Source organism: Elaeis guineensis, unplaced genomic scaffold (assembly GCF_000442705.2).
Source record: "Elaeis guineensis isolate ETL-2024a unplaced genomic scaffold, EG11 Super_Scaffold_1000211, whole genome shotgun sequence".
Classification (NCBI taxonomy): Eukaryota; Viridiplantae; Streptophyta; class Magnoliopsida; order Arecales; family Arecaceae; genus Elaeis; species Elaeis guineensis.
In genome coordinates, this window is record NW_027332431.1 from 13,653 (window position 1) to 85,741 (window position 72,089).

Consider the following 72,089-nt stretch of genomic DNA (forward strand, 5'->3'; position numbering starts at 1 on the left):
GGAAGGTTTTGGGATATTCGGTGAGGCTGGTAGAAGGCCACCCCTTAATTGGCTGGTAGAAGGCCCCCTTTAGTTGGTTGGTAGAAAGCCGCCCTTTGGTGGAAGGATTTGGCCATTTATACAAAGAATGGACTTTAGCCTTTTGAAATCTACAGTTATTGGTGCTTTTACATTCTGCACAATAAGTTTTATGGATTGAAGAATCTTGCCCCTTTTTTTTTTTGGTGCTTTCACATGCTGCATAATAAGTTCCATGAACTGGAGAATCTTGTTGTTTTTTCTTTTGGTGATTTTCTGTTGAAAATCATATTTATTTTCAATGGTGTTGTCTTATTTTTGAGATCAAATCTTGTCGATTGCATTTCTTTTCATTTGTTTTCAGTGGTAATGTTTTGTTTTTGGGGTGAAATTTTATCGGTGCGCTTGTTTTTTATTTGCTTTTAGTGGTGATGTCTTGTTTTTGCGGTCAAATCTTGTTGACTGCACTTCTTTTCATTATTGAATTAGAGGGAAGATGCCAAATTAAGTAGTCATCTTCAATGTTTTCTGCATTATCAGGGGAGGAAAATTTTTGATGACTTTTATCATTTTCTTCTTCATGTCAAGTTCACAAAGAATTCTTAAAGGAGTTTTTCATATTCTGCTTTTAATTTTATTATTATAAGTCTAAAGCTCGAAAAAGCTTTCTGCTTTAGAAATTTTGCTTTCAGTGGTACTGTCCGTTCGATAGTCAATATGGAGTATTATGGATGGTTTGAGAACTATTCTAGGATTTTTTATTTTATTTTATTTTAAGATTAAATTTTTGTCACTATTTAACCTTAAATCTTTTTCTTAAAGAAGGAGAAAGAGGAGAGTTTGAAATAAAAACATATTCCCATCATATAATCCATGCTCAGAAGAATTGAGAGAAAAAATTCAGTCGAATTAGATATTTTTGATTTCTTGTCGGAAGAAAATTTTTTTGCTGGTAAGTCATAAGGCCTTTCAAGACAAAAGATATGAGGATTTTATTGATGGGTCCGTAATATTCTCATTAATTGAAGAACTTAAAGAAAATAAAAATTGACTTCATTCTTGAAGTAAAAAGGCCAAGAGCAACGATGATTTTGATTTTGGAGAAGAAAGTCTAAGTATCAAGTATTTTGATAATCCCAATAATTGAAATATTGAGGACTCAAATCTTGGGAGAGTTTTTTAAGTTTGCTTAGGTTATCTCCCCATATGAATGAAAGACAACATTTAAAGAATTTAGACTATAGAGTGAGTGATTGGAGATTCATCATTTTTGTTTTTGCAATGTTTTACAGTAATTGAGCTAGAATCTATTAAAATGTATTCACAAAATTTTTAAGTTTTTTGAAAATCTTTAGGTTGGTAATGCCATCTCGGTGGAAAACTTTTTCGGCAATCAATCAAGAGTTTTGAGTATAATATTCATCTTCAGTTATTAAAATCATTTGAGTTAGTACTTTTTCAAAATATTTCGAGAAAGATTCTCATAGAAAAAATTTTGAAGCGGTGTTGGTTCAAAAATTTCAACAACATGTTTTTGTTTCAAATCCATTTTTTGTAGTTTTTCGCTTTCAATTTTTGCAACATATTTTAAAAAAATTTTAATCCCAAGAGGGAATGATTCGTTTTGGCTATTTCAGCTATTTACTCGGAAGAGATCAATGGCTTTTGTTTTTCCTATTCTTCTTCTTCTATAATCATTTCATACCATGTTATGTTTTTTGATTTTGAAGAAGAAGATTGGTCTGATGGAGATGGTTTTGGCTGAGAGATTTTGGTTTTGACTGAGTCTTGACTATACTATAACAAAATAAAAAATTAGTGATGAAAAAAATTCATCACTAATAGTTATTAGCGACGAAATTTTTATCGCTAATATTTGGTAGCAAATAATATCATTGTTGATAATTTTTAATGATAGAAAAAAATTTTCATCGTCAATAATCGATATTATCGATAAAAAAAATTTTATCGTTAAAAAATTAATTTTTTAAAAATTATTTACGATGAAAAATTTTAATCATAAAAAAATAATTTATGATAAAATATTATGTCATTAATAAAAAATTAATTATTTACAACAAATATTATTCGTCGCTATTAATTCAATTACAAATTTTTATGAAAATCAAATTTAAAAAAGTATTAGCAACGTAAATTTTTTATCATAAATATGATAATTTTTGATATAAATTTTTATCACTAATAAATTATTAATTATTTACGATGAAAATATTTTCATCGTTATTAATTTAATTAAAAAATTTTATAAAAAATAAATTTAGAAAAAATATGAGCGACGTAAATTTTTTGTCGTAAATAAGATAGTTTTTGATGTAAATTTTTATCGCTAATAATTATTTATGATGAAAATATTTTTATCACTATTAATTTAATTAAAAATTTTTATTAAAATTTAATTTAAAAAAATATTAGCAACGTACATTTTACATCACAAATATAGCAATTTTTGTTGTAAATTTTCATCGATAATAAATTTTTAATTATTTACTATGAAAATTTTTCATCATTATTAATTTAATATAAAATTTTGATATTTTTAAATTTATTAAAAAATTTATTTAAGATCAATTTTTACCGTTAATATATTTTTTGGTGATCAATATTTCATCAAAATTAATTTCATCGCTAATAGTTTACATATATTTTTTTAAAAATAATTTATGAATATATATATTTAATTTATATTTATAATATTTTTTATAAATTAAAAATAAAAAATAAAAATAAAAAATTTATATAATAAATTGATAAATAAATTTTATCATTTTATTATATTAAATTAAATTATAAGAGGTCTAAAATAAAAATAAAAAGCTACACAAATAGATCGTCAAGTGTCGGCATCTGCAGAAGGAGAACGAGCTGTGAAAGGAGAGTACTCGGATGAGCTCCGACCAACCTGTTGCTACCTCATCAACTGCATCATCTGCTCTATCTGCGTTATCCAGTCCATCATCTGGATCGGAGCCGCTGGTACTCGTCGACGCATGCAGTTAACTCATCAGCTTACTGATCAACTTGCCTCTGCACCTCCACCAGTCGAGTATCGTAGGCAGCATGGATGTCAGCGCTGGACGAGCATGAGGATGAGAAAACAGTGATCCTATGCCCTATATCTCTAACATAATAGGATCTCGTATCAAGCACCTGATCACAGATCTCGTCATCTGTGGGTGCGGTCGAGCCCTCAGGGGTAGGTTGGGATCTGATATCTATCATACGGTAAAGTTATAGCTATTTTAATTTCATACTGAAAATCAAACTATAAATAAAAAAATAATTAAAAAAATTTACAAAAAACTCCTGGCTCTCTGTCGTCCACTCTCCTGACCATCGCTGGTGGATCCGCTGGTAGATATCAATTCTACCAGGAAGCTCGTCACTCTCTGCATCTCTTTGTAATTTGAGAATAATTAATTAAAATTTTTTAAATAGTTAAAGAGTTAAAATATATTAATTAAAAATTACTTACCATCTGCTTTATGTGATGAGCGAACGATCTCGAATCTCCATAATGCGTTAAGGTCTGTCTCGCCCAATTCACGATATTCTGGGCACATTTTTTCAGTATAGTTAGAGTCAAATTAGTAGGTAATAAACTGAATTTAAGAATAAATGATTCAATCATTAAACTCTAAAAAAAATTTGGTTGTGTAACCTGATATGTCGGATCCTCGTAATGCCGGCATATGAGAGCCCAATCATCTATAGTGATGCTGTCATAGGGCCACTGCCGTGCTACCTCCACCCTATGATCCTGCATCACATGGTACCAATACTGATGGATGCGGTAACAATACTCTTTGAAATACAAAGATAAATGAGCATCTACAGCTTGCCGCACGCGATCCTCCTCAAAATCAATAATATCAAATACACTCTGCCAATAAAAAATATTAGAAGAATATCGTGCTAATTAAATATTCACAGTATAATTTATTTTATCTATAACTGGGTGTATAAAATCTCTCTCTGAGTCGGTACAACGTGACGCCAATCAAAAAGCGTTACAGGAGCATAACTGCAGTATATAATGTCCAGCTCAGTCTGCCACGGCTCGCACCATCTCCTAATAGACTTGGTGTAGCTGGGTGGTATCTCAATATGGAGATGCTGTTCCGAGTGCTCGCATCTCCAACACTCTAGAGCGAGGTTCTTTGATGGACCTCACCCTCGCCTTACTATTGGTGGAGACTGACTTGAAACAATAATAAATAAATTATTAGTATGATAGTTATCCAAATAAAAAAATTAAATTTTATTATATAAAAAAATATAATAATACTACTTGGACCCACCTCACTCGGATCCGCCTCACTGGGACCTGCCAGTGCAGGACCCTCTGGTGACAGAGCTGGTGCGGCAGTGGAAATCGATGAAGACACCTCAGCCTCCAAGGTAGACTGCGAATACAAACGTCGTCGTCTGTCTCTTGGTGTCATACCTGCAATTCTTGACATATAAATGAATATAATTTTGAATAATAATAATAAAAAATAAATTATATTCTAATGAATAAAATTATATCGCATACCATTATTGTAAGAGAAGATTGAACAAAGAATATAGATCTACTCATTAATATTCGTATCTTCCTCGATGTGTAGATCCTCCTCCGAAATACAATAATCGACATATGTGTCATCTTCTATCTCATTATCATTTATGAATTGATCATCACCCTCTGACTCATCAAGATTAAATATAAAATCAACTTCAACTTCATTGGACGGTAGATCAGTCTTATTCAAAGGAGCTGTTATAAGTTCTTCATTAACAAAAAGCTCGGCTAATGTTTGTTCTTCCTCTTGAATTTTTTTTTTCATGTAAATTCAAATTTTCGTCTATCTCTAATCAGGTTGGTATGTCATATACACCTCTAGGTGTTATTTTTTATACGACATGTCAATTACCTTGATACTTTAGATCCTTCAAATATATTACTTGTTTCGCTTGAGTTGCTAATATATACGGCTCATTTTGGTACCATGTTCGTACAAAATTTACACCGATAAAATATGGATCGATATGAATATCGATCTTTTTATTGCTAATATTCCACCATTCACACTGAAATAAGAATACGAAATTACTGGACTCATACTTCAGTTCTATGATATCTATTAGTACACTATAATATTCAATCTCTTCTTGTCCTTCATATCCTATCGTAGCAATCTCATTATTCTGAATCCGTCATTGTATCTCAAGCTCCCTTATGTAAAATCTCATTCTTCCAATGATACAGGATGCATAGTGGTTAACTCTTCGATCGGGACCACATGCTAAATCATACAACTCATCAGTCGCGCCCTCTTCTTTATTGAAATACTTATATTTCATCTACACCATAACATAAAAAATTATGTGGATTTAAATAATTAATTTTATAATTATTAAAAATAACATATTACAAGTGCAACTTACAAGATCATCAAATTATTTTACAAATTTTCTCCTATGTCGATCATCAGCATCCGTATTATTCTCTCTGCATAGTATACTCTTGTACTCACTATAACAAGTCATGATTTTTAATTTTACATCAACATGAAAAAATTACTTAGAACATTAAAAAGTATGCTAAGATGGTACTTACTTAATAAAATCTTCAATTTCTTCACAATTATTTAGAACATAGAAATGTACCTTGGATAGCTCATTCACATCCATAAATTTATATCTCCTTCCACCAATGGGTCGAACTGTTTATTTAAATATATACAACATCGGTTCATTGTCACCCTATTCACGATCTGTATTACGATCTATACGATTGAATCTTATTTTGATATCGTCAAGATATATCGAGCAGAATGTGATACACTTCGCAGCTACATATGCTTCTGCTATAGTCCCTTCAAGCCGTGCTTTATTGCACATATATTTTTTTAAAGTACATAAAAATTTATAAATAAAAAATAAATTTAAATTTTAAAAATATATTTACATCTTATAACTGATATGATAAAGTGTGTACAATTTTTTTATCTTTCAATAGGATACATCCATCGATAATGTACCGTCTGGCCAAAAGAGCTTCCTTTAGAAGATGAATAGCCAGATGCACTATAACATCAAAAAATGATGGTGAAAAATTTTTTTCTAACTTACAAAGAATGAGTATGATATTCTTCTCAAATTTCTCAATTAAGTTAATCTTCAATTTTCGACAATATAGTTTCGAAAGAATACTCCCAACTCAATCAATACAGTTGGAACATCACCACCTAAATAGCCATACATGACCATAGGAAGCAAGCGTTGCATCATCACATGGGAGTCATGACTTTTTATACCAGAGATATTGCTGTCGTTGTTTCCAACACACTGCGATATGTTTGAAGCATATGCATCAGAAAATTTTGCAGTTTTGAACCATCCACAGAAACTTTTTTTTCCTCGCCAAACAATGAATAACTTGCAGGTGGCATAAACAATCTATTGCCTTGATGAACTAAATGCAACTCCGATCGGATTCTTATTTCTTACAAATCAAGATGAGCTTTTATACTATCTTTTTTTTTCAGGATGTTCAATACAGTATCGATAATATTATCACAAATATTCTTTTCAATTACATTACATCTAGATTATGATAAAGTAATAGCTGCTTTCAATATAGTAGTTCAAAAAAAATACTTCACTTCATCCAATTCAGCTCAGTTTCAGTATACTTTCGCTTGCGAGTATCCGATATTTTTTTAAATTGGATGTTTCAATGACTTCAAGTTATTCTAAAACTTCTGCTCTACTTAACTCCTTAGGTGGTGGATGTCGATCGGACTTACCATCAAAGTATTGGTTGTAACGGATCCTCCAAGAATGATTACTAGATAGAAACTGTCGATAACCCATCAAGCATATTTTCCATCCATACTTTAAATGTAAGGAGGATGCATCCTTGTTGTATATTGGATATGTCAGATATTCTTTGGTGCTCCATCCAGATAAGTTTTCATATGCAGAAAAATTATTTATGGTTCATAAAATAAAGCATGTAACTTAAAATTCTTTCAACTCACAGAATCATATGACTGTACTCTATTTTTTCGTAGCTCCTTTAGATCATCGATTAACGATCATAGATATACATCAATTTTATTATCTGATACTTTCGGATCCGAAATCAATAGTGACATAAAAATAAATGATTCTTTCATGCACTTTCAATGTGACAAAGTATATACAACTAGATCGCAGGCCATATGCTATAGGAAGTACTAAAATTACCAAAGAGATTAAATCCATCTGTCGCTAGACCAAGCCAGATATTGCACGGATCACTCACAAAGTACGAATGCTTTGCATCGAAGTCTTTCCACGCTACGGAGTCGGTCGGATGGCTAAGTATGTTCTCTTCTGAAATATACTACTCATGATGTCATCTCATTTCTTCTGCTGTCTTTGTGGATATATACAACCTTTGAAGTCTTGGAATCAATAGAAAATATCTCAAAATCTTTTGAGTATTTTCTTTCCTTTCTTGTTATCGGTTTTATATCTAGGCTCATTGCATTTCGGACATTCAGTTGTCTGTTTATTATTCTTATAAAATAATATACAGTCATTTTTGCATGCATATATAGGAATATAGTCAAGTCTCAATTTTTGCATATATATTTTTGCTTCAGAATATGATTTTAAAAGTCTCTCTCTATCGAAAAGAGCTGCTTTAATCAATGTTAAATTTTGGTCAAAGAACTTTTGACTCCATCGGTTCACGATTTTAATATGAAGCAATTTTATCAAAAACTATAACTTGGAGAATTTTGTACAATTTAGATAGAGTGGCTCTCGTGCATCCCTTACAAGCTTTGCAAACTGTTCATCCTTCTACCTCAAGCTGGATATTGTGTTCATGATCAGAATTACCTTCAGATACACTAGTACTCCTGCGTACATTTGAACAAACACCCTGAGATAAATTATCCAATAGTTCTTCTATACCATCATGTTTGACAGGTTCAGCAGTATCACTATCATCTTCAGTATCGTCATCGTCGCGCACAACTTCATTCGAATCACCCTCCCTATGCCATATCAGTAAGTATACTTCTTATCATACCATAACGTAGTAGATGCTCCTCAACAAGTTTATATGATAATATACCATATTGACACATCTCTTGCATAGACACTTATCCGACTAGCACTGTCAGTCTTATGCCATGCAAAGAATAAAATCTCGATTACCTTTTCGATATTCAGGCAAAATAATACCTCTAGCATTCATCCAATTTTTGTTGATATCCATCTAACAATAAATACGAAAATCATTAACAAAAAAAAATTTTTAGTGGTATTCATCCGAATCGGATCCAGATCCAGATTTTGGATCGAATTCCAACCCAAATTTCGGACCAAATCCTGATCTGAATCTGGACACGGGTCATTTTATACAAAACAGCATGCATTAAAGAATACAGACTGAATAGTAACACAGAAAATCTCCTTCCACCAATTTAATGAAGCAAAAATACATGATCTATCTATTTCAAATCATTACTAACATGTGTGGCCCTATCCCTTTCAGAAAAGTAGTAATCTTATTATTGTTATTAGTCGATATTTTATTTTATTATTGTAAAAATTTTGACAGATCTCTCCATGATTTTCCAAGTATACGGCATGAATATGGTGCCTACGCACCCTATCCACCATATACCCAGAGAACAGTGGATAGATAACTGCTGAGTACCATATAATAAAATAAAATATCAACTATTAACAAAATAAGATTATTATTTTTCAAAAAATCTGAATACGAGATATCCAAGAGTCGATCTCGATCAAATCGACTCTTGAACGAAAATCTACGGCTTAATACAATTTAACTATCATCTCTGAACATATATTCAAAGATGGATTTGTAAATCATCAAAAAAGAGTAACTCTGCATTGAAATTTTTTTATCAAAAATTTCAATAGAGTTTTTTTTAAAATAAAAATATTTTTTATATTTAATTATAATAAATAAAAGCATACAAAACAGCACACAAAATAATTAAATTGTAATAAGCAATAATGATGTGCATTATGCTAGTGGACAAAAAAAATTTATAAATTTCAACAATAACACTAAAAAATTTATGCAATAAATATAAAATAAACTATAAATAGTTGAGCATGCAAAATAATATTAACGTAAAATAATAACACAAAATCTAATCTCGAGATCTCGATAGATTTTATTTTTTTAAAATATTTTTACCTAAAAATAATAAATAAATTTTTATTTTTTAAAAATATTTTTTATCAAAAAATATTTTTTTCTAAATATTTTTTTTCTAAACAGGCTTCGAACTCGGTCGCCCACAGCCCCGCTCCACGGTGCCGGTGCCATCACCAACCTGTGCTGTCCGAACTCGGCCCCTGTGACCATCGCTCCTAAAGTGCTGTCGCCGTCACCCACACCTCGCGACCCACCCCCCGCGACGCCGCCACCCTCTCCAACCCCTCGCGACCTGGATCCCAACTCAGATCCTAATCAGATTTCAATCCGAATCGAGATCTCGATCCAGATTCCGACCTCGATCCAATCTTAATCGTGATCCAGATTTTATTTTTATTAATCAAATAATAAAATATTTGATTAATATTTTATTTTTTATTATTTTATTTTATTTTTTATTTTTTATTTTTTTTCCATTCATTTCTCTCCTCCCTTCCCCCCTCCTAGCCGTCACCCACCCTCCCCGACCGACCCCCTCCCCGCCGTCACCCGCCCCTCCCTGGCCGACCCCCTCTCCGGCCCCGTGGCACCGTCGATGCCCATGGCCCCCTCCCCACCCCCATGTCACCCCCGACCGCCCCTCGACCCCATCCCTACCCCACGTCGCCGCCGGCCGACCCCCTCTACCGGCCGATCCCCTCCCCACCCCGTGGCACCATCGGCCGCCCACGGCCTCCTCCTCGCCCCCGTATCACCACCAGCTGCCCCCTGACCCCATCCCTGTCCCTATGTCGCCCCCGACCGACCCCCTCCCCGACCTCATGGCGCTGTCGGCCGCCCACGGCCCCCCTCCACAATCCCCTCCACCCCCCGATGGCCCGATCAACCCCCCCCACACACAAAAAGGTTGGAATCCTTACCTTCGATGGATGGCAACAGTGGTGCGGCAGCGGTGCAGATGGCAGCGATGGGGGAGACGGGCTTGTCGGCGGCAAGAGGGGGGAGAGCTCGGAGAGGGAGAGAGAAGAGGGAGAGGGGGAGAGCATAGGGAGATAGGAGAGGAGAGAGAGGAGAGGGGAAAGGGAAGGAATAGATTTCGCACGAAAGACGTAGAGTTGACGTGCATTGAATGCAGAACTATTAGCGACAAAAATTTTCATCGCTAATACTATTATTAGCGATGAAAAATTATTTTTATCATCAATAATTTTTGTCAAAAAAAATTTTCATTAAAAAATTTTTCACTCTTAAAAAAGTTTATGGACGATGAAAAAAAATTTCATCATTAATAAGTTTATTAGCATCGTAAATTTGATTTTCATCGTCAATAATTTCTGCCAAAAAATTTTTTTCACTAAAAAAATTCTCTACTAAAAAATTTTTTCTCTTAAAAAAAATTATTGACGATGAAAGAAAAAATCATCATTAATAAAATTATTAGCAACAAAAATTTAATTTTCATCATCAATAATTTTTGCCAAAAAAATCTCACCAATAAAAAAATTCTATGCTAAAAAATTTTTTCTCTTAAAAAAAATTATTAATGATGAAAAAAATTTCATCATTAATAAGTTTATTAGCAACAAAAATTTAATTTTCATCGTCAATAATTCCTATCAAAAAAATTTCCACACTAAAAAATTTTTTTCTCTAAAAAAATTTTATCCGAAAATAAATTATTAGCGATAAAAATAAAATTTCATCATTAATAATATTATTAGCAACAAAAATTTAGTTTCTGTCACCAATAATTACTGTCAAAAAATTTTTTTTCCTTCTAACAATTTTTCCTTCAAAAATATTTTAAAAATTTTATGATGAAAATACTTTTTGTTGCTAATAAATTTTTTTTCCTATTAACAAATTTTTTATTTACAAAAATTGATTAAAATAAAATTTTTAAAACATGATTGCTGATGAAAACTAAATTTATGTAGTAAATATACTTTCATAAAAAAATTATAAAAAAAATTAAAGACTATTTGTGATGAAAATTGACTTTATGTTGCTAATAATTAAATATTTTTTCAATAATAGTTTCATAAAAAATTAATTTAGATTTTTTTTCATCAAAAAAATTTTCTATCCAAAAAATTTAACAAAAAAATAACATTAAAAAATATTCATGATGAGAAATAAAATAAATTTTCTTTAATCTAAAAAATTTTTGGTCTAGAAAAATTTTTCAAAATAATTTCATCAAAAAAATTAATTTTCTATTAATCAACAAAAAATTATATAAATAGTTAATTTATGATTTTTCCTCCAAAAAAAATTCTTTGCTCTAAAAAAATTACGTACATAAAAAATATAATTGTGATGAAAAGTTTAATTTACGTTGCTAATAATTATTATAAGAACAGCTCTTTGACTTCCGCAATGGAATAGGTACTATGGGAGATCAATAGCTTTGAGGTCTTCGATTTTCCAAGAGCTTATCTTCTTCTTGAAGTCCTCATTCCAAAAGTTGGAGTTCTCATTCCAGAAGCTCGTATATTATATGCATATAAGAATCGAGATTGAAAAATTCATCAGAAATTGTGTGAGTATCAAAGATTTAGCAATTAACCAGAATCAAAGCAGATCTGCGAATAGTACAAGTTGTGTTATAAAGTATAAGCTCATATTTATGTTTTGCATTGTTAGAAAGATGAGTGCTCATGTTGTTTGTCTTCTCATGATTAGAACTCTTATAGATATATATTTGAGCGTTGCTTGATGCGGAAAGTGTGGTATCTTTCGAGATCGTGAAAGTCATGCTAGAATACGTTGCTTAACTATATGATTTCTGCATGAAAGAAGATTCCTTTCATACAGCTTAAGACAGACACTCTATCAAAAAATTTCATTGATATTACTAGTAACAGTGACAGTGATGAACAGATGAATTTTATACGTAAATAAACGTATAGTTCATTTCGTTCAAAAGGATCTATTCATTCTAATCCAAGAATATCATCCACTTTCATATGATTTTTTATATAAAAAATTTGATTTGGATTATAACTCATATTTATTTTTTTATCATGTAAAAGGATAAAAGATATATACAGCTGCTATAAAAAATAGATGCAGTTGCCTTATACAAAATCAAAAATTTAAATTTTATAATTTTTTAAAATTTTAATTTTTTTACATATTGACGATGAAAATATGTTCATCATAAATAAATATATTTACGATGAAAATAAAATTTTTATCATAAATAATCATTATTTATGATGAAAAATTTCATCACAAATAATGATTAACTTTTAATTTTTATATTTTTTTAATTATTTATGATAAAAATATTTTCATCGTTAATAATATAGTATTTATGATGAATTTTTTTATCATAAAAAGATATTATTTATGATGAAAATTTTTATCATAAATAATGATCAACTTTTGATTTTTTTTAAAATTTTTAATTTTTTTAAATATTGATGATGAATTATTTTCATCGATAATAATCTCATATTTATGATAATTTTTTTTTCATCATAAAAAGAGCTTATTTACAATGAAAAAGTTACATCGTAAATAATGATTAATTTTTGTTTTTTTTTAATTTTTTATTTTTTTAACTATTGGTGACGAAAATATTTTCGTCGAAAATAATCCTGTGTTTATGATGAAAATTGGTTTTTCATCATAAAAAGTGATTATTTATGATGAAAAATTTTTATCTCAAATAATGATCAACTTTTATTTTTTTTTAAATTTTTAAATTTTTAACTATTAGCGATGAAAATATTTTCATCAGAAATAATTTCGTATTGACGATGAAAATTTATTTTTCATCGTAAAAATAGCTTATTTATGATGAAATATTTTTATTGCAAATAATGAGTAATTTTTATTTTTTAAAATTTTTAATTATTTTTTAATTATTTATGATGAAGATTTTTTATCATAAATAAATTTATTTACGATGAAAATTTATTTTCATCATAAATACTTAATTATTTATGATGTAATGATTTCATCATAAATAATCTATAATTTTTAAATTTTTTAAATTTTTTATTTTTTTCAAATATTGACGATAAAAATATTTTCATTGAAAATAAATTTATTGTCGATGAAAAAATTATTTTTATCATAAATACTTAAATTATTTACGATAAACATATTTTTATCATGAATATTTAAAAAATTTAAATTAAAATAAATGATGAATTATTTATGATGAAAATTTTTATCGTAAATAATTCGTATTTACGATAGAATATTTTTTTTATCGCTAATATGTAATTATTCATGATGAAAAATTATTTTCATTATAAATATCTTATTATTTATGATAAATTTGATTTTTTATCATAAATATAATTATTAGTAATAAAAATATTTATATCATAAATAATTTTGTCACTGAAATCCTCTTTTTTTGTAGTGCTAGTGGATTTGGAGGCTGGGGGTAAGATGCTTTTGATTCTTGTTTGACTTTTTTTGTGGCATCGGAAATTATTTTTCCTGTAAAAATTCATGGAAAAGGAAATCAGGAAGGGGTTTTTGTTCTTCTTTGATATATTCCATATCAAAGTTGAAAACCGATAGAATTGCTTACCATCTTGCAAAAATTTATTTCAAAATTAGATTTTAAATATCTTTTATGGATTTGCAATCAATCCAAAGCAAAAATTTTTATCTAATAAATTATTTTAAAATTATGGAATATGTAAAATAATTGATAAAATTTCTTTTTTGATTATAGAATAATTTTTCTGGATTGGATTCCAACTGCTAGAGGTGAATTGAACCAGTTGCTCAACGTTATTATTTTTTATTTAAGGTTACCTCTATAGCCTCTATCAGAGGCATTTATTTCTACTATTTTAATGACTTTTGAATCTGTCAAATGTAAACATGATAGCAATTTAATTTATCTTTTAACAGTTTGGACTATTTTTGTATGTTTTTCTGTCCATGATGGATTTTTTTGTTTAACCTTTCATGTAAAGATTTGACAATGATTTCTTTTTTTTTTTTTTTTTCGAAGTCTGAAACATAGACTCCCTAAAAATCTTTGTAATTGCTTTTAATTAGTTATTTCATCAAAAAATTTATTAGCAAAATCAATTGACTTTTGAGTGGAAACAATTATTTTTTTTAATAAAACCTGTCATTTAATTATGCACCGTCAAGATAACAAGTGTTTGATAGATACATAGGTGAGACTCAAATCAGAAGACTAGAATGACTGCGTAAAAAACTGAGTACAAAGAAGAAAGAGGGGAACACATTTCCAAAACTGAATTGTACTAAGAATATGTAGCAAAAGACCATACTCCATATTCGGCATAGATTTAAGATGAGAGCAGCTGTGGGAACTAAACCAGTTGAGAACCCAGATAATGAAGTAGCTCCAAAGCACATCGTTAGGAATATAATCCAAGCTGCTGAAGAATGAAGCAAAGGGCCCATCCTCACCTCCTTGTTTTGCCTAGAACACCAATAAAACAAACTCCCCAAGTATTTCAGAAAGATAAACAAAATAATGGGAAACCCACCTATCAGCTTTCATACTCAAATAGAACTTCCTAACATTAAGCATCCATGTGAGTGAAGAACTCACTTAATCAACATCATCATCAACATCATTCCTTTAATATCGGATAGCAACCGAACCAGAAAATTGTCAGAATAACTGTAAAAGAATTGAAAGATTGAAATTTTGAACTTCAACAGAACTGAAATGTCACAAACTTCTGAATGTTCATAAAATCGGAGTGAAATCAACCGACTTATTGGCAGGATCAGCCTAGCTTTCGTGGCATGGACCAACCAGCTGAGGAGAGAAGGTAAAATAAATTGGATCTTATGTATTGGAACCCAACATAAATGCCCCCTTTAAGCCCAATTATAATGAAGTGTTAAGCACGAGGCATCCTGGTTATTAAATGAATCAGAAAAGTAAAACTCCCCAACTTGGTATCAAGAGTAGAAGAACCTGGGTAGCCCCCGGCACAGACTGACGATGAACAAAGAACATATTACAGGTATAAATATCATGAGCTGCAAGAAAGTTGGTGAACGACCGGATGTGACAACATGCATATATCGAGCTGACAAAAGTAGCCCAGTTGAAAACAAGTGAAGCATCAAATTTGGTCTACAATCCATGTCTTGAAATGCAATAGGATAGGCATCAGCCTTCAAAAGATGAACCAGGCTAGGGTGCTGGTATAAGAGGCTAGAATTTAAAAAAAAAAATCCCCTGACAAAGCATAAGTGGCAGCCCAATTGGCTGCTTAATTTCCTTCCTGACATATATGTGAGATCTTTATGGAATAAAAATAAGTAAACCATAGTTTAATGTCTTGTATCCATGGAGAGTGATACATTTTATTATGTTGAATATTTTTAAGCCAGAAAATAACAACTGAAGAGTCACCCTGAATCCATATTCGATGATTATGAAAGTGGGAGACAAGATATTTAATCTCTAACCAGACACCTATAAGTTCTGCAAAAGATACTGAGGAATAAGGAAGGAGTTCACCAGCAATCACCAACATAGAGCTTTCATGATCCCAGATGATAAAACCACCAATAGCTCTTTCATCAGTGACTACTCCATTAAAATTTAATGTGAGCATCCTAAAGGGAGGGGGTATCCAGGAGATTAAATTTGTGGAAGAATGCTGCATACACAAGTTTGGATTACCTCAGTTCCTTAATTGGTATATCACTATAGGAGAAGAAGATACAGAGGAGAAAAATTGATCATTATAGAAGTAGATACATAACCGAAGAAGATGCGCTGGTGACAGCTGATGGATTTTAAAGATCTTCTGATTTCTTGCAAACTATACGAGTGATGCCGTATAAGCAGCAATTGCTTTATCTCTCTTCTCTATCCTACAATTTGCTAAATATACTAACAAATTCGGCAAAGAAGGAGTAGGACAAGCAAATTGCTGCCTCAGAAGGCACTAGCATTGTTGAGCAAAAGCACAGGTAGAAATCACATGTTGGCAATCTTCAACATATTCTGCACACAAATCACATGCAGGAGAGCTGTAATGCAAGATATTCCTATACAACAAAAACTCTTTAGCGGATAAACGCTATCAAAAGAGTTTCCAATAGATGTACTTCACACGCTTAGGAATATATAAATCTCATATCCACTTAGTATGAAAATTAAAAGATGAGGGAGTAGAGGGAGCAACGACCGTAGTAATATCATGGGAAGATACCGAAAGAGATCGAGAATTAGCTCATACAAATAGATCAGACCATTTAGCCTATACAAGGGATATGGCTAGAATGGCATTCACCATTTCAAGATTAAAAATGGAGGCTAAAAGAGAGAGGTTCCAAGTATTGTCAGGCAAAATAAATCAGCAACAGTATAATCCTCCAAGTTGATCTCCACATTCGTAAAAGAGGACCATAGAGATAGTGGATCATTAGATAACCAAAGGTCCTTCCACACATGGATCGAAGCACCATTTCCAATTAGCCACATAAATTGAAATTAAATGCTATGCCCTATAGCTGAAATTTTCTGCCAAATAGAAGAATAATGGGCTGGTGGATGATGAGAAACCTAGGACTGATGAAATTTATACTTGGAATATACCAATTGTGCCCATAAAGAAAAGGATTGCAAGATTAGTTTTGTAGCCAACTTTTCTAATAGTATAGCTTGTCTCTACCTAAAAGAAAGAAAATCCAGACCTCCTGCATCCTTGAAAGTGCAAATAATCTCCCATGAAATAAGATTAGTACGACGATGAGTAGACGAGTGTCCTCATAGGAAGGCTCAGAACTCATGCTCTATGTAATCTAAAATAGAAAGTGGAACAGATAGGGACGGCATCGCATATACCGGTATAAAAGTCAAAACTGATTGGACTAGTATTACCCTCCCCACAAAGAAGGAGTTTTCCATTTCCAAGATTGGATTTTGGCCAAAATTTTTTCCATAATAAAATTAAAATCAGATGACTGTAATTTAGTATTCATTATAAGAACACCCAAATACTTCCAAACACCCTACTTGTAAGGCATACCAAAGATGAAAGCAATTGTTTGTCTAGTAGTAGGATGAATGGAGGGGCTAATGATAATGAAGAATTTGAAAGTATTAACTGATTGACCATAATAATGGTTGTATCCATTCAGTAACAGGTTAAGTACAAGAGCATCATGAACTTTTATTTTTGCAAGAAGAAGACAATCATCCATGAAAAATAAATGGGAGATATGGGGCCCATTTCATCCTGAAATATAAGGATGGTAGAGTTTCGATGTGACTGCCACTTATAAGGTAACAAAAAATATCTCTGAGCAGAGCAGAAAAAGAAATGATGATAATGGATAGTCCTGCGTCAGACCACATGTAGCCGAGAACCAATCAGCAGTGACACCATTAACCAGAAGAGCATATTAAAGGTTAAGCACATAGGCTGCAATCCAATTAATAAATTGGTCAGAGAATTGAAATTGTTTAAGCACCTTTAAAAGAAAAGCCCATTGCATTCGATCATTTGCTTTTTTCATATCCACCTTAATCATTAGAATCCCTCGCAATAGAGCAACCAGCCCAAGAAAGTGTATAATTTTTTGAGCAATTAAAATATTCTCCATGATGGATCTATCCCAACAAAAGCATCTTGATTGAAGGAAATTAGGTCATTCATTAAAGGCTTCATCTGATTTAGCAAGACTCCCGCCACTAACTTATAAACTGTGTTACGAAGACTACTAGGCCAAAAATCAGATGGTCCAAATGGGTTCTAAATTTTAGGAATGAGAACCAGAAAATATATTTTTTTCATGAAGTTGGCATAAATGAAGATTGAAAGAAAACGAATACTGCTGTTATCACATCGTTACCTATAATGTGTCAAAAGTCTTGAAAAAAGAATGTCGAAAAGCCATCTGGACCGGGGGCTTTATCTGCATTCATAGATTGCAGAGTTGCCATAATCTCATCTTCAGTAATCGATGAAATTAGATTTTGTTGTTGATAGAAAGATAAGACAATAGTGAACTGAGGGAGCTAATAAATATCATCAGTCGAATGCACAAGGTTGCACCTAGACTAAAAGTGTCACTGTAAAATATCTCGAATTTGCGGTTCCTTATAATTCTACTTCTCAGATTCAGATTTAAGAGTAGATATCCAATTATGCCTATTATGAAGAACAGTACTGCAATGAAAGAACTTGGTATTCATGTCTCCTTCCTAAGCCATTAGATACGAGATTTCTACCGCCAAAAACATTCTTGCATAGATAAAATTCGATTATACTCTTAGAGAAGATGAAGAAGAATTAAATGATTATCATGCGATAGAGACCATACTTAGGATTCTAATTTTGATTCTAATTTTTGAAGATATAGGATTTGGTTGTATAGATCTTCTCCTTCGTTGAATAGGTTATGAATTTAAAATTTACTCCATTATACAAACTTCCTTCCTAATTTTAGAAGTAGAAAAGAGAGCCACTCAGCAGGACCTAATTCCTCATGGGATTTCAAGTGGCACTACCAATATTTATGGACAAGTTGTTGAAAATCAGGATAGCACTTTCAAAATTTAAAATATCTAAAAGGTAGTCTAAAGTGCTGAGTACAAGTCTGGGCCAAAAGAAATAAGGGGCAATAATCAGATGCAAATCTCACAAGATGGTGTATATCAGAAGTGGAGAACATATCAAACTAATTTGCAGACACAATCCTCGATCAATTCGTTCCCATACCCTCGCCAATCCCTCTTGATTGTTACACCAAGTGAACTTCAGACTAACAAAATCAAGATCAATTAAATTGTTAGATGAGGGGAAGTTTCGAAATTCCTTGATGTCCCAGTCAAGAGAGAAAGGCTTGCCTCCGAGTTTATCATTGGAATGCATAATACAATTGAAATCTCCTAGGAGAAAAGTTGGCACCCCTAAAGAAAGAGTCTGAGAGGCCATTTGCCAAAAGAAATGATGAACCAAACCACTAGTACTTGCATACACTAGACCCAAGATTCAGGATGAAGAATTGAAGAAGAGATGATGCCAAAATATATTTGCCAATCCACATGGAGAAAAGTGATCTACCCAAGATCTTTACGCCATGTAATGATCATACCCCCAGATAGACCCTCAGATGGAACTATATAGACATCCCAATAAGGACCAAACAGATGTTGAATGCGAGATAGAGAACTCAGGTCTAGCCTTGTTTCAACAAAGCCACAAATATCCAGCATATATTTATTTAATAAGAGTTTAGAATACTTATGAAATGAGGGCTTAGCAATCCCTTTGTAGTTCCACATAAGTACCTTTATTGAGTTGGAGATGAAGATGATTGGCCTTTGTCATTACTCTGAGAACCCGTCGAAGAAGAAGTCTCTTCCTTGGTGTCATAAGTAGAAGTGGAAAGTTGTGACTTCAAAACTTATGACACCTGATTATCCAAGCTAGCATGATCAATTGAACCTGGCCTAGATTTCATCGCACCAACATCCTGCGGACTAGGTTTAGGGGTGGCAGACAATGATGACCCATCCAATTGGTTGGGGTTGATCACCATTGGCCACAATACCTCCTTTTTCCCTAAGCCTTTGGAGTACAAAACAAGGATTTTAGAATCTTTAGATTGAGAGTCATTTATCGGTTGCTCCTCTCGAACAATTACCTTTATCTATGGAGGAGAAATAGAGCTTGAAGATCTTACAGTAGGAGAACAATGAGTTGGGGATCTTTTTCTTTTCTCCTTAAGATTAGAACCATTAGCACACAGAGAGGTCAAAGACCCTGCATGGAGGACCTCCATAGATGTTGTCTCTGAGGGCAAATGGTCCTCTTCAGAAGCTAATGATTTTAATATTGATCCATCAATATTATCCTCAGGAGTCGAAGACTCTGCACTAGATTTAAAGGAAGTCTTAGCAGCTATTTTGTTAAGAGCAAACTAGGGGTTACTTGAGGTAATAGCCACTTGAGGAGAGTTAGAAAATTTTGAACCATTAGTCTAAGTAGTTGATCCAATAGGTACCGAGCTGTCCTGATCCAGGGCCCATAGATCATGGCATCATGGGGCTGTAGCTCATCTTTACATGTAGAGCACTTATCCACAGTCGTTCCAATCTTCCACAGTAGTTGCAAATATCTGACAGATCTTCATATATGAACTCCTATCAAATTACTTGATCTCCGATAAGTAGCTTAGTACCCATACATATAGGTTTAAAAAGATCCAGCTGTATACAAACCCTAGCAAACTCTAAGCAAGAGGAATTAGTAATCTAGGGATCCAAGAACTTGGGTTTACCAGCCCTAGCTACAATCTTTAAAATGATGTCCTTCCCCAGACCTCCCACGACAGGTTAGGAAGACGAAGCAAGACATTAACCCTTTGGATAGCATCTTTGGAAAGTTTGAAATTAGGTCTCCAGCTTTCAATAGCCAACAACTGTCCAACCAGCATCCACGAACCCGATTCCATCACCCTCGAATGGATTTCCTCTAATGGCAAACAAAATAAAAGAAAACCCTGAGACAAAGGGGTTACTTGAAAATCATCCTCCACTTGCCAATACTTTTTTATCTCCTTTTGGACAAAATCAAGAGAGAGTCCCAGTCCCAAAAACTTGCCTACCACCGTTGCTTTCCACTTCTTTGATGTATGTTGGATTTTCTCTTTCGAAAACACAACCAGCTCCAAAAATCTCACCTCTAAAATAGAGATATCATCGATGGAAGGGCGAGGCATCTCTCAACGAAAGCATCATTGGCCTTCAACCACCTGAGCCCAAGTTTGACTCAAGTTTGGAATACTCTCAACAGAGTTACCTGGTGCCAGACGAGAGGATAGAGAAACTACTCTCTTTTCCTTTGAATTCGAGTCATTAATTGGTTAGTTTGACACTCCAGCAGTATAGTCCCGAGGATTTCGATCCCTTTAGGCCTGATCCGATGGCAAAATCCCCTCGAACAAAGGGGGAGATGAAATCCTAGCTTTGGAACCTTCTTTCCCCGATGGGATGCTCATGACGCTTGAGGTTGGTATAATTATTCTTTGATAAATATTATGACTTAAGAATCTAATTCTTGTTTGAAATAAATTTAATTTAGATTTTGATACAACTAATCCATTTTATCAAATTATTCCTAAAAATATTTATAAATATTTAAATGTTGATCTATTTTTGGTGAAAGTCAGCCGGATTAAATGTTGATCTATTGATAAAGAAAAGATCAACACATCATCGATGTAAACAATTGAAAATATTGTATATGATGAATATTTCATTCATGATCCTTTGAAATTCTGATGGAGCATTTTTTAAACCAAAAAATATAATATTCTATTCATACTGTCCAAACAGAACTGTAAATACTATCTTGTATCTATCATTTTCAGCAATTTGAATTTGCCAAAATCTAGATTTCATATTGAATTTTGAGAATATTTTTTGCATTACAAATTCTATTTAGCAAATTTTTTTATTTGGCAATGGATATATTATCCACTGTAAAGCTTTATTAAGAGGCTTGTAGTTTATTACAAGTCTTGGAATTTGCATTTTAAGTTTTGCATTCTTTTGAACATAGAAAGCTGCACAACTTCAAGGAGATTTGTTCTTTCTAATAAATCTTTTTGAAAGTAGATCATTAATTTCTATTTTATAGAACTCTAATAATTTTTGATTTATTTGTATCGATCAAGCTTTTATAGAAATTTATCTTTTATTAAATTTTTAATATGATAATTTTACTATATATCTTTTCCTATTCCAAAGAATTTATGGGATATCTGAATATATACTTTCTTCAATTTTTTAGTTAAGAGTTCGAATTCTTTGTATTATTGCAAAGTTTTCCAATTGTTGTTCCATTATTTTATATTGCAATTCTTCTTTAAAAAATTTTAATGATTTTACTTTCTCAAATTTTGATTAATTATTTATTGTGTCGTAGACCAATTTTTTAAAAGGTCTATGTTTTTTACACAAGGTTTGTCGATGAATACGAATATAATATTTTATCATAATATATTAGTTTTTAGTTATAAGATTGAGGAATGGGGTTTCTAGGATAACTGGCTTGGTTTAGTCTCTTACTAAAATGAAAGATATTTTTAAATATATATTTTTTACCTACACACATAAGTATTGTCAATTTGTAATTAAATTTTAATCTTGATCTACTTGCAGTATTAAGTTTTCTAAGGACTATTGAGATACCTGTGGCATGGTAGCGATGCAGGATTTCTTTACCATCGGTCAGATACCTATGACATGGCAATAGACCTTTGTAGTCCTTATCCTGAAGAGACAAGATGCTTCTGAGCTGGGGCATTTTAGATCGATCAGCTTATGTATGACCATGTATAAGTATGCACTAAGCTAATGGTTCGCTGGATGAAGCCTGCTCTCTCTCATCTAATTTGTTCGGAGTAGGAGGCATTCATTGGCAGTCGCAGTATCTCCGCTAATTTTCTCATTGTAGGAGTTCATATATGGTCTCAATCATGATCCTTTCCATAGGACGCTCATGGCGATCAAGTTGGACATGAAGAGAGCCTATGATCGGATGAGTTGGCAATTTTTTTAGGACGATTTGTTGTGCTTCGAATTTCATTCCTGCGAGATTGGTTAAATTATGGTGTGCGTCTGGAATCCTATATTTGCCATCCTGGTCAATGGGACACCCTTAGTGTTGTTCTATTCATAGTGGGGCTTAGGCAAGGTTGCTTCTCTCTCCCTATCTTTTTATTATTTTTGCTAACACCCTATCAAGAGCTTTTCAGGCTGCATCCCTGGGATCAGTGATAGCCCCCTATGTGCCAGCATTAGGGGCCCAACCGATTTTGCATCTTCTATTTGTGATGATTGCCTATTGGTGGGTCAGACCACGTTCGGAGTGTCATCGATTTAGGACAATCCTAGAAAACTACTATGGTGCCTTAGGACAGAAGATGAATTTTCTCAAGTCAATAGTGCACTTTAGTCCGAGAACACCGATGCAGATTCGTCGCTCGATCTTGGAGAGGCTGGGTGTTGCTAAGCACGATGGGATTTTGCGATACTTGGGAGTGTCCATCTCCGGATGTAGATAGAGGAGGACCAAGGCCGAGGGGCGGAGCACACTGTTCGGGAGCAGTTGGAGGCTAGCAGGCCCGGACCCTATTGATGATGGGTAGGATTACCTTGGTTAGTTAGTGCTCAGTTCCATGCCTATCTATCTTCTTTCGAATGCCATCCTACCCAAAACACCAATGCTGAGGATTGGCCACTATTTTGGAGCTTTTTATGGGGATTGTAGCCTGGTGGATGTGGAGGTGTGCATCTTGTGGCCTAGAATATGGTGTGCCAGTCTCAGCAGGAGTGTGATTTGGAGATCCAATCCTTAGTCACTAGGCAGGAGGCCCTAATTACTAGGCATGCTACTAGGTTTCTTCTATATTTGGAGTCCATGTGGAGTAGATAATGAGGGTGAGGTACGGTACTTGCCAGTGGGTGGTGAGATCCAGGCCAGCCGGAGGGCCTCTGTCATGTGGAAGGAATATGTGCACAAGCTTCAGATGTCATTCCTCGAACAAGATGGATGATTGGAGATGGTCGAGCCGTTAGTATTCTTCACGATTCTTAGATTGCAGATATGCCTCTGATCCAGTGGTCGACTTTTGTCAGCTTTGAGATATTGACTTGATGAGGTATATGATCTCCTCCACACAAATGGTACAGGATATGACCCAATCACAGTGACTCATTTCTTTGGTGAGCAATTGGGCAGGCATGTGATGTCTTTGGGTATTCTCCTTCATCGATGTCTGGACATCAGGGTGTAGGATCCTCTACTATAGTGAGACCCGTCACGATGGATCTTTACTGCTTGTATTGGTCGGAGGCCACTATGCATCTGGATCGTGGATGGATTTGGAGATTGGATGTACATCCAAGAGTGAGTCTATTTTTTGAAAGGTTGTCTGGGAAGGCTTTCGACTAGGACTATTTTGAGGGAGAGAGGTATGTATATTTGCCCTAGTTGTGGTGTAGAAGAGGAGATAGTAGAGCATATGCTTTTCCTTTGTTCTTCGCAGATGAGTCTAGTTCTTAGCAAGTCTGCATCACTGGCTTGTTTAGGCGGAGGATCCGATTGAGACATTCATTGACCTCTTTAGGTAGAGGGTCACTATTTGAATTGCCTATATTGCTCAGCACATCTGGATGGCTAGGAATAGCATTGTTTTCAAGTCCAGGAGGTGCCCCACCAGGATTACCTTCGAGAGATCCTGATTCTTGTTCGAAAGTTGACTGATGGACCTTCAGACTCTCAGAGATCTGGGACTCCCACCCTGCTCATGCAGCGACCTGATAGGTGTTCATAGTTTGGGAGCCCCCACCTCTGAGTTATCTAAAGGTGAATTTTGATGGGAGCGTTAGGGACAAAAGGCTGCGCCAGCTTTGTCATTCAAGGGTCTTACTCCAGCTTGGTGGTGGTAGGGGCCAGATTGAGCCATTAGTTCCTAGATTTGAGTTACATACAGCCTGGGCTGGTGTTGCGTATGCACGGATGATATTGGGTGCGGACCACATTGTCATCGAGGCGATTCAGTGGTTGTGGTGTTTTGGATTCAGGAGTGTTTTCAGGGTGCGGCTGACCATCCTTTTCTATGAGACATTTTCATCTTTCTCTTCATCTGAATCGGACTCACTGTCAGACATGTCTTTAGGGAGGTAAACTCTACAGCAGATTGGGTGGCGGCCTACATTGCGGATCATACTAGAAATCTTTTGTGGATTTCTTAGGTTAGCCCCAAGGGGATTCAGTGATACTTTATTTTCTGATCTTCATAGATATATTCATACAAGATTTGTATGAATGATTTGTCTTATCAAAAAAATAAAATAAAACCTTATTGTTTGATCTTCATAGATATATTTATACAAGATTTGTTTGAATGATCCGTCTTATCAAAAAAATAAAATAAAAAATATAGCTCTGCCAATTTTTGGTACAAAAAGGAAAATTTTTTTTTTTCTCTTATTGGTTTTCTTCTTATTATAATACTACTATCTATTTTTTTTCACAAGATAATTTCCATTGTGTTGGATACATCTAAAAAGTTGAGAAAAATAATTCCAAAACTTGCTGAAATAATCCACCATCAAGTATCGAGCATAGATATACAGCTGTAAATTAGATTTGGATGTGGATTTTGATCTAACACATACTTTGTGGTTGAATTTTGTACATCAACATGGCCGAACCCAACCAGTGGCAAGTTGGACTCCTACTTCCCGCCTACCGTAAACCAACGTCAAGATCCCACCACCTCCCTGGCTGGCTCAAACGATCTGACTCGGCGTCATATTTCCAGCTCGACTCGGCAGACTCTTCCCGCAGGCCCTTCAGATCTGTATTACCCCCAATTACCGGACGAAAATCAGATCATCCCGCTGTCCCCCTCCTTCTCCACCCCCACCCCCTCCCCCCGTCTCCAAAACCCTAGCCGTAGCCTAATTCTCTCTCGAATCCATCCAGCCATGGAAAGTTGAAGGCGAAGAAGGTTCGCAACAACAAGCGGAACAACAAGAGGCGCAAGCTCGGCCTCAAGCCCAAGAAGAAGCAGAACCACCGGCCGCCGCCCACGACCACGACCTCGTCCTCTTCGGCGGCGAAGGCGCGTTGCTTCCGGCGGCCGGGGCGGCGGTGGGGGTCCGATGACGAATCCTCCGGCCTGCCCACCCCTGACCGCCTCCACCGCCTCCTCGAGCCCTACACCAAGGACCAGCTCATCGGCTTTCTCCTCGACGCCGCCGCTGCCGACCCGACGTCCTTGCCCGTATCCACGCCGTCGCTGACCGCGATGTCTCTCACCGCAAGATCTTCGTCCACGCCTCGGCTGGGACGCCACACGCGAGACCCTCCTCCAGGCCTTCGAGCCCTACGGCCCCATCGAGGACTGCAACGTTGTCGTTGACAAGGTCACGGGCCGCGCCAAAGGCTACGGCTTCGTCCTCTTCGGCTCCCGCGCCGCGCCGTCCGCGCCCTCAAGCAGCCCCAAAAGAAGATCAAGAACCGCGTCGCCTCCTGCCAGCTCGCCTCCATCGGCCCCGTCCCCGCTGCTGGCGCGCTGCCGACACCGCCGGCCGGAAGATCCACGTCAGCAACGTCCACGCCGACGCCGCCCCGACAGGCTCAAGGCCTTCTTCGCCCGCTTCGGCGAGATCGAGGCCGGGCCAATCGGCTTCGACATGCTCACAGGGAAGTCGAGGGGGTTCGCCCTCTTCGTGTACAAGACTCAGGAGGGGGCCAGGAGGGCCCTTGAGGAGCCCTACAAGATGTTCGAGGGCCATCAACTCCACTGCCAGCTTGCCACGGACTCCCAGAAGGGAAAGGCGCCGGCTTTGGCCCCTCGTCGGCGCTGCTCGGGCCGGCTTCGCAGCCCGTGCTGGCAGCGGTGGCAGCAGCGCAAAATCTTGCACTGCTTGGCCAGAACCCGGCATACAGTGCGCTTCTTGGCCAGAATCCTCTGCTGGCAGCTGCAGCACTGAATCCAGCAGCGGCTTGCAGCGCTGAACCCGGCGGTGGCCACAGCTTTGAACCCGGCAGCAGCCACAGCGCTGAACCAGGGAGCAGCTGCAGCACTGAATACGGCAGCAGCTGGATTGGTTGCTTCTCAGGGTCAAACATTGGGAGGGGGAGTGGGGGTGGGAGGAGGAGCTCCTTCTCTGCTCGGGGCCTATGGGTCTCAGGTGACGGCTGGTTTGCAGGGGTTGCAGTCATATGAGGGGACGCAACTTGGGCAGTCATCATCCTTGAGGCCTGGTGGTTCTTTTGGAGGGTTTCCTTCATACGTATGGTAACTCAGTACTTGTTAATTTTTTGAATGATTTTATACTTTCGAATCTTTATTTTGATTTTTCATTCTTGTATACTGATCTAACACTTTCCTCCCGTTTTTTTAAAGTATTGAATGAATTTTTATGATTTTATGCTCTGCATTTCCCATCAATTAAAAAGTTTCATGATTATACTGTCTTTTGCATAAGACCACCATATTTTCACTAGAACTTCCTTTTTAAGAATACCACATTTTTAGATTTTTCAGTCACGGGGCAAGACTTTCCTCCTTTAATAGTTTTTCTAACAAGTGTTAGGATGTTAGAATTGGAACTTTGTAAATCTCTGTAGGTGCTGATCCTCTTATGGTTTTCTTTCTGTCAAGTACGGACCTATTCAGACACTTGATTATGTGGAAGATTGCCATTTTCAGATTGTGGACCGGACCCAATCCATAATATTGTTATTATAAGCATACACATGTACTGTACTATTGTTTATGACATAGTAGGTACTAGTAATTGCTATTTGTGACTCCAAAACTTTATATAACTTTGGGCAAATAATTGATTTTTCTAGTAATTGTGGTTCCTGTATTAGTTTTTTTTCCATTGTCTCCAGTGCTAACGTATTACTTAATGAGGAGGAATGAGGGTGTTGGATGACAAGTTCCTGTCTATAAAGTGAATATATTTTAAAGCAAGATTGAAGAGACTGGTCTTCCCCTAACCTGAGTTTAAGGGGTTTAGGTGGCTTATGTGAATGAGCATGCTGGTGTTTTGTGACATGAGTGTAGAGGGATCTCATTCTGCATGTTCCTTTTATATATGTTTTGGTACATGGGCTTATTGTGGATTTCAAAAAAGGCCTGGAACCAGCCTGAATCTTTCTAAAATTTGGAGCTTTTGTCTTGTTGGCCAATTAAGAGGGAATATTTCTTTTGTTCTCACTATGATTTGGAATAACACATATTATGAAGGAGGATACAAGCTCTTACCTCTTCATGGATGTTCCATATTAAACCATGGTGCTATTTTTGAAGACGATATCTTCTTATTCTTTATTAGGAATAAATGAATGATATATGTTCTTGGATCACTGTTGTGCCAATTTTTCAATAAAAGAAAGTAGAGATTGTTAAAGCAATGTTTCTGATGCCGGAGTGTTTAGGTCGCGAATCCTAACAGCGTGGTCTCGGGACACAACTAGTTTTGATGATTAGGCATTTCCCTATCTCAGCTAAGAAACTTTGATATTAGTAAATTTTCGAAAATTTTGATTTTTGCAAATTTTCTTGGTAAGAACTTTTAATGTTATTAGGAAAGTTAGTAGTTAGGATTCTTCGAGTTAGAATAAAATTTGAAATTCCACATTGGTAGGTCGAAGAAAAGAGCTTCCTTGTACTCTTATAAATATCTGTATTAGTGTCCCTCTTGCAATCATATTAGAGATATTTGAGAAATTGGTTAGTGGAGATTCTATTGGGAATTAAACTTTACTTGTCTTGTCTCTACTCTCTCTCTCATCCCATTCGGTGGATTTCTAGAATTTGTGAGCATGCATGTGAGAGCTGTTTTCTTGGAGTGACAATCCAAAATGTTGTTGGTCTTGGAAGAAAATGGTCCCCCTTGCTCCTCTTCCAACTATCATCTGTCTGTTCTAGCATCTTGTGTCGTACGTGTTGTAGTGGGATTTCTATTCCCACAATCGATTGCGCCAACATACCCTTCCTCTTGAGTTTTTATCCAAGTTTAACATCTTTTGGTGTTGGTATCAGAGTATCATTCCAATATGCCATCTCGCCACTGCAACATGAGCGAGATCTATGGGATATTGAATTAGATGAATTGTGTTGCTAGCTTGAGCAATTTTCGATAAAAAAATTGGCAGTGGTAATCATGTGCGATAGTGGAGCCTTTTATTGGTCCAAGCTAAATTTGCCTATAACAATTCGGTGAATCTAGCAACTGAAAATTATCCATTTGATGTCATCTATAGCAGACAACTTTTGAGTCTGTTAGATCTTGCACCTCTACCAACAATGTGCCAATTTAGTGGAGATGCTAATGCATGAGCTAAGAAGATCAAGAAGCTACATGAAGAGGTGCGAGAAAGGATTCTTCAACGACCAGTAAAATATCAGTATTATGCCAACAAGCATAGGAAACCTATCGTCTTTAAAGAAGATGATCTTATTTGGGTGCACTTAAGAATGCCAAGTTGTCTCCTAGAGCAGATGGCCTTTTTAAAGTTCTGAAATGCATCAATGACAATGTCTGCAAATTTGAACTTTCTAGAGATTATGGAGTATTTGCAATATTCAACTTAGCCAACCTATCGCCTTACTATGAAGACCAAAAGATTAAGAAGATTTAGACTTGATGGCGAGTCTTCTCTAATCGGGATAGTATGACATCGAGTGCCTAGGTTGCAAGTCCTAGCCACATGGGTCATGGGCCTTATGTGCATGGGTCTCGGAACACGACTAGTTTTGATGATTACTTATTTTTCTATCTCAGTTAAGAAAGTTTATTTTTAGTAAATTTAAGGTAGTTTTGATTTTTGTGAACTTTCTTTTTGAGAATTTTTGATGTTATTAGGAAAGTCAATAGTTAGGATTTTTCAAGTTAGAATAAAATTTGTATTTCTCCATTGGAAAGTTGAAAAAAAGAGTCCCCTATGCTACGTATCAGTATCCCTATTGGGGCTCTCTTGTAATCATGCTAGAGATATTCGAGATATTGATTGGTGGAGATTTTATTTTGGGAATAATTCTTCTTTTGTTTTATTTCTATTTTCTCTTTCCTCCTATTGGTGGATTCTTACAGTTTGGTTAGGAGTTTAGGGAAGAAAAGAAAAGAAAGTATTAGTAAGGAGAGAAAAGAAAAGAAAAAAAGGAAGTGTATTTCTTTCCTCCTGGTTGGGAGTTTAAAGAAAGGAAAGCAAATAATTTCTTCCCTATTTGGTTAGAAGCAAAGAAGAAAGGGAAGGAAAGAAAATATTACAACATTCTTTTACTATTATATCCCTGAACATAACACATATAGTACCAATTTATACAAATTCCAAATTATTGCATTGGACAACCAAAATTCAGAATTCATTCAATTAATATAATATAAACCAACTAGTAAGAGTTTCAAAATCAGTCTGGTAAGAGTTCGATTAAGGACAATCAAACTATACCAGTCATACATTTCAAAATTAGTCTAGTAAGAGTTCCATCAAGGACAATCAAAATATACCAGCCATACATTTGAAAATCAGTCTAGCAAGAGTTTCACACTCCAACAATTTAGTAAGAATTCCAAAAGTAGCTAGACAATCAAAAACAACCATTATTGTATTCCATCAATTACTTAGGTGCCATATATCATTTTTTCCAATATATTCTTACGCCTCTCCATTGGACAACCAAAAATGGCTCTTGCTTTTTCCGAATTTTGGATAAGAAAAAGATATGTATCATCAAGTAAATGGGACTCCATTCCAATGGCTACCAATTCATTAAAAATCTCTTCTTTTGTATAGACATGTGGTCGATTTTTTTGGATAATAGAATTTCTCTCTAATTGCATCAGTAACATTGTCAATTGCGGACTTTAAAATTTTAATCTCTTGATCAACATCAATTGAAGGCTTTTTTTTACCTTTTGAACTTATTGTACTTTTAGTCTGAACTTGAACTTGTGGTTTTGGGGATAGCACATCAATTCCATCATTCATATCATCAAAACCCTCCAACAGAATTTTATTTTGGGATATCAGTTGATCAATATTATGAATAGTATCTGTGTGACTGCCACTTGAGCTAGCACATCTTCGTGATTTCTCTTTTGCAGTCTCGGCACCTTCATCTATTGCCCTATCTTTGGCAAATAGTTCCATTAAACTATCATAGTTACGAACAGATTTAGTCTTCCATTTTTCTGCATCAGGATGTGCCTAAATACAAAAAATATAAATAAGTATATAAATATTGCATTAACAATAATCAAATTAAGAATCAAAAAAATAAATAATCAAATTCAAAAACATACCTCTATTAGTTCCTTCCAAACCTCGGGTTCTGTTGTCCATAGTTTTGTATTTGGACTCTTAGCGAAACTACTTAATCTATTTCTAAACAACTCAAACCACTCATTGAATTCTGTTTTAAGAGACTTCAAGCAGTTCTTCAAATGAGCCTTATTTAAATCTATGCCAATTTTTTCACTTACATCTTTAATCATTTGAGCATAAGCTGCGGATGTGAAAGTTCCATCAGGTCTATTTTCTGCTCACTGTTGGTAAACCATTGCTTCAATGAACACATCATCCATTTGAGCTGTCCATCTCAAATGTTTTTTTTTCTTCACTTGATCTTTTTTTGTATCACTCATTAGTAATATCTATATCATAAAAATATATAAAAAATATATAAAATATATATTGAACACTAGCATAAAAGTTTTAACCATAAATATTATAAAAAAATTCAAGTACAATCAATTGCAATAATTCCAATACATAATACAATAAACAGACAAGAAACATAGTAATTATTATGGGATGCCATTCACCACATAATCATTCTACATGTCAAGTGCTATGTAATTTCTTAAAAATTCTCCTTGCGTAGCATCTTCATTATCATCTCTTGGAGTAGGAACTTCTTCTTGAGGTGAAGATTGATTTAAAATCTCTCGATCTACTTTATCAATAAGTTTTTTATCAGGATCTACTTCTATTAAATAATTATGCAAGATGCAACATGCCAAAATTATCGCTGTTTGTGTGTCAACCGAATTATTAGGCTTTGTTGTGCTTCTAATGATAGAAAATCATTTCTTTAATAAACCAAATGCTCTTTCTATTGCATTACGCAATGATGCATGTCAAAGATTAAATAACTCTCAAGGATTTTGTGGCGCTCGAGTGGAGTATTCTTTCAAGTGATAATGCACTCCTTTATAAAGTGTGATTAGTCCACTTCTTAGCATATATCTCGCATCAACAAAATAATTTTTGTCTAATAAAAATTAATAAAAATGAGTAATTATTTTATTGAATTATAAAAGAATATGTAATTTATTAATTATTAAAGATTATCTTTAGGAATCTCCAGCTTATCTTCTCTCTTAAGTGCATTTTTAATTATTCTTGAGTCAGATGCCATCCTTTCCCAGCCAGACAAGACATATATAAATTTTAAATTGAATGAGCATGCAGCTAACACTTTTTGTGTTGGATAATCTTTCCTACCATGATACCTTGGGGCATTAGAACGAGACACTTTCACACGAACATGTGTTCCATCAATAGCTCCCACACAATCCTAATATAAATTTTATGTAAATATTCGTTTAAATACATATTTACACAATTAAAAATAAATTAAATAAAATTTGATTTATCTTGAAATATGGATAAAATCTATTATTGTTGAGTACTTTTGAGGGAAAAAATTGATCTTCTAAAGATATTATTGCTTTTAGTACTATGTGAAAATGACAACTAATGGTCTTATTAGAGCGACGAAAGAAGAATGAAATCGTACGATTTCTGACATTGTGTGATGTGTAAAGAAACTTAGCAACTTGCACTTCAACTGTTGCTTGTTGAGTGGGTTGGAGACCACCATCTTTTTGTAAAATCTCATATAAATTTATAAAAGCTTGTGGTCCCATTCGAATAATATTACGACACTTTTCATTTGTACTTAAATGCTGCATTATTTCACCTCGTATTAGTTGTCTTTCTATAGAAGATTGACTAATAGGCCGATCAATATAATTCCAATGATGATGAAGCTTGCGTTGCACCACAAAATTTATAACACGACAAATAACGTCAGCTGCAGCTAGTCATCGACTTATCTCCCATAAGAGAAACTCATCTATTTCTTCATTTTCTTGTTCTTCCATCTAAACATTTATTTTATTTTAAATTTAAATAAAATAAGTATATTATGGAAATAAGTATGATGTAGCAATATTAATTTTTTCTAATAAATAAATAATTTCTTTTTCCCACAGATCCCCTTTCCCACATATGTCCAAAAAAGAAAACACCGTCCCTATAGATCTCCTTCCCCACATATGTCCAAAAAAGAGAAGTCAAAAACTTCCATCCCACAGATCTTCTTCCCTACATATGTCTAAAAAAAAGAGATGTAAAAAACTCCGTCCCCACAGATCTCTTTCCCCACATGCCCAAAAAAGAGAACTACAAATTAAAAAAAAAAAATGCAAGTGGATAAGGCTATACCTTTCAGTTTTTTACGTTCTTCCTGATTTTTCTTGTTTTTCCGCTTTAGTTGCATGTGGGGAGGATACAGTTTTTCCGTTTGCAGGAGTGGAGGCGGCTGTCTTATTTCTATCCATAGAAGTTAATTAGATGGAAGGAAATAAGCCCTAAGGGTATAATAGGAATTATAAAAAAACTTAGTTAAGTTTCAATTCTTTTCACTCCAAATCCGTTCGATTTAGGGGAGAAAAAAGTGAATGTTTGAGGAGGTTTATATTCTCTCCGTTTCTCTTCTCTTCCTTCCGTTTCTTTCGTGAAAAAAACTCCCAACCGAGAGAAAGTGTTAACTTTCTCTCCTATTCTTTTCTCTTCTCTCCTATTCTTCCCTCCTAACCAAGGTGTTAGGGCTTGCGAGTGAGCATCTGAGAGTTGTGTCCTTGGAGTGGTAAGCCAAGCTAGGTTTTTTTAGCCGTGGAAGAGACTGTTCCATCCCTACTCCTCTTCCAACTACTGTGCATCCATTCTAACATCCTGTATCATATGTGTCGTAATGGGGTTTCTACCTCATCATAATCAGTTGTGTCAACATACGCTTTCTTCTTTGAGTTTTCAGCCCAAGTTCAATACCTTCCCGATGTCAGTTCCTCATGTCAATTATAATATGTGGTGGGAAATGTGGATGGAAGAATTACAGATATCCTTTAACAATACAGCTTGATGAACTCCATCTTATAAGAGGACTTTTTTGGAGTGATCCAATTTCCAAGCAATAGAATTTGTAGATTTATTATTTGAAGTGAGTCTTGTGGATTGAGGCAAACCTAACATTGATCTTTTTCTATAGTTGCTTATAAACTAGATTTTCTTGGAGGTTTAATGAAATGAACCTTTATGTTTTTATATTTTCTGGGAATTTGTTAACTTTTGGGGTTTGTACTTTCTATTGGAAGCTGCATTTTTGGTTTTCAGGTGGAATCATCTTTTATTCTCTTTACCATTTTCTGTACTTTTCCATGTGGATAAGTTTGTTGATCCTTTTCATGATATAGTTTGTTTTGATTATGAGTTTGTAGAATATTCTTGTGCTTGGGTTTTTGACATAATTCATTTTTTAACTTATTGCTAGTCAAAAGAAATTGCACAACTATTTTGTATCTTCTCATGCATAATGTAGCAATGTGAACATTGTGCACAGTGTATTGTAAGAAGTGCTTTCTTGCCAGTTTAGCAAATCATGATATTTTCACCTGTTGCTATTGGATTTTTGTTCATTTATTAGGCATGATTATTGGCTGTGAGGCTTGTTAGATACATTTTTTAAATTATTGCTATTTCTTTTATTTCTTGATTGTAATATCTTTTACCAGTGTTTTTTCTTGATTTTACAAGAAACATCTCTTAGACTTTTAATAACTCATAAATGATATATGAACTTTGTTCAACCAATTTAGATAGGATAATTGCATCAATAGAGTATACTGATCTTTTGTAACAAATATCTGTTATTGGAGGAGATTAGCTCTCATCTCTTATTGGATGTCAGCTTCAGCTATTGGTTTTCAGTGATACATACTTAAGGAGATTGCTTGCAAATGAAAGTAGCCTTAAGGATAAGATATATCATCTTTATATGACTGTAGGATTCAAGGAAGGAACGTATTACTATTGAAGTATTGCTATTCAAATTTTGTTGTTGGAAATATATGGGTGGAAAGAAATCACAATCTCCTCACTGTAATGCCTTAAATCAATGTGCCATTTGTCATGCTTTATTTTGGATAATTTGAGTCTCATCAAAATTAGATCTTTGACATGATTTTCCTTATTTATCTTATATATTTCATGTGGAATAATCTTCATTTCGGAAGCCATTCTAGTGGTGTCATATCCACCCTACATATGTTTGTTTCTCTTTTATCTGCTAAAGTTTGAAATGATTTTCAACTTTTTGAGGTGTACATTTTTTTTTTTTTTTGATCTTCACTATTATAAGAATTCTGTCCTTTTTTTTTTTGATGAATGGTTTATATTCCTAATTGAAAGAACTTACAAATAGTTGATTTTATGAGAAGTTTTTCTTTTTTTTATAATTTTTTATGACTATGGAAAAATGCTGGTTGTTTTGTCATGAATTTTTTGAATAATTCAAGACTTAAGGTTCCTTATTCTTTTACTGATTTATTCAGGGTTAAAACTTGCGGCCAGTATAATGTCGCAATGGCCATTATATTTAGCTTCAGAGGCTTTTGGTTATATTATACATATAATGTAGAGGCTGTTAAACAATGGCAAGTATTTAGCTATAATACCATTGTAATGATTGCTATTTGCTCGAAAAATGACCTTATTTTATCTCATTTTTTCAGGGAACAATATTGTTTTATCTGAATAATGACGTAATCAAATAACCCTTCTACAATATTATACTTTTTTCTTAGATTATTTGGGCTAATAACAGCTGCTATTATTGCCACTATGTTATTTGAAAAATCTAATAGAAGGATGGACTAGGAGAACAGCAACTGTTATTTCTCTGATAAGTGAATATTATGGTTTAAGAAATGGATGTTTATAATGGAATATCAGTATTATCGATAACTTGGACATAATGTTTTGTTTAAATTTTCTTGGGTTCAATTATGCTTCTTCAAAATACTTTTCTTCTTCTTTTTTTTTTTTAAAATAAAAAGCGATACTTGTTTATTGAGTTATGGCCCTAGTGATAATGTTGGGGTTGAAATTCTACCAAAAAAATGTTGGGAATGAAATCATAACAACACAAAATACATAACAAGCAATTTGAATCACCAAAATCACCTCACGGCATGAACTTTTGCTTTTACATTTTCATCAATGGTTAATTGTGTCATATGCTGTTTTAGATGAGGAGTTATCATGATTATAACATCAAATATATGCATCATGGGACTTTTCTCTTCTTTGGGACTTGAGATTTATGGACCCCGTCTTTTAAAGAGGTGGCAGAATATAGTTTCTGGGCTTCTTGTGCCAGACATAAATTTTGAGTATAAATGGACTGGAAAGTGATTTTAATATGTGGCTTTTATTTTAGATGATTGATTTCAGTTGATGAAGTTTACAAGATCACTTAAGATCTTTGGCTAATGTTGGGACATGGTATAAATAACTAGCAAACGTATCAGAAAACTGATAGGGTTGTCATAACCTTGCCCGTTAAAGGTATTCTCTAGAAGTCATTATGTTGGCGTAGAAATCATCTTTAATTCTTTCCATGGAGCCTTAACCATGAGGATTTGATATAAGCATACTATAATTATATGTTCAATATATTTGTCACTCCCATTGCTTGTCTCTAAGAAAACTTCAAAGCCAACTTTAAACTCAATCATTATGTAATGGAAAACTTTCTTATGTATATTATGAAGTAAGGACTTCAAAGGCTTCTTAAAGTACAAAGTCTAATGCCATTCAGGGCTGTTTGGACTTCGGATTCCAATAAGTGGAGCCAATTGCAGCTCAAGTTGCAGGTCTGGGCTAGCCTCCTTGTTTGGATGCCTTGCAACTTAAATTGCATAGCAAGTTGCGTTGCTCATTAAGCTGCAAAACAAGGCTATCATGTGGTAGGTCAGTGTGCAGTTAAAATAACTGTGGGACAAGTTGCAACTGCTAGAGTAGGTATCTTAATTTAAAAAAAGAAAATTCTCTCTTCCCTTCCCCTCTCCTCCCCTGATCCCTCGCTGTCACCCTTGATGCTGCTCCCAACCCCACCATTTCTAGGAGGCCCATGACCCACTCCTTTGCCTCGGGCTTCATAGTAGCAGGCCTCTCCTCCTCTACTTCTCCTTTCCTCTCCTCCACTCCACTCTGAAATCCCTCGTCGTCGTTGCCCTTGATAATGCTGCTGACTCCCATCACCTATGGAAGGTGCATGATCGCTTCCACCACCTCGAACTTCACATTTGGTAGTTTCCTCATTGCCTCCTCTGCCGCCTCACAAATTACTGCCTCCCTATTCACCCCTACTTCTTATCTTCACGCAAGTTCCTTGCCCAACCCCTTCTGTGAATCACCCACATCTACAGCATTGACCTCCTCCTGCACTCTGCCACTGCCACTACCAACCTCTATATTCCGCCATGTGCTTCCTTTGCGCTCCTGCCCATCCCCTCTGCTTCACCTTCTTTGCCCTCCTGAAGGCTTGCACCATCATCAGTTCACTTCCAGTGGGTTTCTAGGTCCATGCCTAGGCCCTCGCTGCTGGTGGCTTTGATGCCAACCTCTTCATCTGGAACACCATCGCCTCCTTGTATGTTGAGTGCTTCAATCGGGCGGCTGCTTGCAGGGTGTTTGATAGAATGTTTGTTGGAGACACCTCTCTTTTTTTAAACTCTCTCCCAAATACAGGAAGTACGCTTGTAAGTCAACTACTATAACTTAAGTAGCAATGCACCTCGAGTTGCAATGCAACTATAACTTCAGGACTTCAAATATAACTTACATTGACTCACTTAAAAGTCACATTACAATTAAAAAGATGATATAATGATATTATCAAATCTCATGATCACTTGAGTCTCAGCCTAGAAATAGACTGAACAAGTTACCAAAGTAATAATTTTTGTTGCAATGCACCAAACCATCATTAAGATTCTTATGATATTTCAGCACTTTTTCCTTTCCTGGCTTGGTTTGTCTTTCTTGTACCTTTTGGTCTTTCTTCTTCTTGTTCTTATAATCTTATTATTATTTTTTATATCCAATTTGATAACATATCATGTTTAAGCATGTATTATGGATGATTTATCTAAATTCTTAATCTATAAAGGGAAAATTAATTGATTGAGTATAATAGTAGAAATGTGTGAGATGTACAATTTGAAATTGTGATTGGAAATAGATTGAAGCTCTTGGGGCGGAAGTTCCTACATCAGGTCTGGAAAAATGATGCAAAGATCAAATATGAAATTGATGGAGTGGTGAGAAAGGATTTAAACGAGCTTTTTTGTTGATTATAGAGGTATTCCTTAACTGCAATGAGTGGGAAGATGGAGAAAACCAAGATGAAATGGTTTTAATAGGTCTTTTTCTTTATGGATGAAATATGTTTACACCATTTAGACTGGGAAGTGGGAATCTGTCCTTAGTTTGCTGAGGTAAAGTGATTTTCTCAGGATTGTTTGCCAAAAAAAAAAAGACATTCTGGAGAGGATCTCAGACATCTGATTATGCATTATGGACCTCGAAGAGATGAAGCAGTCTGTTTCTACTTCTAAGATATGATTTTAATATTTCTTAGAATTTGTTTTACTCAATTAAATTTTTACTCTATCATCAATTTAACTAAATATATACAAACGAATTATCATACCAATGTTTTCAAGATGGTTGTGTGTCATAATGCATGCTCTACATTTTCTTAAGTATATTTTTCTTCCTATAATTTTACAAAGTTTTACCATTTGAGACTCTCATTCTTTTTATAATCCTTACTAGCCTTTACTTAGAGTTTACATCATTAAAAACACATTTATCCAGTTTCATATGTTTAGTCTTCAGGAATTCATGGAACATTTGCCTTCAGTTGAGCAATTATGTTCTAGATAGTTCAGGGAATATGCATGTTATTTCTATGAAAGGTGTGTTAGTATTGAAGAGGCCATCACAACATTTGTTCTTGGACTTTTGTTGACATAATCGGAACCCTTATTTGCAGATGTGATGAGGCAACTGTAAGATGGAAGGTATTGGTGCACTCATGGGTATCAAAGGCTTCTGTTTCAGTTACACAAGGAAGGCACATTGGTTGAAGAATTTGGTTCTAGTTCTGTCTCATGTGCTGTATAAGCTTAAAGGAGTACTTTTTCTGAAGCTTGCCGAGTCTTTTTCTTTTTTGAGTTTGGCTTGCTACTTCAATACTATCAGACAATCTTTTAGTTATGGCATTTCTTCTGTTTATCTGAAATGTTTTGATATCACTGTCAAAACTTATATTATTTCTTCATTTCATTTTTGTTTCTGTTTTGCCAGCTGATTTTTTTTTTTATTAAACTTATTTAAGATTAGCAATTTTTAACCTGTTTTTAGTGATCCTTGCATATGCCTTGTCATTTATCTGCTGGAAAAGTTATTCATGTTTTAATGTTTGAAGTTACATTAGGTTTTTATCGTTGTTTAATAATTTACTTTGCTTTACTCTTTCATGTGGTCAAGAGTTTCCTTTTATTCTTTTCATTTTGGTTTTTATTTTTCATTGGAAGAATGTTCTCTCTTTTGTTGTTAGTATGCTTTCATGGACCAGTGCAGGTGCAATGTATCCATGTCCTTTACATTCGTTAGTTCTTCCTATTTTAAGATTTCAACCTTTTCATTTATTTTACATGCATATTTTATATTTTTCATTTATTTAATTTTCCATTTCAAGCTGGTGCTAATACAGCTTTCACTAATATGTATCAGTCCTTTGTTAGAGATTCATCTTCTAAGAAATATACTGAGATGTATGGTTGAAATAAGTTTACCTTTCCAGCCTCATGAATATTAAATTTATAATTTTTCAATCCTCTTTATGGGAGCTGTCCACGGTGGAACTGTGCATCCTTAAAGGGAAGGGCTTTACCTGTAAATGATGGCAAGAATGCATATTGGTATGGTTCTTATAGCTGATGAGCAAATATCGGAGTCCCAAGCTTATGCAGTTATTAGCAGAAGTGTACATCATTATAGAACCCGGAAATCCTGCGCGGGCTGGCTGAACTATTGCAGAGTGTTTTTGGTTTTTCTTTCCGGGTTTGAATGTTGTCCTGTTTGCACTTTTAAAGATCTGCTTCACGTTATCAGTCTATGCTATACATCACGTTCCTTCAATTCTTGAAGGTGGTTGTTTTATCAGGCAAAATCTCAGTTGTCTTTTGCGTGGCAACATGTGAAGTGCTGTACGGTCTTTACAAGCTTCTATGGGAAGAAAATTAATCACCGTTTGGGACTCTCCTCTAGATTGGCCTCTCTGATCGTGGGGCATGGGATTTTATTCATACTTCTCACCTGTTTAGATTGGATTCTGTGTAATTATTCTTTCCTGTATAGATGCCTCGACAGTGTTTGAAGAGGATGTAACGCTGTTGTTGATAATATTCTGACATGCTGTCTAGGCTCTTTTGTAGGTAAGGTTTGTGAATGGTTGTGGTTTACCCTAGCGGTCATGCCTCACTGCTGAGCAACCATTAACCAACAATGGTACTCAAAGCATCCATTAGGATTTAGATATTCTAGCTTTAATTTATTTGAGTTGCTTAATATGTGATATTGTGGTTGTGTTTAAACAAGAATTAGATTATAACTTGAGAAAAACTAGTAACCATGCTTCATTATCAAATGTTTGATCAATATGAAATTCACTAGCCCATGTAGATTGTTCTGTTTTCCAGAATTTACCAATTCAAACAAATGTTCTCTGGAATCTAGCCTGACAATGTCAGAATTCAGGAGAACTTGTATAGAATTCACGTTGCAAAAGATAATTTTGAAATATGCTTAGAAACCAAAAAAGTTCAAAAAAGTTTACTGATTTCAGGGGTCTTTGAGTCTTTGAGTAAGTCTATGACATGCAAAATCAAATTTACTTGGTCGAAAATCCGACCCAATATCCGTTCAGCTAATTGATGCCATCCTGCTTACCGGTATCCTCATCCGGACGGTTGCATTAGCAGTTGGGCCGTTCATACGGTATGAAGGTCGGTGTCGCCTTGCGATGGCTGTTCGGTGAGAGGTGATGAGTGTGCGCGCTGAGCTCATAGCCCACGAAGATGACGGTGGTTGGGAGTCCCGGTTCCGATGAATCAGTCTGGTCTTTGCATGAGTCCACCACTTAATCGCCAAGATATGTTGCGGGCGTCCGCCTATGGTCGGATACTTGTCCGATTATCACCCTTGTGAAAATTAACAGTCATTATATTTCGTTTACAAGGGAATAAGGTTGTTGTAACAGGAAATTGTTTATAATTCACGCAGATCGATCCCTACTTCCTTAGAGCGATTCTCAAGTCTTGGGCAGCAAACAAAAGGAGGTCCAATCTAGTGAAGAAAGAGTTACTCGAGAAGATTCATTATCTTGATTAGTTGGAAGAAAACAGGGAATTGTCTGTTGTGGAAATTGGTTGTAAAGCCAAGCTCTTTTGTTTCTACTCAAATAAGTATATTTATCCAAAAGAAAAATAGTTAAAAAAGTGTTCAATTTTTAAAAGAAAGTGACAGGAACACCGGTCTTTCACAAAAATAGCGAGTGGACATCAAAGACACGATCTGTTTTCTATGGTGTCTTAGTTGGTCTCTCAATGACAAGAACTTTCGATGGTGTCTTAGCCGAAAAATTTGGGACCCATCAGCTGTTCTCCCCTCAGATTCATTTAGCTTCTATCAATTGGAGCTATATGGTAGCAGATTATTAAACCTCTCTAGTCTCGATGCCCCATTTAAGATGAGGAGCTTCTGAACACAATGGCGATAACTGCCTGGCCCAAATGATTTCATTTTCTTATCTTTCATGACCCTGAGATTTGTAAGAACGACCTCGTACTCCCGTTTGATAGTTTCTATAATGGCACTCAGGATGGTTGTTCCACTGTAATCATTATGGCGGCTAGTGTGTTCCCTCACTAAGATACGAAATGTTACAAGAAGGCCCTAAAAAAACACTTGGAACCCTAACAAAGAAACTTCTTTCTGATTTAATTAAACATTCAAATTAACTACAGACCGTCCTATCTACATTTGTCTTTGTTGCATAGAAGGGGTAAGTAGCACGCTTGAATCCTAGGGCTGTGCTTCATCAAATATTAAGTTTTCTCGGCTACTAGTTGAAGATACTGGGGTATGGCCTTCAAAGGTTATGATCCGTACTAATTATTCAACATCCATAAATACACAGGCAGTTCTATTTTATCGTCAGCCGGACATTCAGAGACACGTCCTTTGCTTCTAACTCCTCAAATTACCAATACGGAAATGGTTCCAAGTCATCATGGGCATTGCCATATATACCATGCAAATCTGAACGTGGAGAAAACCAAACCTTCATTACCATCATCCCTTTGTGATTGTCCTTGACGCATCTAAAATCTTTGCTAACTATGAAATTGAATTGACTCATCTACTTACAGATTGCAGAGCCTGGTAACTTCCTGTCAACTGGGCATTTGTTGCTCGTGCACCAACAAGATTGTTGCTTGCAAATTTATTTTTTTGAGGGCAGTAAAGGCCTGTTTGGCTATTTCTGTAGGGTTGAGCTAAAAATCTTGTAGGCTTTATCGACTAGACCGTCTATTTATATTTTATATGAACCAAACTCCACCCGCCTCAAATCTTGTGCGAGGATTTTTTTTTTTTTTTTCCTATAACCCGAAGGCTAGGATCTAAGTTAGGTTTGGATGGGCTCCTTAAAAAAATGCAAGCTGGATGGATCAATAGACCCGATTTCTGTATAATTTTTCGTCCAATCCTATAGAAATATCTAATGAGGCTCTAAGTTTTAATTACTGAACTCTGAGAGCAGAATTCCCTCAACACATTATGAACTTGACATCAAATAATATTAATTTCTCAAAAAAAAAAAATTCAAAAAATAGCATGGGAAGGAATCTGCAAACACAAAAAAGAAACTCTTTGAATTATTCATTTAAAATAAGGAATTATTTCCCATAACAATAAGATAATGCAAACAAAACTTCCCCTCAGGGAGAAAAAACTTTATGACTGGACTCAATGATTTGACTTGAACCCCTTCCTTTTCTGTTTGTCTATTTTTATTCTTGTTTGAAACTCAAGCTGAGGAATCAATATAGCATCTTCAGAGGACATCTCGAGAAACAAGAATGACTCACTTATCAAAATTGGCGCATGCTGAACCACACAAGCAAAATAAGTGGAACATGCTTTAGAATGGAGCAGAGCTAGTTCTCCGTAGTTGGTATCTTGGCTCCGAAGGTGTATTTAAATGCGATAGTATCTCTTCTTCCTGTAAAAGGAAAAGAATTCGAAACAAGTAATTTTTAGTAAAAGTTCTTTAAATAGTTTTCCTTCAGGAAAAAATATCTGAAACAGCTGCTGAATTGAATACAAGAATGTATGAAAAGCCAGCAATTCGAGTACTTTTCTTCTTAAAAATGACCAAGGAAGAAAAGAAAGTTGAAAAGCAAAATCCTAACAAGAATATAAAAGCCATTAGCCACAAAATGACACTGGCATTTAAAAATAGTGGCGCACAAAATTAACCCAAAGTCATATTATCAAAATTGGTAATGATCCGTCTCCATAACTTTTCCTTTGAGGTGTCAATTTTCAAAAATATATATTTTCTTTTTGTTCTTCTAAAGAGAAGTTGTGGTTGCAGCATGCATAGCGACAGGAAACTGGTATATTACATCAAGTCTCTAAAATTTTCTGAGGTGAAGAGGAAAAAGGGGTTCCACCACTTGATCATGTATTTTGAGCATTAAAACAAAGACAATGAAGTACTTTACCTTTTCGTTATCTCCAGAACCATGCACTGGTTTATGCATATAGTTGAAGTGCAAATATAATCAATCCTTTTTTTTTAAGAAGTCATGCACTATGGATCTAAAAATTCAAGGTAAGATATCATCCAGCAAACTTCAGTTGAGAAAATTTTATACTGCTTCATGCCCATGCTCTGTTATTAAAAGCCTTAAGGTCTGATGATTATTTTCATTCCTTGCATGCAATCCTCTAGCGTCGTATCAGAAGCACTTTTTTTTTTTCTTTAAAAAAAATTTCTTCTTTGCCTTCAGCTGGAAAGGTGATGACCAAATTGAGTCATATAGGCTAGTTCTATTAGAAGAAATAAGAGTTCACCCTTTGTGGTATGATTGAAGCCACTTTGTAAAACCTCCAATGGTGCTTCATCTCACTTGGGAAATTTTTTTGTAGCTAAGACTTTGATCAAGGCCTAAAAAGTAAAAAATAAAAAAAAACTGTCCATTGACAACAAGGAAAAAAGAATCCTTGTGGAAGCCCTGGATTGGCATCAACCATGAACTACTCTGCAGCTAGGAATGTTTAAGAAAAATAAAGGGATATGGATCAGATTGCTAAGGGAGGGGGAAATGCTCAAGATATTGATTGCAGAGAATGAAGGAAGAATAGTGAGCTAAACCCTGAAAATTGAATCTAATTAGTCATATCAGAAAAAGGTGATAAGGATGGCCTTAAGTTGTATGATTGTATCAGCAAAAACTATAATTCCAATTTTAATTTTGAAGCAGAATTTAATAAGTGATGCTACCGGTGGAGAATCTACTCACCAACCAACTTATTTATCTCTTAAACTTTATGGATTGCATTGAAGGCAGTGACAGAATTTCCCTCTCAACTGGACTACTAGCAAGTAATTCTTCTCTATTCACCAACTTATTTTCATTTCCCTTCCAAATGAATTGGGTTCTCACCAATGGGATTTGAGATGATATTTTTACCAGCATTGCTTCCAAGTCCTTTGCCTAAGCTGACCCTCAAATCATTTCTTATGGGCCTATTACAGGAATGTTGGATGTGGTCCAAAATATGGATAAGTAACTCAGCGTAAGGGATGGGTGGAAGCCGATTTAAATGGACAAAAACCTGGAAAAAAAATCATGTCAGATATAGTTCTGAGTCTTTCCCTTTCATGCATGATTACTGTGATCAAACATGAGGCACTACCTTACTTGACCCTAAGTTTAATTAACAAACGAGGAAACACCTCGAAGGCTGAGGACTAACTCATGTGAATATTTCCTTGGTAAAACTTACACATATAAATCTCTGCCGTTGTGAGAAATATTATGGTTCCATAGCAAACAGTAAAGTTTACATACAATGCATGAAAATGCTCAAAAGCATGCCAAAAATGCAAAATCCTGGACAATTGCTGACACAAAGCAAAATTCTAAAAATTAAAAAAGGTGTTCATTAGCTTCCATACCTTCTGCTTCTTGAGCCGTTTATTTGTGTTAGTCAATTGTCTCACCTCCTCTTCTAACTGATTTATATAAGCCTGCAATCAACTCAAGAGGAAAACACATAAGAATCATCATTCCATTGATCCAAGAATAATGAGATCTTGTACTTTCCATTCCCAAAGAAGCTCACCTGTTTCCTTGCTCTTGATCGAGCTGCAGACTCCCGATTTTTTATCATCCTCTTCTGCCTCCTCTCTATACTCCTATCGATGATCTCATCAGGCCTATGTGTCTCTGTTGCACTTGGTGAGTCTGCTGAAATGGACTTTGCCATACTCACTGACACCATAGGAAGCCCCATTTGTTGGTTCTCGTTAAACCCTGCATTTGATATCGAATTCCCGAACACCGACAAGCTTGAACCCAGTAGATCCATATGCTGCTGCTGCTGCTGCTGCTGAGCAGCAGCCAATTGGTATTGCAGCCACTCCTCTTGCTGCACTGGATTGACTGACAATAAAGCCTGTGAATCCCCATCAACTCCCCCACACCCCAGAGATCCCATGCTAATGGCACCTGCTCGAACCAAGAAGTCCTCAAGTGTAGTCTCTCCCAACGTTGCAGGACTCTCGGTATTGCCTTGCTCTTCTTGTCGGATGATCTCTCGCCATACCTCATCGACAGTCTTGCAACTAAGAGCACAGTTCAAGTTATAATTTCCAGGCAGAAGTTGGGAAATGCTGGCGGATGGCGATGATGAAGATGGAGCATGAATCTGTTGCTCCACTGCGAGGACTGAATTCAACAACTCATCGAAGTTCATAGCATTCAATGGCTTACCAAGTTCTGGAAGGTGGCTTTGGACCTCATCAAGAGTGAGGTTGTACACTGAACCTTGTCTTAGGAAAGGAGGAGGGTACTGAGGTCCTTGACCTCTGTTTGGGGAAACCATGGTTCTAAGCCCCATTCACAACTAAAACTTTATTATCTGAAATCCAAATTTTCTTTCTCTTAGTTCAACAATTTGATTATTCTTAACGTATCTAATACTTTGCATGTATTGCAATTCAACTCAAGTTAAAAATCCAAGAATAACATGGAGTTAATACAAGGTCGCGAGAAGCTTAATTCGCATTAACTGAATATAACTAGCAATGGACCAGTTTTACATGAAGGATGACCACAAAAACAAAAATTAAACTTAATTCTGTGGAAGCCAATGATAAAAATACACATCCAAAGACTCCTGGAAATTAATTTGGAAATGGAGGCGACTCATCCAACAATGTACAAAAAGTCTTAAAACCCCCCAAAATATAAATCTAACAAATATAACTAAGAAACAAAATATTCAAAAACATAGAATTAATGAAAAATTAAAGATCAATTCTGAATTGCAGATATGCCATATGGTTAACAAGCTAGGACACTTTAATATGCAAGAGGAGGATGAACAAATCGCACTTATCGATTAAAACAAAGACCAAACACAGAAATCTATGAATCATAAAATGGAATTCCAAATTGCCAGGGGAAAAAAATATGACAACAAAAGCTAGCATGGTCGACGCTGTGACTGACCTCCAAAGAATGCCAACAAAACACAATGGGGAGAAAGGATATTGAGAACAAAGGTGGCGATTTGATCGAAAAGGTTAGAGGGAGAAAGGGTAATATATAGTATGGAGAGAAAGGGGAGAGGAAGAGAAATAAGAGGAGAGAGATGGGGGCCGTTTCGCTTCCAATCAGTTGGAACCGGAGCTGTCGTTGAGATTTTTTAGTTTAATTTTCCTTTTTTTGGTAAATCACCGTGAGTTTTTTAATACATGCATTTTTCAGCAAGTCGGCGGTTCGAGCCACAGAGTGGTGGGGTCCACACGTGGGTCGGTTCATGGTTCATGACAATTTTATTTATTTATTTATTATTTTATTATTTTATTTTGCATGTGCACGTTTTTTTTTTTTTTTGGTTCAAAGGGGAGCCGAAGGCTCGAGAGAAAAGGATAGAGCTGTCCACGGTATATCCGATCTAAGAACGTAAATGAGATACACCTGATCAACGGAATTATGCACAGGAGAATGAACAGCAGCGGTGGCAACTCAGTTGGCTGCTTGATTAGATTAGCAATAAACATATATGGCTGAAAACAGTGAGAGCACTTCCTTCCAGGGATATCCTAAAGCCAGAGATTACCTGCTAAGTCAATGAATAAGAATTAATTTAGGAAACAGTGGTGAGTCACCCTCTAGGATGATCTGAGAACTTTGAACTGAATAACAGCTTCCTAAAGACCTCCCCATACCCCAATAAGCTCAGCCAGTTTGAGACGAAGGCCGACATTCAAATGGTCGGTGTCCATAGCATAAGCTAGAACAACTCTAAGGATCTGAATAGGAAGAGTACGTTGTTGACTAAACACTCTATCATTCCTTGCAGATACCAAAAAATGTCTTGATTTCTCTATCTGAAAACTGGTTAAGAATGAAATTAGCTCTAACGAAGAATTAGGTACTGGCAAGTGCAATTGGCTAAAATGTCACGAGGCCCAAGCTGAATGAGCAACCGGGCAACATACAAACACATGTTTCATATCTTCAGTAACAGAGTGATATAAATTACAGAACATTTAATTGGGAAGAGGACATGTCGATGACACAACAACTGTTTACAAGACAGGTTACCCCAAAACCATTTCCAACAAAAATGGTTCCGTTGGTTTATTGATATTTTTTAATTCAAAATTTTGAGATTTTAAGAATCCCATGAATATAAACAATCATCGTTAATTTAGACTCCCAAATAACTTGGTTTTCTAAAAGGATAAGACTTAATATTTATCTTTATTTCTCTCTCATCTTTTAAAATTCTAGAAAATTTTACGGACGTATCTCTTAATAATTTGTTACGAGATATCTTAAAAAATTATTTTCTCTCCGTAAATGAAGAGATGCATTCTAATGTAAAGATACATTCAATCTGATTGTGATTCCAAAGCATACAACTCTTAATGAACGGATGGATTATATGAAGGGATGTATCTAATAAAAAGATACCTAAGCATCCAATCGTACTCATCTTTTCATATCTATAAATAGGAAAGATATCGCACTTTTAGTGTATCAGAACAATATCTCTTTCCATCCGAATAACATCAGATTAGAGGAGAGAATTGAGAGCACTAATTGAGCGAACTCAAATACACCCATTAAGCACTTAAGAAGAGGATTGTGTCCACATAAAAGAGGATTGAGAGAAAAATTATTTCAATCAAGTTTTTTGATTTTTAACGTATCTGGATTTGGCTAGTTCGGGTTCGATCCTGATTCTCCTTCGTTAGAGTGCAATTCAAGAAGAATACGAAGTGGTTCGTTGTATTTTGGGAGTAGACCGTCATCAACTATTTACACTTGGATGGGACAAATTCTACTCTAAAGGAAGCATCTTCTAAAGCATGCCTCGAACCAGATAACATCAAATCTTAATTTATATATTTATTGTGTGCAGAAAGCTACTAATTAAATATCAAATATAAAATTATAAATAATCAAGAATTTTTTCCAACAGCTTCACTCTCAAAGGAACATGAAGCTTTCATATCCAAGAGAATGATGGAGAATCAAGTGCATTAGAAGAAGCAGAAAGAGCATGTATTTTAGAAATAGACACCTAATCAGACCCAAAATTCCACCATGTGAGATGGTCAGACGAAGGACCTTGCACTACAGGCACAGCTAAAATTTGCGTCATCATTTCGAGGAGGAAATCTACAATAAAAGCTAAACATTTCAAATTCGAAAATGGTGCAATAGATCAGCTATCCGAAGATGGTCAAGATTAATATTGACATTAAGATATGTAGGCCAAACTTGCAACGGAAGAGCAGACATCCAAGGATGTTTCATGACATTCACACAACGTCCATCAGCTGCAGTCCACAAAAATTGAAATATAACTGATGAAGTAGCACAGTGTTGTCATGCCATATAGCCAAAAAGACCCTTGGTCTTTGATAAGCCATCCATGACCCAGGGAACTTGTACTTAGCCCTTACGAGCTGTGCCCATAGAGATGACGATTGCAAGCTTAGATAATAAGTCACGTTGTAAGGAAACCAAATACGTAATTCCCAACCACCTTGAGACTTAGGCCTATAAATCTGGGGCCAAGGCAACAGATGCAGCTTCCTTTGATGAACTGAATGACCCCATAGCAAAGGTCGGTGCTCTTTATCCAACCGATGAACAACTGATTGAGACATAAAGATACATGATAGCATAAAAGTAGGAATAAATGCCAAAACAGATCATAGCAAGGTTGCTCTACCTACAAAAGGTAGAACCTTCTATGGTCATGATTCAATTTGAGCACCTACCCTTTCAGAAAAATAAATAAACCTGAAGAGAAAGAGAAGGTGAGAGGAGGGGGAAGAGTGAGAGAGAGAGAGAGGGGGGGGGGGGGGACAATAAAGGGTGGTAAGAGCAACAAAGGTAAGGATAGGCAGCCATACCATCATTGACTCTCCCAGCTCGCACAGAAGGGCCATGGGGGGTTGGTGGGTGGAAGGTGTTACGGTGGGTAGATGAAGAGAGAAGTATTGTAGTATTTCTCACTAAGGAATGAAGAGGATAGAGCTCTTTACAACAAGAGAACTTTAACTTTGTTTGATATTCTTCCAACTCTCTTAACCCAAAGTGACTCAAGTACATCCCTTTATATAGATGATTTTATAACCCTTCAACTATCCTCTATACAAAATACCAAGAGTCATATTTATGAATGACACTTTGATTTTATACATGAAAAAGAATTCTAAGTGCATTTTATAGAAAACACTAAGAGTCATTGCTAATAACAAGATAACATTAATTTAGTTTATTAATTCCAATGCCTTCTCTTGAAACAAGATCTTTTGGGAACATAAAAGGTTTCTTTGACCAGCATCTCTTAATCCAATGCACCATTAAGTTTATTTATTTTCAACATCCCCCTTTAAACTTAATTATCTTCCATCCTTCATGCCAAGTAGATTTTTGAATTTGTTGAAAAGATCAACTCCAAGTGGTTTAGAAAAATGTCCGCAATTTGATCATGAGTCTTTACATAAATAAGCTCCACATCTTTGTTTTTCACATGCTCCCAGATTGAATGAAAGCGAATATCTATATGCTTGCTCTTTTGATGATAGACCGGATTTTTTTCCAAAGCAATTACCGACTTGCTATCAATATAAATTTGTGTAGCTTCATTTTGAACAAAATTAATTTTTTTTAGCAAATTCCTTAGCCATATTGCATGATTAACATATGAAGATGCTACAATATATTCGGCTTCACAAGTTGAGAGAGTAACAATCGATTGCTTCTTTAACATCTATGAGAATGCCGTATCACCCAGGAAAAATATAAATTCGAAAGTACTTTTTCGATCATCCATATCTCCACCCCAATCACCATCAGAATAGCCTTCAAGTTGAAAATTATTAGAATAAGAATAGAATAAACCAAGGCTTAGAGTACCTTGAATGTAACGTAGGATTCTCTTAGCCATCTTCCAATGTGTTGATTTTGATTCCTCCATGAATCGACTCACCAGTCCAACCAACACCATATAGTATATCTGGTCTTGTCCATGTCAAGTACCTCAAACATCCTACCAAGCTTCTATAGAGTGTAGAATTAATCACCTTGTCTTCATCATTTTTGGATAATTTTGCACCACAATCCACTGGTATGTTAATAGGATTGCATTCTTCCATCTTGAACCTTTTAACCACTTTCTTTGCATAGTACTCTTGGGAAAGAAAAATCTCATTTTCTAATTGATTCACCTCTAAGCTAAGAAAATAGGACATAAATCCCATGTCAGTCATTTCAAACTCCTTCGTCATTACTTGTTTGAATTTTTTGATCAATTGTGTAGAATTATCGGTGAAGATAAGATCATCAACATATAATGAAATAAGTAATATATTTCCATCCTTTTTTTTGATATAGAGAGCTTATTCATAGGGGCATTGAACAAAGCCATTAGCCTTGAAATATGCATCAATTTTTGAGTTCAAAGCTCTAGGTGCTTACTTCAAACCGTAGAGCGCCTTTTTTAATTTTAACACTTTGTTTTCTTGCCCACTTCTGACATAACCTTTGGGTTGATCAATATACACCTCTTCATTCAAGTAGCCATTAAGAAAAGCTGATTTGACATCAAGTTGAAAAATTTTTCATTTGTTTTAAGCTGCCAAAGAAATCACCAAGCAAATGGTTTTCATTCGAGCAACGGGAGCAAAGACCTCGTAGTCAATTCCGACCTTTTACTTGTAGCCTTTAGCCACAAGTCGTGCTTTGTATTTCTCTACTTTACCTTGTGCATTCTTCTTGACTTTAAAAATCTACTTTACTCCAATCGGTTCAAACCCTTCTGGTAGAGAAGTGAGTTCTCATGTCTCATTCTTCTCTATGACTTTTATCTCCTCATTCATGACTTTCCTCCACTTCTCATCTTTGATAGCATCTTCAAAAGAAATTATTTCTTCATTAGCAAAAAGACAAATAAGATTTAGGGAAGTGGTCACCTCATATAAATCTTGAATGCCCCTTATCTTTAGTGGTGTTGAATCATCTTCATCCGATGAAGTAGGAGATGAAGGTGGTGTTGGTTCTCTAGTTTGCTCTTTGATTTGCTCTTCATCTTGTATCATCACCATGTTAGTGTTCCAATTCCAAATGCCATCTTCTTGAAACTCTACATCTCGGCTTATAATGACTTTCTTCTCCTTTGGTTCATAGAGTTTGTAGGCCTTAGATCTTGGATCATATCCGATGAAGATGCATGACAAGCTTTTGTCATCTAACTTGCTTCTCCTTTGATATGGAATATGTGCATAAGCTATGCACCCAAACAACTTCAAATGAGAGATATTGGGCTTGTAACCACTCTACGCTTCTTGTGATGTTATCCCTTCCAAATTTTTTGTAGGGCATTTATTAAGCAAGTAGACCGCACAATTGATGGCCTCACTCCAAAACTCCTTTGGCATCTCTTTTGTTTTAAGCATACTTCGGACTATGTCAAGTATAGTTCGATTTTTTTTTCTGTAATGTCATTTTGTTGAGGTGAGTATGGTGCAGTCAAGGGTCTCCAAATACCATGAGATTTGCAAAAAACTTCAAACTCCTTGGATGTGAATTCTCCTCCACGATCTGACCGCAACGCCTTGATAGTATAGCCACTTTGATTCTCCACCAAAGCTTTAAACTCCCTGAAAGCTTGAAATGCTTCTGACTTCTCCTTCAAGAGGTACACCCATATTTTTCTGCTAAAATCATAAATAAAAGTTAAAAAATAATGACGACCTCCAAATGAGCTAGGAGTGATGGGTCTGCAAATGTCGGTGTGGATGAGTTGAAGTGGTGTTTTTGCTTTATTATAAGACTCCTTTGGAAAGCTCCTCCTTGGGTGTTTGCCAAGAACACACCCCTCACATATATTATTAGAGGCATCAATATAGGGCAGCCCCTTCACCATTCTCTTACTTGAAAGAAGTTTTAGAGCACCGAAGTTTACATGTCCGAACCGCAAATGCCAAAGCCAAGAAATATCCTTCATACATGCACTTAGACATTTAGCAATAACATGATTTATATTTAGCATAAACATGTGGTTATTTGACATAGGAATATGAGCAATCTATTTGTTTTATTTCTTTAGATAGAAGCTTCCTTCCTTCAGTTGCATATCAAATCCTCTCTCCAAGAGTTGCCCAACACTAAGAATGTTGGTTTTTATATCAAGCACATAATAGATATTAGAAATAAACTGTTGGCTTCCATCTTTGAGTTGAATAAGTATCTTACCAATGTCCTTCACCTTTATCTTAGAAGCATCTCCAAATAAAACAAGGCCATTCAATGATTCATCAAGCTCCATGAAAATTTCTTTGTGCCCAGACATGTGGTTACTTGCACCAGAATCCAAGTACCACATATTTTGAGTGATAGCATCTCCTCCTTTTTATGCTAGTAAAAGCACGTCATCTCCATCATATTCTTGTTTGGCATAATTTGCTTTCTCATGAACTTGATTAGATTGATTAGAGTAGCACTCAAAAGAGTAATACCCAAACTTGTTGCAATTGTAACATTGAACTTGATTTTTGTTATACCTTCGGCCTCTACCTCTTTGTCCTCTTCCTTCACGATTTTGGTTAACTTCCTTAATATTATTGTGGTCACCACGGCCTCTACCATGACCATAGGCTCCACCTCGGCCTCTACCACGACCACGTCCTTGACCACGACTGTGGCTTCTTTGGCTACTTTCACCTCTTGATTCATCCTTCTTATCATTGACGGAGAGCTTACTTTGTAGAACTTGCTCCAATGGCTCTTGTCTTCTCTTTAGTATTCTTTGCTCATGGGCTTGAAGCGAACCCATAAGCTCATCCACTGTCATAGTGTCCAAGTTTTTAGACTCTTCAATAGCCACCACAACATAATCAAATTTTTTGAACTTGAGATTATCAAATTGCCGATCATTATCAGTGATGATTATCCAAGATAAATTGAACCGGCATATTATAGATTTTCATATAAAATCCTGCATCTTTTTCTAAGTTATCTGGGCTAAAAGTTCTGCCTCCACTCACTTTGTGAAGTAGTCAATAGCTATAATCAAAAAATTTTTTTGACTTGTCGCCACTAGGAAAAGTCCCAATATATCTATTTTTCAAATTGTAAAGGGCCAAGAGGCAGTAATAAAAATAAGCTCAACAGCAGGTTGATGTTGAACATTAGCATACCTTTAGCATCGGTCACATTTGTTGATTAGATTGGCTGCATCTTTTTAGATAGTTGGCCAGTAATAGTCTTGTTGAATTATTTTATAAGCAAGTAATTTGCCCCCCAGATGATTTTCACATATTTCTTCATGCACCTCTCGAAGTGCATAATTAGCCTCAGATGGTGTCAAGCACTAAAGTAGAGGAAGTGAATAAGATTTTTTGTATAATTGGTCTCCTTGGAGAATACACCACAGAGCTTATCTTTTGCTACTTCCGATCTTAGTTGGATCATCAGGCAAGATTTCTTTAGATATATAATCCACGAAAGGATCCATCCAACTCAATTCATGATCAACCTGAAAAATATGAAGTACTTCAACGTTGGGTCTATCCAACTACTCAATTAGGACCTTTTGATTTAACTTCGAAAATCTTGATGTGGGGAGATGCGACAAAGTGTCAACCCAAGATTTTCTGACCTCAGGATTTGGAGGACTTCGAGCTCATCAAAGTTTTTAGATAACTCCTTTATATTCTATAAATACCAAGCCATTGTGAAGTCTTTGGCCTTGAATTGACATCGGACTTGTCCGACGACAAGCTGTGAGTCGGTAAAAATCTTCAGCTTTTTAACTCCAAATTCTTTTACCATTTTCAGACCCGTAGTTAAGACTTCATATTCAGCCCCATTATTGAAAGTGTTGAAATTGAATGTTAGGACTTGCTCGATATAAACTGTTTAGGACTAGCTAAAATTAGACCAGCACCACTACTTGAGAATTCGACGCTCCATCCACATGCAGGACCCAAAATAAATCATTTTTAGGACTTTTTGGAATTGATCCATCATCGAAAATGGTGCATTCCATAATAAAATCAGCTAGCACCTAGTCTTTGATCGTCATTCGAGGTCGGTATTGAATATCAAATTAACTGAGTTCAATGGCCCATTTGGCAATCTGATCTAAAGTGTCAACCTACTGGAGTACCAACCTGAGCAATTGATCTGTTAGCACTATAATAGTATGAGCTTGGAAGTAAGACATAAGTCTCCGGGCTGCTATGATTAAAGCATATATCATCTTTTCAGTCTTTTGATATCGAGTCTCAGCATCTTATAGTAATTTGCTTGTATAATAGATAGGCCTTTGGATACCCATTTCTTTCTGGATAAGAACAAAGTTGACAGCATAGGGTGAGACAGATGTATACATATATAACTCCTCACCTTCAATTGGTTTCAAGAGAAGAGGTGGGGAGCTAAGATATTTCTTAAGATCTTCAAAGGCAGTTTGGCATTCTTCCATCCAGCAAAAATTTTTGATATTCCATAATATTTTGAAGAATGGAAGGCACCTTTCAGCCGACCTGGAAACAAATCGATTAAGGGCTGCTACTTGCTCGGTAAGCTGCTGGAATTCTCTAACAGAAGTTGGACAGTTCATCTCCAACAGAGCATAAATCTTCTCGAGATTTGCTTCTATTCCTCTTTGATTTATAAGAAAATCAAGAAATTTGCTCGAGGTCACTCCAAAGGCACATTTGTTTGGATTGAGTTTTATTTGATACTTCCTAAGCTCTCTGAATGCCTCCTCCAGGTCGACAATATATTGGTCATCCTTAATACTTTTTACTAGTATGTCATCAACATAAATCTTCATATTTTAGCCAATTTGACGTTTGAAGATTTTGTTGACAAGATGCTGGTACGTAGCATCTATATTTTTAAGACCAAAAGACATCATTTTATAATAATACAAACCTCTTTCAGTGATGAAAGCTATATTTTTTCATCTTTTAGAGTCATTTTGATCTTATTATAGCCTGAGAAAGCATCCATAAAGTTGAAGAGTTTGTAACCTGAGGTGGCATTCACTAGCTGATCAATCTGTGATAAAAAAAACTATCTTTTGAGCAAGCTTTGTTGAGATCTTTATAGTTAATACATATCCTTCATTTACTATTAGCCTTTTTGACCATAACAATATTAGCTATCCATTTTGGATAATGAGCCTCTCTGATAAATTTGACCTTCAAAAGCTTATCAACTTTCTCATCAATGACTTTTTGCCTTTCTGAAGTGAAACTTTTTTCTTCTGTTGAACCGATCTGAAATTTGGATCTATATTCAGTTTATAAATAATCACGTCGGTAGGGATGCCAGGCATATTAAAAGTTGACCAGGCGAAGATGTCAGTATTTGCTCATAGGAACTTGATTGTTTTATCCCTCAAATTAGATTTGAGGTTTATACCAATCTAAACTATTTTTTTGGGTATAATTTCAAGCTTTTTTATTGGTTCACCTCGAACTTTTTCGAGCTCATCTAGCTGATCTAGCACATCGATCGACATATTTTCTGTAGGCTACTTTATTTTAGAGGCAATCATAAAATACTATCGAGCTACTGCCTGGTCACCACACATTTCACCAATTCTTCTCTTAATTGGGAATCGTACCAATAGATGGTAAGTAGAGACAATAGCTTTAAGGGCATTGAGACCAGATCGGCCAAGGATAGTATTGTAAGCAGATGAGACTTTAATGATCAAAAAGGTGAGCTATACTATTGATTGCTTTGGTTCTTATTCTATCGTGACTGATAGAGTGATTTCTCCTTCAACAGCCATCAGATCTCCTAAAAATCTGATGAGCGAAGTGTCGACTCACCTCAGTTGGATTGTCAGATTCATTTTTGAGAATGCATCATAAAACAACATGTCAACAGAGTTTCCATTGTCAACTAAATTTTTTTTTACATCATACTTCACTATTGTCATAGAAACGACAATAGTATCATTATGAGGGGATTTGAATCTTCTTTACATCATTTTTAGAAAAAAAATAATTTCTTCTATCTTCTGTCTTTTGAGGGAGGGACTGTCAGCCTTCTGCAGTTGTTTGGATATCATGTTGATGACTCCAGCGATTGGTTGATTATGATCTTCAGAGGTGCCTTCTGATAGAGGTCGGTATTCAATAACTTTGGACAGCCTAATGTATTTATCGAGGTAGCCTCGGTGCACCAAAGCTTCAATCTCATCATGCAGTTGCCTACATTCCTCGGTATCATAGCTATGGTCTTGATAGAAGCAGCAGTATTTTTTTTATCCTTTTTCTCTGATGGAGCTTTCATAGGACCAGACTTTCAGAGATATCCTTCTTTTTCTATCTCCATTAAAATTTGTGCTCGGGGGGCAGACAGAGGATTGTTGGAGTTGAAACACCGAGGTAGACTTCCTGACCTTGATTTTTTTCGAGGTGGATCATGGCCTTTGTTCGGGGAGCTTCTCATTCTCCCTTAACCTTTTCTTCCTATTTTTATCCTTTTTTTGTCGGTCTCATGATGGCTTCTTCTTCCTCGACCTAAGCATACTTTCGTACTCGATAGAGTATTTCATCATAATTGCTTGAAAAATTTTTATTCAGGGAGAAAATTAGACGGTTGCTTCAGAGCCTCCTCTTCAAGGCAGACATAGCTACAGCCTCATTAAAATTCTTTACTTCAAGGATAGCCGCATTGAAGCAAGCTACATACTTTCGAAGATCTTCTCCCTCCTATTGCTGAACAGAGAATAGGCTATCCACATGCCTCAAATAGGGTCAGTTAGTACCAAAATAAGTGATGAACAACCTCTCAAGCTGTTCAAAAGAAGAGATGAATCCCTGTGAGAGTCCAGAGAATCATACCCTTGCTGTCTTCTTGAGGATAGCAGAAAAGACAATGCACAATAGGACATAAAAAGCCCCTTGCAAGGCTATGAGGGCCCTATAACCCTCTATATAATCCATCAGATCAGTAAACCATCAAAGGACTTGATGGCGGACATCTTAAACTGATTTGAGATCGCTTCATTCAAAATTTTATAAGAGAAAAGAGATCGAAGGTTGAAACTATCTTTATTCTGAGATTGACCTCCTACCTGGATCTCCAGCAGGCACTTCTCAAGATCTTAGATCTTATGCTCCAGATCACCTCCTCTCTGGATTTTTATAGTGTCGAGGGTGGATTCACCGTCAACCTCATCATCTATATGGTATTCATCTTGATAGACTGGCTGATGGCTGTGCTGAGATACAGCCTTCAGATGAGGAGCTTCTTTCTAGTGTCACTCCTCTTTCTTTTGAAGCTATTAGATAGTTGCTGTCAGAGCTTGAACTTGCTAAATAAGAAGGTTGAATTAATGAAGATCAATAGTAACTGATTGCTGTTGTGGTGCCTCCGGTACCCCTTTTGGAGAAGATGGAGAGGGTTGCTGTGCTCACGGTTTAACCATCTTTTTCACAAAAGAAATCAGACCCTTTCTTCTAGCATCAATCCATTACTGCGAGGCTCAAAATTTAGAACAGAGGAGGATCAGATGAGGTCAGGCTGGAGTGGCTGTAGCGATCTGATCCGAATCTTCTTCAAAAAATCTGTAAAATAAGTCAAAAAAATCGGATGGAGATCCTCCAGTTCTTGACCCTCCGATACTTAAGTCAGCTTTAAGCCTAAGAACAGAGGTGGAAAAGAGTGGTAAAATAAGAGGATTTGAGCGAAACTAGGGATTTTGAACTATGTAGGAGCTAGAGCTTTCGTTTGAGAACTGACAAAGCTCTCTACTGACAGAGTCTCCCTTAGTTTCAGAGATGTGAACTTATCGATGGAAGATCTCTGGCCCTCTATTTATAGAGGGGCTGATGTGGCTGATCACTATTGTAGGTAGTCAAAAATAAATCTAGTTCATTACTATGTAGTTAGGGTAAATCAGAATCGAATCCACAGGGATCGTGTTAATTGCGGTTGAGTCATTTAGTTTTAGGTTAGAGAGTAGAATGAACACTAATTAAAAGACTACTTAAATTGATAATTATGTAAGTAAATAAAGATAATTAATTAAAGGTTAGATGCAAATATGAAAATAGATTCTCAGGATCTCAACTATTTTTTTGTTAGATAGCTGGTACTCTTCTTAACATACTTTCGATTGATATCTAATCAATAAAGATATAACCTATCTTAGAGAGCACAGCTCATACCTTTAGATCATGGCCCATTTCTTAAAGTTATAGGTTAGTTAAAATTATTTAGATAAACCAATAAATCTATGATCGATCTCAAGCATAGCTTATCTCATTGAGCACGGATCGTATCCTTAGATCATGATCCGTCTCTACGTAGTCATAGGCTATTCAAAAGCTCGTATCATATATAAAATAAATAAAAGACATAAATAAGAAGAAAGAAAGCCAAGTCTTAAAGAAACAAAAGATAAAAAAATAAAAATACTATCATTACAAGTAGCCCAGTGATTTTCTGAGAAGATTGAGAACTAGCCGATCATTGAGATATTGAAGGTTGAAATCTGTTGTATCTTTGGACTCTTGAAGGAGCTATTCTTGCCCGTGGGTCCTTTAGACTTCAGATCTGGACCTCTCGCTGATGTTTGGATAGGTGAAGGGAGAAGGAAAGATGGTAGAGATGTTTTGATGGAGGAGAGAAGGAGGAAGAGAGAGGGATGGAAGGGAGAGTGATGATCCCCACAACGGGGTGCTACCTTTGATTCCCCACAGTTCCCCCCTTAAATAGATGCAAAACTGGCTAAAATTGAGTTGTAATCAGTCTCCTATTCATGTTCAAATGCTCAACCCATGCCCACCATCTATTCTGCATCAAACGGCCAAAATCATGCCTCAAAACAACCCAAATCAAGTTTGCATCGCTCTTAACCATCGGATCAACCCCAAGTTTGATTTTCGTCCATTAGATCGTGCAAAAACTCAGCCCAGACTCCTTTCTTTAGTCGAAAACCACCACAGCCATCCGATCAAATGCGTGGAAGGCTTTGGACCATCGAGTCACGCTAATCTCTAGGCCACCACCGCTGAATATAGTGCAGAGCTTCCTTAACCATTCGATCACATGTGAAGTCGCTAGTAACCATCTGATCACACATCGGCGTATAGACTAGGCGAAACTATGCTGTGAACCGTGCCTTCTGATCTGTGGATCGAATGGTTGGTCCTTGGTGCACCAAGCGATTTATTTGGGTTGATTTGGGCCGATTTAATTTGGATTTTGGGCTCAATTTAAGTTGATTTTGAGCTCAGTTTGAGCCTACCTTTGGATCTTCATTTGAAATTCATTATGAATCCAGTTTGCACCAAATTTTCTTCTTTTTAACCTATGAATCAGACATTTTTTATTGAAGATCATCTTTTCTATAAAACACAAACAAAAGCATTAATTCTCAAAGAATAAAGATAAATTAATTTATAAATTAATATTTTTATTGATATATTTATTGTAATTATCACACCCTCCAACTTAAATTTTGCTCATCTTCGAGTAAAGAAAGAATTTAGAGCTAAGTACTATTTAATTTAGAGTTTCAAATTTCATCAGATGATTTTCAAAAAGATCATTGATGTTTAGTAAAGCCAAAGTGAGATATATCATTGGGGTATTAGTACTAATTAACGTGGGAGACAAGTCAAGAATATTAAATTTTTTTTTATTTTTTTTAAATTATCCTTATCATTATCTCTAAATCATCTAACTTTCATATGGACAAGTATATTGTTACTTCCGTTCTTTATTTATTAATTTTTTTTACTTTAATGTTATACTGCTATTGAGTGTCTTAATCCCTTAAGCTTTATGTTTGACCCATGTAATGAATTTTCAGCCAATGACTTCGAACCAGATGGTTTTAGGGCATTAGGTGTAAATTATCTCTCAAATTTACTTGTTCGAATCAAATAGGCTATGAGTTAAGACTAGCTTTACAACAAGCTTATTTGTCGTTCACAATTTTTGATGCAAAACTCAATGCTTACTTAGGCAAAGAGATCTAGTTACTTAGTGAGAAGTACTTAGAATTTTTTTTTAATAAAATAATTTATTTTATAAAAAAATTATATAGTTACCCTATACAAGTCCATAGGAAGTAATTTTTTCTTTGATGTTGGTAGAAAAAATTAGAAATACTCAAGAAAAAATGCTTATATTCAAAACTTAATTTTTTATTGAATTTTCTTAATACTTGATCCCTCGATATATCATAAACTCTTTAATCTATGCATCAGTTTACTTTTAAAAAATATGCTTAGTTCAACTCAATTCTTTAGCATAATCGGGTATCTAAATACTAAATACTAACTTATTTGAAAACTTAAATATTTTTTTTTATTATTCTTTTTCTTTCAACTTAATCGACATTATCCTCAATGGAGTAGAGAAATAGAGTATGATATGTAAAAAGAAAGAAAAAGGAAGGAGTTTATCTAGGCTTAATTTGTTCTCGGCACAGCTTGGACCTTGAAGATAATAGATGTATGTCTCCTCTCCAACTTGGCTGATAGTCGTTCTTGGAGTAGGATTCTTAAATAAATTTAAAAAAAAATGAAAGTAAAATGCAAGAACTGGGGTTGCCTCCCAACAAGCACTAAATTTAAAGTCTTCAGCCAGACTTTTATTAAGATTTTTTTTAAAAATTAGATTGCCTTCCAACAAGTATTGAGTTTAAAGTCTTCAACCAGATGCTATGATTCTATCTATCCTATGTCGAATATTGGATTAACAAATTTCAATAGTTTTGGATTGTCAATCTCAGAAAGATGGCCTACAATCCCTTTATTTATAGATTTCATCAACTTGTTGTCAATTTCGGGAAGATAGTTTGCAACTCCATTCTTAGACCCTTGTTAGTCAAAAATTTCTCCTATATCTTCTTCTAAAATACTCCTAAATTGAGTTTCTGGATTAGACGTTGGATCCGATGCACTGATTACTGGAAACATGTCATATGGTCCTATACATATATACTCAGGTGTGAGCGAGGGTGGCTTCAATTCTAGGACCAATGGCGATTCTAGAGAGGGAACTATTAGAGCAGGTATTACAGGTAAAGGCTTATATTTCTTAGCCCATGGGGGAGTGATGCTAAAATTAGATGGCTCTAGTAATATGTGCATATTTTCAATATATCCATCTAGATCAAAATCATCTACTCCAAAAGGATCCCAACATGTATGTACTGGGTCATAAGAAATTTTTCTATGGGTGGCTTCCTCTACTGTATCTTTAAGGGTACAGCCATATGGTAGAATTGGATTGCTTTAGTTTTTTTTTTATTTTTTGAAACAAGAAAAGGGAGAGAAGAAGAAGAAGAGGAAAAAACAGAGATATTCTAAAGATGAGAATCCTAAGAGAGTCTTAGACCTAGAGACGATAGATGCGAAGAATTTAATTTAGGTTAGATATTTTCAATTAGCAATCAAGTAGGTCAATCAATCCTAGCTAAGGGTTGTCCTAAATCTAAATAGCTCCTAACTATTAAGATCACCTTCGAGCACTCCAAGTAAAATACTAGCCACTCAACTGATCAGGTAAGTATAAAATTGATGGAGATCATCCTGTTGCTTTCTTAAATACCAATTAAATTAGTCAGATAAGCAAACAGAATCAATTAATGAACCACCTTCCTTCGGGATGTAATCTCTGAATCATTTTTTTAGACATCAATTAAACTGATCAATCTTAATCCGATCCAACTCTTAGGGTTCCTTGTCCTATTGAGCTCGAGAATCTTTAGAGGCCAACGTCTAATTAATTTTAAATTAAAGACTTAGGTCAATATAATATGAAGGATGGTGGTTTGTGAACGAAGAAAGGATGATCAAATCCCCACGGTATCTTATTTAATTAGGTTAAGTACCCTTAAATCAATTATGTAAAGATGTAATGCAAACACATTAGATGTCCAATACAAGTAAGAAGCTTTTAAGATTTAATTAGTTTCTATATAGTAATTAAGTATTATGAGGTGTAGGGTTTGTTTCTTTTTATGTTAGATTTTTTAAAGTAAGAAAAATAACAAGTAGGTTTTAATTAAGTTAATTAGATTTAAAGAGATTTAGAGAATTTAACTAAATAGAAAGTAAATTAGGCTAAGATTAAAATGCAACAAGATCTCCTGCAAATAAATCAAGCAATCAAATCTACTTTTTAAGGCAATAAATTATTCTAAATTATAAAAAGCAGTAAATCACTATGTTATATGAAGTAAAAAATTTTTCTAAAGTATTCTAACTAGAAAGCAGTAAATCTACCATATATGAAAAGTAATATAAGGTAAAAGCTTAAAGAGAGTAAAAATATGTAATTAAAATAAAGCAGTAAATAAGAAATAATTTTTTTTTCTAATTTTTTTGAATTTTTTTTTAGACTTAAAGCAACTGAAATACGATCTCCGACAACAGCACCATAATTTGATTGCTATAATAGGTGGTCAAAAATAAACCTAATTTACTACTATGTAGTTAGGATGAATCATAATCGAATACACAGGAATTATGTTAATTACGGTTGAATCATTTTGTTTTAAATTAGAGAGCAAAATGAATGCTGATTAAAAGACTACTTAAATTAAAAATTATGCAAGTAAATAAAGAGAATTAATTAAAGATTGGATGCAAGTATAAAAATAGATTCTCAGGATCTCAATTATTTTCTTGTTAGATAGCTAGTACTCTTCTTAACATGCTTTAGATTGATATCTAATCAATAAAGATATAACCTATCTTAAAGAGTACGATCTATATCTTTGGATCATGATCCATCCCTTAAAGTTATAGGTTAGTCAAAATTATTTAGATAAGTCAATAGATCTATAATTAATTTTTGAGCATAGCCTATCTCGTTAAGCACAGATTGTATCCTTATATTACAATCCATCTCTACGTAGTCATAGACTATTTAAAGGCTCATATTATATGTAAAATAAATAAAGGATATAAATAAAAAAAAATTAAGTTTTTTATTGCATAATAAGAAAAAAATATAAAAGATGGAGAAATAAAAATACTGTCATTACAAGTAGTCCAGCGATTTTCTGAGAAGATGAAGAACTAGTCGGCCATGGAGATGTTGAGACTGAAATCTGTTGCATCTTTGGACTCTTGAAGGAGCTCTTCTCACTCGTGGATCTTCTAGACTTCATATATGAACCTCTCGCTGATGTTTGGATGGGTGAAGGGTGAAGGGAGAAGGGAAGATGGTGGAGGTGTTTTGATGGAGGAGAGGAGGAAGAGAGAGGGATGGAAGGGAGAGAGATGATCCCCACAATGGGGTGTTGCCTTTGATTCCCCATGGTTCCCCCTTAAATAGATGCAAAACTAGTTGAAATTGAGTTGTGATCGGTCTCCTATTCACGTTCAAACACTCAACCCATGCCCGCCATCCATTCTGCATCAAACGACCAAAATCATGTCTCAAAATAGGCCTGATCAAGTCAGCATCGCTACTAACTATTGGATCAACCTCAAGATCGATTCTCGCTCATTAAATCATGCAAAAACTTAGCCCAGGCTCCTTTCTTTAGTCAAAAACCATCACAGCCATCCGATCAAATGCGTGGAAGGCTTTGGACCATTGGATCATGCTAATCTGTGGGCCACCATCGCTGGATATAGTGCAAAGCTTCCACAGCCATTCGATCACGTGTGAAGATCACTGACAACCATTCGATCACATGTCGACATATAGATCAGGCAAAACTATGCTGTGAACCGCACCTTTTGATCTGTGGACCGGGCGATCGATCCATGATGCACCGAGCAGTTTATTTGGGTTGATTTGGGTCGGTTTAATTTGGATTTTGGGTCTAATTTGAGTTGATTTTGAGTCCAATTTGAGCCAGCCTTTGGATCTTCATTTGAAATTCATTGTGAGTCCGATTTGCATCAAATTTTTTTCTTTTTAACCTATGAATCAGATTCTTTTCATTGAAGAATATCTTCCCTGTAAAACACAAACAAAAGCATCAATTCTTAAAGAATAAAAATAATTAATTTATAAATTAATACTTTTATTGATATATTTATTATACTTATCAAAGACTGTTACAGAGTTTGTTATTAGGCCGTTAGGAGAGTTTGTTAGGTAGTTAAAGCCACCTGTAAGCGAGCTAGAAGATAACTGTAAGTATTAGCTGGGAGTGAGGTCATATCTGACTGTATTTGTCAACTGTATGAGATCATGACCAGCTGTGGCCTATTTATAGGATTGTGGTGGGCTCTCGTAGGATGGTCGTCGCTGCTAATATAGTAGTTCATCTTGGTAAATAATCGGAGTAAAATAGAGACGTTATTATCAGTTGGAATCTGTCATCTTGGATATGAGGGGCACCGTGATTTAGGTCGATAAATGTCCGACCTCGATATTCACTTATCAACAAATTAATACATTACAATTTGATGCTTTGAGATTGATGATTTCTTGATCTCATATGATGATGCCACGTGGCTTGAGGTTGGTTTATTGCACCAACACCATTCATCCAAAAATATGGGCTTGCCTACTTTAGATGCAATTCATAAGATTTCCTATAATTCAATTGGCAAATCTAGCATGCAAAGTCAGATAGCAACAAAACAAATTGTATCTCTTCTCGGTTTAATATTTGGTCTCGACTTCTTAAGAGCCAATAAAAATGGCCTACGATAGCACATGACCCCTTGGCCAAAATCTTATCCCTAACCTCCTTTAATGGAAGTTTAAACACAAAAACTTCCTCGAAGAGTGACACCACTTGAAAATCATCACCCAAACTCCATCGAATCTGAAAGTCTTTTAGAAAGAAATCCAAAGGTAATCCTTTACCAAGTAACTTACCCATCAGCACAGACTGCCACTTAGAGTATGCTAGAGAAATTTTCTTATTTGGAAAAGCCACCACCTTCTTAAACCTTGCTTAAAAAGTAACAATGTCATCAGCTAAAGCTCTAGTCATTTCCTAATGAAAACATTACTGACCTTGCACCACCTGCAACCAAGAATGATTACAATTGACCATCGAGCTGGAATGGCCTTCAACCCACCGATTTGGGGAAGCAGATGCCTCCTTTGTGCTAGAATCTATACCATCGTTGTCCTTCATATGAACCCCAGGCTCCCAACTGAAGGATCGAGGTCCATAAAGGCTCTCGATCATCGGCTATGCACATCTTCAACCACCAATGACGAAACCCTAACTTCGCTCATCGCTTTCTCTTTCCCTTTTCTCGACATGATGGTCTCTTTTTTTCAACCTGACTTCCCTATTTGATGCCCCCTCTCACGTAAGCGATGGCTCCAATAAAATTATGCTAGTTTTGCTAAAGAAGGGGTTCTATGTTTGATCATATAAGGTAGCTACACCATCTATGACTTCTTATTTCTATGTTGTGGCATATCAATCATCAGTGTTTTGACATCAATTTAGATATCATGTAAATAACTACCGAAAAAAATATCATGTAAAGGAAATGCTATTTGATGCCCCTTAAATGTATACATGAAAAGTCATCTAAATCTCTTCACATATCATACAAAATTCTTTGAGATATATAGATTCCCTTATACCACATGGGAATTTTTTAGGTGCACGAAATGAATGAACTTAAGTGGATTTTCCTTTGGTATTTATGCTTGGACAAGTCCCCAAGATGAAAAAATTATAGCATGTATCAGTATACCCATATATGCCACTAATGGTCGAAGTGTATTGTTATGGACCCATTACTAAAATAATCAAGAGATGAATGGAACCCACGCTAGCGCATCTTAGTGGTTGGTGGAGTGCACCGCATAGTTGCACAATAATTTCTCCACTAGATGGGCTTTCCTTTGTTTTCTATATTAACTCTTTTTTCCAAAAAAAAAAAAAAAAAAGCATTGAATCCATTTTATTGATCTTATTTTTCAATTCATCAAAGCTCAGCAACATCTCTTTCAAACTCTTCACCTCCCTTACAAAGCTTCTTATGTATTTATACACTTTCATCCCTCTCTCTTCTATTTGTGTTCACATATCAGCTATCTAAAGCATAATTTTTACCATCCCTTTCTTTCATCATCTAGTGCCTCTGCTACCTTAGCTCAATAAAACAATCTATTTGGAATTTTATATGGAGACCATTTTTCACTCTCATCATCCATTATAGATGGTCCTCTTTCCCCATCCCGAACATATTCAAGCAGAAAGAAGCTACTATACAACATCATCAAATGCTTCTACCTTCTATGACATAAACTAACATGGCTTACACTTTTTACATGACATAAACTTGTATGATCCAATGGATAACATCATATAATTTTGCATTCGTGATGCATCGGACCTCCTAAATCCATTAGTTCGTCTCAATCTCATAGCCTAGGGACGCACAAGCCACTTGACCACCACGTTTCATCATCCAATGGCCTCCCCATCCCGAGTCATCCAATTGATAGCACCCGAACCGCAAAGCGGCTTCGGGCGACCTACGATCTCTATAGTGGACGGCTATGATCCATGGATCAGTCTCCTCTTGTCAAATTGAACGAACCGTCAAAACACTCGCCGGCTACAAATCACCTCTCGAAGTTAGGGTTTTATCCTTCTCCCTCCCTCCTCGGTTCTCTGCCGCAGCTTCGGTTTCAAGGGAGCTTGCCATCCGATCCGATCACCTTCTACGAGATGGTAAGCGTCTACTTTTTTTTTGGTTTTTTTTCTCGCTAAGATCTTGTGAAGTCGTTTTGGAAGCTATAATTCAATTCCTTTTCACGTTTACTTGCTTAAATTTCATTTTGGGAATTCATAGGTGCTTCCGAACGACATCGATCTCCTGAATCCCCCAGCGGAGCTTGAGAAGAAGAGGCACAAGCTCAAGCGCCTCGTCCAATCCCCAAACTCCTTCTTTATGGTAGTGAAACGCTTTCCCCCACTCTTCTACTCAATTCGTACATTTATTTCTCTTCAAAAGTCTCGATCTGTGTTCTTATTTTCTCTCTTTCAACTTTCTGTTTGTAGGATGTCAAGTGCCAAGGATGTTTCAACATGTAAGAATCTTTTATCTGTTCTCTCTCTAACTGTAGTCTTTCTTCGCTTCATTAATCATTTGTTTGCTCGTCTACCTTTATGCCATGAAAGAAATGATATTTGTTTTTGGTTTTGTTTCAAGATGGACTGCTAGTATCAGGTCAGGTCTTAGCTTGATAAAATTCATAACCTAAATTTTAAATGTCATGATGCTAAAATTTAGTAGAGTTGTAACAATTTTGCTGTTGCTGATTCATGCTAGTTATATAACCATTGTGTAGGTTTCTAGGATTTTGATTGTATATGTTAAGCATGTCTGACTTTTTCTTGTCCAGTGTGGTCATTGTTCTAAGAATTTCTGGGTGTTGCAGAACTACCGTATTTAGCCACTCGCAGACCGTCGTCGTATGTGGAAACTGCCAGACTGTGTTATGCCAGCCGACTGGAGGGCGTGCGAGGCTCACCGAGGGATGTTCCTTCCGACGGAAGGGAGATTGAGGATGGTATGTGCTTCATCCTCTGTCCTGATGCTAGGAATGTGTTATCTTACAATGAAACACGAGATCTATAAAGTGTAGTTTGTGTTTTTGTTGGGCAACCAAATTTTGGAAAGTGGACGGGCCAAGTGATAGAACAGGTTGTGCTGTTAGGACTTCTCAATGAATTGAGAGAACTTACGTCAAGATTTTCGTGCTGTGCTTTGTTGGCTCATGTTTGAATTACTTTGAATATGAACAAGGTGCTGTTGCTCCAACAAGTTTGTTATATTGTTAACTTGTGTTATTTTTGATATCAAAGAGTGTAGGTGTTGTTTGAACGGGTTCTGCTCATAGTTGGATCTTCTGATTGTTGCAATAGCCAAGCATTGCATTGTCTTCCCACATGAGACAATGTTACTGGCATTGTGAGCATGCCAAGCATTAAATTGGCCCTTATCAATGCTAATTCATATTATGGCATGATTCTGCTTAGAATTGCTGACCAAATTATTTATCTGTAAAACATGTTCCTTTTTAACCACATATATTATAATTGTCTCGTTTTGAGATGCACTTTTAATTGCATTATGGAGTTCCATCTATCATTTCTTAATTTTACGTGGCATGTCCAGAAGATGTTTGTATGCCAAACAATATTTCTTTTTAGGATTTTTAAAAGTTTTTCTCCTGAACTTTCCTTGTATTTAAGACAGTGGATGTTTTAGTGTTTAATCAATGGTAGCAATCATTTAACTGGTGATAACTATTAAAGCTTTCAGCTCCATTATAATTTGTCCCAATTTTGAGGATTTTCTTAACTAGCACAGAAAAAGGATATTATTTCAATCTCCAATTGCACCAATGCTTTGTCTCCTTTCGTTTGTTGCTGCATGCTGCTTTCTGGCCTAGCCTTCTTGGGTTGGTGGTTGTCGGTGACATGCTGCTTGGCTCTCTCTTGGGCGCAATGGTGGCTGGTGGTGTACCAATTTAAGCCAATGCTGATCCAAAATTTTGGGTTGGAGTCTGGAAAAAAAGGTTAAATATCCAATTGGGTGGAGTTGGGGTTTCTACTGTAAACTCAAATTATTATTGGATTGGGGGATCTCAAGTTTAGACTAATTTATACCCATTTTTACCCCTAAATCCATGGGGTTATACTTATATTGCTCTATGACTGATTTATTACTGGCAAATGATTAGTTTAACGTTTATTTATTGCACTAGATAGTTTTATTGGTTTTTTTTTAGTATTTTTTGCATATTTGCCCCTCCAAATATTGCTTAATGTACGTTTACCTATATTAGAGGTTGACATTGTTAATAACTATCGTAAGTGTAAAATTATTTTATTATCCTTTATTTTGTATGGAAGGACTATGTGTATGCATAAATTTTTGAAGGATATTGATGCAAAAGGGCAGTATAGTCATTTTATGCTTAAAATGATTATTTATAAAATTATTGGCCAAAAATCTAATGAAAGGGATATGTTTGCAAAAATATAATGATTTTAAGATTATACATATAAATAATGATTTCAAAAGATAAATATGCTGTATTTGCATTTGCAGGGATATATATATAATTTATGTATGTATATGCAAAATTCTCTGCTTTCATCATTTAACCTATGTTCTCAATGCTTTCTTTTGTCTTTTTATTTTTTAGGTAAACAATGCTTTCTTTTGTTTTAATATACGTTTTGAAATAGTTGCTTCACTTTTAGCCCATTAATGGCTTTGGTGATATAAATATCCCTATGTTTTTTATAACTGCTTAGTGCATATGTTGGAACCTTTTTTTTTTTCCTTTGCCCCAGGAGGTTGGGGAGGGAGGATGGTTTGGAAGCATCATAGTTGCATGGGAAAATTCTCCAACAAATGTCAAATTTTCCATTTAGATATCCAATTATTGTCCAAGATTTGACTAGATACAAGATTGTTTTCGGATCCTTATTAGGTATTAGGTATAGGGTTGTATATGAGGCTTGTATTTGGAATTTTGGATTTGGGGTTGCTGTCAAAGTCTCTGTCACACCAATTGCTTAGTGACTATTGGCCAATGGCTTGCTGATTTGGTGGAGCAAGAGTTAGGGAGTGTGTCCTCCTATACTCTGTTAAATATTTTGTGACAAAATAGTATATAAATGTAGAAGTTCTACAAACTATTTTCAGAGGTTCGAGCATAGTGGTTAAATTTTAAAATTGTAATTAGTGAATAAATATGCTTAAGTTTCCTTAACTATTTTTTTGTACTTGTAGAATAAGTAAAAACTAGTTTTTGTTCTGTCTTTCTTAGTACCATCATATTTATTTTACTTTGTCATCCACTTCATCTACTTTATTGGTATTATAATTTTGTCAATATTATTGTAGTCAGTATATAGCTTAATGATATATTATCATTTGCATGCCACTTTTATGAAAATTTATTAGAAAGATCGTTCCATCATAAAAAGATCATTCCATCATAGATAACTTTAAATATTTATCTTCAAACTATGTTTGGATGGCAAGAGGATTTTGATGATGGATGATATGGATCTTTGCTTTGTTCATGATTTAGGAAGCTATATCGGATATAAATCAGTCTAATATATGTCACTCTTTATAAAAAATAATCTTTTAAAAAAGAATTCTAAAGACGAAGAATTTCATTGCCGCAGAGTTTCTGTGTCTTCTTAATAACAAAGAAGGACAGGGTGCTGGATAAGCTAAATTTTCCGGTTGGCTTTAAATTATTTTTTGATACATCCGACGGTCTCATTAAATGTTGGTGAGGCTATGCTGTGGCTTTCACCCTGAATGGCTTTCACTTTTTAGACATAGAGAAAACATACTAAAACTATAACAAATGATTTCTTATTCCAATTTCAAAAAAATGAAATAAAGTTTTATATGCAATATTACATTTATAAGTTTTTTTATATGTAATATTAAATTTATAAGTCTAATATATAACTAGATAGATAGTTTGCATCTTAGTTTCAGTTTTATGTTAGTAACATTAGTATTGAGAATGGAGTAGCAAGGTGTAGATAATGATTTTTTAATATGTATTATGGTTTGTTTTTTAGGCTGGTGATTTCCTCCCTCATCTAAAATTTTTGTATGTGGTTTTTGATTTTTCAATTTAATATTTTGTAAAGGATAAAAACATTTTTGGAGTGAAGTTATATGATACAATTAAAATGTTTTATACATCCAAATCGGATTTCTTTTTTCTTTTTTTTTTTTGGTTGCATGTGGATGATTAAATCCATGAATCAAGAAATCACAAGGAATACAGCCGTGACAACAAATGTGCAGTGATATAACTGTACACCCCATGGTGACCACATTCAATCGCCATGTCCTTTATACACTACCAAGATAATTCAAGCGATGAATGGGGTATAAATTATATCATTTTTTTTTTTGAACTAAGTCGGTTTCTGTAACGCCTTCCAGATTGTACTTTCTGTACGGGTTACATTGCATGGCAAGAGACTAAATGCCTTGGAGATTGTACTTTCTCTGTGTGTTATATTGTCACCTGATCGTCGACAACGAGTGCCTGCAAAAGAAGTCCACACTGATCGGAGGTGACTCCGACGGGATCCTCCGACGGTCAAGTCAGAGAGAAGACTAGGCAACAGTAGGAAGGAATCAAAGAGCTCAAGAGGAGAGGGTGAGAGCGAGAGCTAGAGAGGGAGAGTTTGAGGGTTTCGAAAAGACCTCCTCAGCACTGTTACTTTCTCTGATTTATAGTAAGAGGCGATATGGTCCTGCCGTCGGTGATGTAGACAACTGGAGAGTTGTCAAATCGTCGGGGGTTGTCACGTCGTTGACGAGCTGACAGGTC

At 35.4% G+C, this 72,089-nt stretch overlaps 4 protein-coding genes across 4 annotated transcripts; 2 read left to right on the top strand and 2 right to left on the bottom strand.

Moving 5' to 3' along the window:
- The first annotated feature begins 9,815 nt into the window (after positions 1-9,815).
- Positions 9,816-39,175, top strand: LOC105048592 (uncharacterized). Its single transcript, XM_073250529.1, is given in 15 exon segments — positions 9,816-9,962; positions 24,416-24,534; positions 24,660-24,807; positions 25,676-25,793; positions 25,796-25,843; positions 25,846-25,875; positions 25,878-25,982; positions 25,985-26,053; positions 26,056-26,193; positions 26,196-26,285; positions 26,288-26,344; positions 26,347-26,568; positions 26,571-26,725; positions 26,727-27,017; positions 38,927-39,175. Coding segments are annotated over 15 exon segments (1,743 nt in total). The 3' UTR covers positions 38,933-39,175.
- On the bottom strand, positions 31,827-37,125 carry LOC140854576 (uncharacterized). Its single transcript, XM_073250530.1, is given in 3 exon segments — positions 31,827-32,014; positions 32,125-32,320; positions 36,958-37,125. Coding segments are annotated over 3 exon segments (552 nt in total).
- A 3,791-nt stretch (positions 39,176-42,966) lies between the features above and the next one.
- On the bottom strand, positions 42,967-46,884 carry LOC105048770 (ABSCISIC ACID-INSENSITIVE 5-like protein 2). The gene is made up of 3 exons (XM_073250533.1): positions 45,355-46,884; positions 45,188-45,259; positions 42,967-43,222 (listed from the first exon to the last, which is right to left on the bottom strand). The coding sequence occupies exons 1-3, from the start codon at positions 46,129-46,131 to the stop codon at positions 43,142-43,144; spliced, it is 930 nt and encodes a 309-aa protein (XP_073106634.1). The 5' UTR covers positions 46,132-46,884; the 3' UTR covers positions 42,967-43,141.
- A 20,361-nt stretch (positions 46,885-67,245) lies between these two features.
- Positions 67,246-68,584, top strand: LOC105048591 (small ribosomal subunit protein eS27y). Its single transcript, XM_010927936.3, has 4 exons — positions 67,246-67,428; positions 67,550-67,651; positions 67,759-67,787; positions 68,139-68,584. Exons 1-4 carry the CDS (start codon positions 67,261-67,263, stop codon positions 68,263-68,265), a joined length of 426 nt encoding a protein of 141 aa, XP_010926238.3. The 5' UTR covers positions 67,246-67,260; the 3' UTR covers positions 68,266-68,584.
- The last annotated feature ends 3,505 nt before the right edge of the window (positions 68,585-72,089 follow it).

Coding starts and splice junctions, on each gene's coding strand:
- LOC105048770 (XM_073250533.1), bottom strand. CDS start 46,131: ATGGGGCTTAGAACCATGGTTTCCCCAAACAGAGGTCAAGGACCTCAG. Junction 45,260..45,354: donor GATCAAGAGCAAGGAAACAG/GTGAGCTTCTTT, acceptor AGTTGATTGCAG/GCTTATATAAATCAGTTAGA. Junction 43,223..45,187: donor AACGGCTCAAGAAGCAGAAG/GTATGGAAGCTA, acceptor TTCCTTTTACAG/GAAGAAGAGATACTATCGCA.
- LOC105048591 (XM_010927936.3), top strand. CDS start 67,261: ATGGATCAGTCTCCTCTTGTCAAATTGAACGAACCGTCAAAACACTCG. Junction 67,429..67,549: donor CGATCACCTTCTACGAGATG/GTAAGCGTCTAC, acceptor GGGAATTCATAG/GTGCTTCCGAACGACATCGA. Junction 67,652..67,758: donor CCCCAAACTCCTTCTTTATG/GTAGTGAAACGC, acceptor TTCTGTTTGTAG/GATGTCAAGTGCCAAGGATG.